Source organism: Dendropsophus ebraccatus, chromosome 2 (assembly GCF_027789765.1).
Source record: "Dendropsophus ebraccatus isolate aDenEbr1 chromosome 2, aDenEbr1.pat, whole genome shotgun sequence".
NCBI classification, from domain to species: Eukaryota; Metazoa; Chordata; class Amphibia; order Anura; family Hylidae; genus Dendropsophus; species Dendropsophus ebraccatus.
Genome location: NC_091455.1, coordinates 80477024 through 80549112, shown reverse-complemented (window position 1 = coordinate 80549112; position 72089 = coordinate 80477024). Strand labels below are relative to the sequence as shown.

The window sequence follows — 72089 nt, the reverse complement described above, 5'->3', positions numbered from 1 at the left end:
TGTCTTCTCCTCACACTGATATTACTTATACACAGGTCAGGGATCCCCGTGTCTTCTCCTCACACTATTCCTTATACACAGGTCAAAGATCCCCATGTCTTCTCATCACACTGATATTACTTATACACAGGGTAGTGACCCCCATGTCTTCTCCTCACACTGATATTACTTATACACAGGTCAGGAATCCCCATGTCTTCTCCTCACACTGATATTACTTATACACAGGGTAGTGACCCCCATGTCTTCTCCTCACACTGATATTACTTATACACAGGTCAGGAATCCCTATGTCTTCTCCTCACACTGATATTACTTATGCACAGGTCAGTGATCCCCATGTCTTCTCCTCACACTGATTATTTATACACAGGTCAGTGTCCCCCATGTCTTCTCCTCACACTGATATTATTTATACACAGGTCAGGGATCCCCATGTCTTCTCATCACACTGATATTACTTATACACAGGTCAGTGTCCCCCATGTCTTCTCCTCACACTGATATTACTTATACACAGGTCAGGGATCCCCATGTCTTCTCCTCACACTGATATTACTTATACACAGGTCAGTGTCCCCCATATCTTCTCCTCACACTGATATTACTTATACACAGGTCAGGGATCCCCGTGTCTTCTCCTCACACTATTCCTTATACACAGGTCAGTGTCCCCCATGTCTTCTCCTCACACTGATATTACTTATACACAGGTCAGGGATCCCCATGGTTCCTCCGTAGAGCCGCCCGCTCAGGCTGGCACACAGGTGGTCGGCCACATACAGCAGCAGCTATGGCTTCCCCTATGTTACCAGCTGACCGCTGGCTGGTGCCGGTAATCTCTGTATATAACGGACATAACGCCTGAGGCCGCTCCCATACAGCCCGGCTTATACTGCACGCCGCAGGTAGAGGTAACAGGAGTGACGTCAGGCGGGTACTACAGGGGACCCGGTACCACAGAGGACTAAGGTGACGGTGAATGGGCGTGAGTGAGGATCATCTTCTCGGCCAATCAGAACTTACACGCCATCCGCAGCCGTACAGGACAAAACGACGGCGGCGTAGAGGCCCAAAAAGCCCCAAGCAGGCAGCGGTCCTGCGCGCAGTCAGTGCACGCTAAGCTCCGCTACTACAGCTCCTGTACTGACTCCACTCGCAGCCCGGTTACATCCCGACACTTGGCCACAGGTTCTAGCCTCGGTGGCAAAACACACTTACCGGTTGTAAGAAAATATTGCGCGTTCGCCCGCGATGATCTTAGTCACCAGTGGCCTGCCGTAGACACGGGACGCAATTACGTCACAACCCGTGTGAAACGCGAGGGGCGGGGCCGCAGATCACATGACAGCTCTTGTTTTTTGGCGCGCTAGATGAAGCGAACGCATGGCGGTTACTTCGCCTCCCATGTGCAGGTCTTGGCGGCCGGGCTGTGTGTAGTGGAGGGCGGTGTACTCCGGCTGGGAGCTCGGCAGGGAAACCATAGAGCTGCTTAGAGTCTCCGCTTATTGGGTTGTTGTATGCGGCAGATGGCTGTGCTGCACCCTGCTGTGTGTCACCATGGCCATTACACTGAGTCTACTGTGCGTCTATACACTGAGGAGAAGCTGGAGATGCAGATAGGCCTCCTCCAGCCAGGGTTTGGCCCACTGTACTTCATGGACATAAACAAATATCCAGTTCTAACCAAAAGTAATGCCCAGCAAGAGGGGAAACGCCGCAAGATGAAAACATTAACTCCTTAAGAACTGAGCCAATTTTTGCATTTGCACTTTCATTTTTTTCCTCCTTGTGTTTAAAAGGCCATATTGCCTGCAGTTTTCCACCTATAGACCCACATGAGCCCTTCTTTTTGTGCCACTAATTATACTTTGCAATGACAGGCTTTTTCCATAAAATGTGCTGTGAATCCAGGAAAAAAATATTTGTGCGGTGAAACCGAAAATGATATATTTTGGGGGATTTCATGTTTACGCAGTTTGCCCTATGGTAAAACTGACATGTTATATATGTTTCAAGTCGGTACGATTACAACAATAGGCAACTTACGTAGCTTTTATTTGACCTGTCAAAATAATTAAAACCTCTTAAAAAAACTAAAAGCCCCCTAAAATTGCTCTATAAGCATCCTTATAACCCTTTTTATTTTTTGGTCTATGGGGCTATGGGAGGTGTCATTATTTGTGCCATAGGGGTATATTCACACGGGCGGGCTCGCAGCGAGATTCTCGCTGCGAGCCCGGCAGGTCCTGGCAGTTCCCATACACTACATACTTGCTGCGGTCTAAACGACCGCAGCGAGTATGTATTTCTGCCGCCCTTAACCCCTTCTGCTCCCGCCCGGCTCCCCCGCTGTAAGCATACATTACCTGTCCTTGCTGCACGGGTCCTGCTCTCCCGTCCGGCCAATCAGTGGCTGCGGCTGGGCAACACACTAATTGGCCGGACGGGAGAGCAGGACGCCAGACCCGTGCAGCAAGGACAGGTAAAGTATGCTTACAGCGGGGGAGCAGAAGGGGTTAAGCGCGGTATAATTACATACTCGCTGCGGTCGTTTAGACCGCAGCAAGTATGTAGTGTATGGGAACTGCCAGGACCTGCCGGGCTCGCAGCGAGAATCTCGCTGCGAGCCCGCCCGTTTGAATATACCCATAATCTTGCATATATGCAACTTTTAGATTTATATTATAATTTTTCTGAAGTTGATGCAACAACAAAAAAAAAATCACCAATTTTGCGCTTTGGCGGCTGCTAATAGCTGCGGAGAACGCTAGCTCACAGCGGGGCCTCAGCGTCACCCCACACTGAGCCCCCCTAATGGCTTCTAGCTATATAAACACTTCAGGAGATCACGATCTGCCTGGCCGATAAAGGGGGAGGTATAGTTATTATTAATTCAGAGGATTACAAATAGGAATCACTTTTGTCTCTTATATGATTTAGAATTTAAAAAAAACATATTGGGGAACATTTACGGAGTCTAAAATGTGCAATTTTTCTACAATGTGTTTTCTTTTTTTAACCCAGCCAATTGTGCAGACAAATTCACCTGGTACTGACCAGGCATAGATCTGCACTAAACTACACCAAAATGTTATATGGAAGACCTCAATGTAACAAGACAAATCAATCACAGAAAAACAACATTAAAAACAAGACCTGGGGAGGTGGGGAAACCATGCTGCTGGAACAAGTTGTTTAAAGTGCCAGTGCATCCATATATATATTATTGTAAACTATATAATACTAGAAAATGTACCCGGCGCTGCCCGGGTATAAAGTGTCAGTGTGTTAATTAGATTTGTTCTAAGGTGCCCAGGAGGCCAAGCTAAAGGTATTGTTTCATCTGAGTTAATCAGTGGAATTAGTGTATACCTGTAGTGCATAGTTGGAGGGGTTCTGTATACCCACAATGTATAGTTTTTAGGGGTCTCGCATATCTGTAGTGCATAGTTGGGGGGGCTGTATACCTATAGTGTATAGTTGAGGGAGGTCCTGTATACCTGCAGTGTACAGTTGGTGAAGGTCCTGTATACCTATACTGTATAGTTCGGGGGTCCTGTATACCTGTAGTATATAGTTGGTGCTGTATACCTGTAATGTATAGTTGGTGGAGGTCTTGTATACCTGTAGTTTATAGTTTGAGGGTCCTGGATACCTGTAGTGTATAATTGGTGGAGGTCTTGTATACCTGTAGTATATAGTTCGGGGGTCCTGTATACCTGTAGTAAATAGTTTGAGGGTCCTGTATAACTATAGTATAGAGTTGGTGGAGGTCCTGTATACCTGTAGTGTATAGTTTGGGGTCCGATATACCTGTAGTATATAGCTGGTGGAGTTCCTGTATACCTATAGTATATTTGGGGTCCTGTATACTTGTAGTATAGAGTTGGTGAAGGTGCTGTATACCTGTATTATAGAGTTGGTGTAGGTCCTGTATACCTGTAGTGTATAGTTTTGGGGTCCTGTATACCTGTAGTGTATAGTTGGTGGAGGTCCTGTATACCTGAAGTATATAGTTGGTGGAGGTCCTGTATACCTGTAGTATATAGTTTTGGGTCCTGTATACCTGTAGTATATAGTTTTGTGGAGGTCCCGTGCACTTGTAGTATAGAGTTTTGGGGTCCTGTATACCTGTAGTGTCCTGTATACCTGCAGGGTTGTATTTACCCGTATGGCAGTGTTATTCAGTCACAGAGTGTCGGTATTGGTCATGTCTGGTATGGGGGTGTTATCCAGTCACAGTATGGTGGTATTGGTCAGGTCTGGTGTGGCGGTGTTATCCAGTCACGGTATGGTGGTATTAGTCAGGTCTGGTATAGCAGTGTTATCCAGTCACAGTATGGCAGTATTGGTCAGGTCTGATATGATGGTGTTATCCAGTCACAGTATGGTGGTATTGGTCAGGACTGGTGTGGCGGTGTTACCCAGTCACAGTTTGCCGGTATTGATCAGGTCTGGTATGGCAGTGTTATCCAGTCACAGTATGGCGGTATTGGTCAGGTCTGGTATGACTGTGTTAACCAGCACAGTATGGCGGTATTGGTCAGGTCTGGTATGGCAGTGTTATCCAGTCACAGTATGGCGGTATTGGTCAGGTCTTATATGACAGTGTTATCCAGTAACAGTATGGCGGTATTGGTCAGGTCTGGTATGACAGTGTTATCCAGTCACAGTATGGCGGTATTGGTCAGGTCTGGTGTGGCAGTGTTATCCAGTCACAGTATGGCGGTATTGGTCAGGTCTGGTGTGGCAGTGTTATCCAGTCACAGTATGGCGTTATTGGTCAGGTCTGGTGTGGCAGTGTTATCCAGTCACAGTATGGCGGTATTGGTCAGGTCTGGTGTGGCGGTGTTATCCAGTCACAGTATGGCGGTATTGGTCAGGTCTGGCAGTGTTATCCAGTCACAGTATGGCGGTATTGGTCAGGTCTGGTATGACAGTGTTATCCAGCACAGTATGGCGGTATTGGTCAGGTCTGGTGTAGCAGTGTTACCCAGTCACAGTTTGGTATATCTGTTGTGCCCTGTATATACATGTACTGTATGGATGGAGTAGGGGGTCCTGTATATACATGTACTGTATAGATGGAGTAGGGGGCCCTGTATATACATGTTCTGTATAGATGGAGTAGGGGGCCCTGTATATACATTTACTGTATAGATGGAGTAGGGGGTCCTGTATATACATGTTCTGTATAGATGGAGTAGGGGGCCCTGTATATACATGTACTGTATAGATGGAGTAGGGGGTCCTGTATATACATGTCCTGTATAGATGGAGTAGGGGGTCCTGTATATACATGTCCTGTATAGATGGAGTAGGGGGTCCTGTATATACATGTACTGTATAGATGGAGTAAGGGGTCCTGTATATACATGTACTGTATAGATGGAGTAAGGGGTCCTGTATATACATGTACTGTATAGATGGAGTAGGGGCTCCTGTATATACATGTACTGTATAGATGGAGTAGGGGCTCCTGTATATACATGTACTGTATAGATGGAGTAGGGGCTCCTGTATATACATGTACTGTATAGATGGAGTAGGGGGTCCTGTATATACATGTACTGTATAGATGGAGTAGGGGGCCCTGTATATATATGTACTGTATAGATGGAGTAGGGGGTCCTGTATATACATGTACTGTATAGATGGAGTAGGGGGTCCTGTATATACATGTACTGTATAGATGGAGTAGGGGGTCCTGTATATACATGTACTGTATAGATGGAGTAGGGGGCCCTGTATATATATGTACTGTATAGATGGAGTAGGGGGTCCTGTATATATATGTACTGTATAGATGGAGTAGGGGGTCCTGTATATACATGTACTGTATAGATGGAGTAGGGGGCCCTGTATATACATGTACTGTATAGATGGAGTAGGGGGTCCTGTATATACATGTACTGTATAGATGGAGTAGGGGGTCCTGTATATACATGTACTGTATAGATGGAGTAGGGGGCCCTGTATATATATGTACTGTATAGATGGAGTAGGGGGCCCTGTATATATATGTACTGTATAGATGGAGTAGGGGGTCCTGTATATATATGTACTGTATAGATGGAGTAGGGGGTCCTGTATATACATGTACTGTATAGATGGAGTAGGGGGTCCTGTATATACATGTACTGTATGGATGGAGTAGGGGGCCCTGTATATACATGTACTGTATAGATCAGGGGTGGGGAACCTCCGGCCCGCGGGCCGCATCCGGCCCCTGAGACCTCCCGATGCGGCCCGCGGCCCGCAGCTCCCCTGTGATGCGCGCCGCTCTGCTGGGGAAGAAGCCGGCATACACAGCATCCTCCGGTGTCTGTGACAGCTGGCGGACACCGGAGGATGCTGTCTGTGCCGGCTTCTTCCCCAGCAGAGCGGCGCGTGTCTTTAGTCTCTTGCGGGCCACGCGCGATGACGTCATTTCATCGCGCGCCGCCTGCAGGAGAAGACCGGCACAGAGGACCTGGGAGAGAAGAGGACCTGGACTGCGTGGGAGCGGAGGTAAGGTGAGTGGGATGTTTATTTTTTTATTTGGGGGTTAACTAGGATCCCAGGGACATGACTGATGGGGGGGGACAACTAGGCTACCAGGGACATGACTGATGGGGGGACAACTAGGCTACCAGGGACATGACTGATGGGGGGGGGCAACTAGGCTACCAGGGACATGACTGATGGGGGGGACAACTAGGCTACCGGGGACATGCCTGATGGGGGGGGAATAACTAGGCTACCAGGGACATGACTGATGGGGGGGGGGAATAACTAGGCTACCAGGGACATGTCTGATGGGGGGGGGGAATAACTAGGCTACCAGAGACATGACTGATGGGGGGGAATAACTAGGCTACCAGGGACATGACTGATGGGGGGGGAATAACTAGGCTACCAGAGACATGACTGATGGGGGGGGGGGGGAATAACTAGGCTACCAGGGACATAACTGATGGGGGGGGGGGACAACTAGGCTACCAGGGACATGCCTGATGGGGGGGGGGGGGAATAACTAGGCTACCAGGGACATGCCTGATGGGGGGGGGGGGACAACTAGGCCACCAGGGACATGACTGATGGGGGGGACAACTAGGCTACCAGGGACATGACTGATGGGGGGGACAACTAGGCTACCAGAGACATGACTGATGGGGGGGGGACAACTAGGCTACCAGGGACATGACTGATGGGGGGGACAACTAGGCTACCAGGGACATGACTGATGGGGGGATAACTAGGCCACCAGGGACATGACTGATGGGGGAGACAACTAGGCTACCAGAGACATGACTGATGGGGGGGAATAACTAGGCTACCAGGGACATGACTGATGGGGGGGGAATAACTAGGCTACCAGAGACATGACTGATGGGGGGGGGGGGACAACTAGGCTACCAGGGACATGACTGATGGGGGGGACAACTAGGCTACCAGAGACATGACTGATGGGGGGGGAATAACTAGGCTACCAGGGACATGCCTGATGGGGGTTAACTAGGCTACCAGGGACATGACTTGGGGGTTAACTAGACTACAAGGGGCATCACTGGGGGTTAACTACAATAGCAGGGGCACTGGGGGAACAATACTATGCCTTGTCCTGGGTGCTGCAAACCCCCGCTACTAACTGCCGCGCACGGTATGCGGCCCTCGAATGATTTTATTAATGCCCGACCGGCCCTCGACATGGAAAAGGTTCCCCACCCCTGGTATAGATGGAGTAGGGGGCCCTGTATATACATGTACTGTATGGATGGAGTAGGGGGTCCTGTATATACATGTACTGTATGGATGGAGTAGGGGGTCCTGTATATACATGTACTGTATAGATGGAGTAGGGGGTCCTGTATATACATGTACTGTATAGATGGAGTAGGGGGTCCTGTATATACATGTACTGTATAGATGGAGTAGGGGGCCCTGTATATACATGTACTGTATAGATGGAGTAGGGGGTCCTGTATATACATGTACTGTATAGATGGAGTAGGGGGCCCTGTATATACATGTACTGTATAGATGGAGTAGGGGGCCCTGTATATACATGTACTGTATAGATGGAGTAGGGGGCCCTGTATATACATGTACTGTATGGATGGAGTAGGGGGCCCTGTATATACATGTACTGTATAGATGGAGTAGGGGGTCCTGTATATACATGTCCTGTATAGATGGAGTAGGGGGTCCTATATATACATGTACTGTATAGATGGAGTAGGGGGCCCTGTATATACATGTACTGTATAGATGGAGTAGGGGGCCCTGTATATATATGTACTGTATAGATGGAGTAGGGGGTCCTGTATATACATGTACTGTATAGATGGAGTAGGGGTCCTGTATATACATGTACTGTATAGATGGAGTAGGGGGCCCTGTATATACATGTACTGTATAGATGGAGTAGGGGGCCCTGTATATACATGTACTGTATAGATGGAGTAGGGGGCCCTGTATATACATGTACTGTATAGATGGAGTAGGGGGCCCTGTATATACATGTACTGTATGGATGGAGTAGGGGGCCCTGTATATACATGTACTGTATAGATGGAGTAGGGGGTCCTGTATATACATGTACTGTATAGATGGAGTAGGGGGCCCTGTATATACATGTACTGTATAGTTGGAGTAGGGGGTCCTGTATATACATGTCCTGTATAGATGGAGTAGGGGGTCCTGTATATACATGTACTGTATAGATGGAGTAGGGGGCCCTGTATACATGTACTGTATAGATGGAGTAGGGCGTCTACCAGTTATTACTGTGGATGTTGTGAGGCAGCTGCCCTAGCAACCATTGCTCCCTGTGAAAATGAAAGCAGTAATCCTATTGGTTGCTAAGGCTCCAACTGCCGTGTCTGCTGCAGCTAATTATATCACCTTTGTTTGCAGTGAGGAGATTTTCCCATTCATCTCTATGGGGCGCCGCTCTTTCCCCACCCCCTCCCCTCCTGTACATCTGGCGGGGACGCGACCTTCGCAATAACCTTCCCGGGCACCCAATGTATCTGTGGGCCAAATTTGGGGTCAAACGGTTCAGGCGTTTGGAAGTCTATAGAGGACAGACAGAAGGACAGACAGACTTTGATTTTTATGATATAGATAATCCATCCAGCATAAAGTGCATACAATAAAAGTGCTAGTGCCAGTAGCTACAGTACGCTGATAGGAATCACATACATGTAAACAAGTACATATGGATGACAATAATGTTTGCCGGTGTGCAACACAGGTCCCAGTCCAATGTGAGACAGGCATGGAAGATTTGTCTCCTAAGGGGGGATAGCAGAAGGAGAAGAAGACAATCTGAATTTGCACAGATGCCATTTTTCTTCACTTCCTGGATTTCTATCAGCTACCAGTGTGGCAGAACCGTACAGATGCGGTAAGACATTGTATAGACACATATATTTAACTTTTAACCCATTAAGGAGCGGGCCTAAAATGGCCTTAAGGACTGAGGCAAGTGTCATTTTATTCATTAATAACTTGGGAATGCTCTTGCCTATCCGGCTGATTCTGAGATTGTTTTCTCGTGACATATTGTACTTTACATTTAATGCAACATGGCCCTCGAAATCCATTCCAGCCAAATCCAGCCTCCAAAAGCTAAATGGTGCTCCTTTCCTTCGGAGGCTTACCCTGCACCCACATGTTGCCTTAAGTCCACATGTGGGGTATTTCCGTACTCTACACATTTTGTGTTGTTTTTTTTTTAAATCTTTTAACCCCTTGTAAAATTAATCAAGACAAGATCAATGATTTAGTATAAAAATTAAATTTTTTTTTACTCTAAATGTTGGTCTAGCCTTGATTTTTTCCATTTCCACAAGGGGTTAAAAAAGGAAATGAATGCAAAACGTGTAGGGTAATTTCCCCTGAGTACGAAAATTCCCCACATGTGGACATAATGTGCCATATGGGCACAGGGCAAACCACCAAAGGGACAGAGCGCCATTTAGAGGCTGGAATGGAGGATGAAGGCCATGTCGCAATTACAAAGCTACTGTGCTGCCAGGACAGTAGAAACCCCCCACAAGTGACCCTATTCTAGAAACTTCACCCCTCAAGGAATCTAACAAGGGGTGCAGTGAGCATATGGACCTCACTGGTGACTGGCACATATGTAGAACATGTGGTGTGAAATTAAAAAATTCAATTTTTTTTTCATTTTCACGGCACAAATTTGTCCGTCACCAGGGGCCCATATCCCGGCTGCCCCCCTGTTAGATTCCTTATGGGGTGTAGTTTTCAGATTGGGGTCACTTGTGGGGGGTTTCTACTATCCTGGCCACACAGAGGCTTTGTAATTGCATCATGGCAAGCCTCTAATGGGAATGGCGGCCATACCTACTTAGCTGGGGAAAAGGGACAATTCTAATTTATTTGGGGGTATTAGGCCAATTATTAGTTTATAAGGTTGAAAAGTACAAGAGTCCATCAAATTCAACCTGTGTTGATCCAGAGGAAGGCAAAAAACCCTCGTAAGGCAGACGACAGAAGCCTTATCACAGGGAAAAAAACTCCTTCCCCACTCCATAATGGCAATCAAAATAATCCCTGGATCAACGTGACCCCTATAATAGGAATAAGGGACAGAATTTAGAAAATGTAGAACTCCAATGACGTGTGGTACAGCTTGAAGCGATCCTGTATGCAGAGCCGGGGCGATCAGGACAGGTGTCACACTGGAAAATGGTGTCCTTCCTGATCCCCCTGTTACACCACACTCTGCACTTCTGGGGTCTCCTGTTTTCCAGTGTGGGGGACGTCACCTGGAAAATGTTGTCCTGGTGCGATACGGGGTCCCTCATATCCAGAAGTGCTGGGTCCGCTGCATGGCTGCTAAATATTAGGGCTCTATTACTGTTTCTGATATTTTCGGATCGTGCCACAAGCTACAGTAGCTCGGGCAGCGAGAGACCAGAGGAGGGGGTGCTGGTATAAACGTTATCCCCGTACAGGTGGTAACCTTTATCCAGCAGTGGGAAGATCAGTTCCCAAACGATCTTCCCACTAACTCCGAGGATGGGGGGGGGGCATCTGGGGGCTGGATTCGGGTGTCCCTTCCTTCAAACTCTAAGGGTACCTGCTCACTGGCGAAGGATAACCCTTTGTGCATTCCGCAGCTGGCACCCGTCTCCGCACATGTCATAGACTCCAATCTATGTACGGGCGGATTACGCCCTCTGTCCAAAGAATGAACGTGTTCATTCTCTGGATGGACGACTGAATCCGCCCATGCATAGAATGGAGTCTATGACATGTGCGGAGACGTGCGCACCTGCATCAGTCCGCCGGCGGGTGCCAGCTGAGGAATGCACAAAGGGTTATCCTTCTCCATTCCGCAGTGTGCACGTACCCTAAATCTGTAAGTGTACCCTGAGGTGCGCTCACAGAGTTTGTAGAGTTTCCCGCCAAACTGTCATCTCTTATTGGCACGGTACTGGTGGAAAAGACGTGTCTGGGGGGCAGCGTACGCTACGCTACCCTCAGACACGTCACTGGATGATGAGGATGAGGATGAAAAGGGGGAAAAAAGTTTCCTCCCCTTTCATCCTCACTGGCTGTTTCGGTGTCGGAGGCAATAATAGCGTATGCGTCCGAAGCCGAAAAAACCCTGGGGGCCATTTTTATATGGGATTGGTATATGGGGTATGTAAATGTGTAGTGGTGTAGTGTAAAACTTTATTCCGTGTAGTGTAATGGTGTTTTTTACTTGTTTTTTTTTAACATTAACTCTTTAAGGACGTGCTAACTTTTTTTCCTCCATGTGCTTAAAAGGCCATAGCACTTGCATTTTACACCTACAGACCCACATGAGCCCTTATTCTTTGCGTCACTAATTGTACTTCGCAATGACAGGCTGAATTTTTCCATAAAATATGCTGCGAAACCAGAAAAAAATTATATGCGCAGTGAAATTGAAAAAAAAAACGCAATTATTTTTCTTTGGGGGGGCTTCATTTTTACGCCGTGTGTCCTATGGAAAAACTTAGTTGTTATATATGTTCCTCAAGTCATTAAGATTAAAACGATATGTAACATGTATAACTTTTATTGTATCTGATGGCCTGTAAAAAATTAAAACCATTGTTAACAAATATACGTTCCTTAAAATCGCTCTATTCCCTTATAGCGCTTTTATCCTTTAGTCTATGGGGCTGTGTGAGGTGTCATTTTTTGCGCCATGATGTGTTCTTTCTATCGGTACCTTGATTGCGCATATGCGACTTTTTGATCGCTTTATATTACATTTTTTCTGGATTTGATGCGACCAAAAATGCGCAATTTTGCACTTTGTGATTTTTTTGCGCTGACGCCGTTTATCGTGCGAGATCAGGAATGTGATTAATTAATAGTTCTGGGGATTACGCACGCGGCAATAGCAATCATGTTTATTTATTTATTTTTATTTGTAAAATGGGAAAAGGGTGATTCAGACTTTTATTAGTGGAGGGGATTTTTTATTAATAAAAACACTTTTTTTTTACTTTCCCTTACAGTAATATGAAGCCCCCTGGGGGACTTCTATATACACAGAACTGATCTCCCATTGAGATCAATCCTGTGTATATAATAGAGCAATGATCCATCAGATCGGTGCTCTATTATAATGGTCTGCTGCAGACCATCTGAATAGATTGCCGAGCCGGGATCAGCGTCATTCCGACACTGAGCACCGGCCGGCTCATTAGAACGGATCTCCACTCCGCGATCGCATCGCGGGGGGGAGATCCCCCACTGGACACCAGGGAGAGGGGGCACAGCTGCTATTTAAATGCAGCTGTCAGCTTTGACAGCGGCATTCGAATAGTTAATTAGCCGGCCGCGGCGATCGGCCGCGCCGGCTAATACACGCGGTCCCTGGCTGCACTTAGCAACCGGGGACCGCGCGCTGCAGAGAGGGCTCACGCCGGGAGCCCTTTCTGTTTACTCTTAATGGCCGCATGACGGGTAAGAGGTTAAGTATAAAAAAAAAAAAAACTACGCCAAAAAAGGAGTTGCCGATAAATGCCGCACTTATCAGCGGACCGTGGCTGTAGGAAATAGGAAAAAAAAACACCCTACGCCAAAAAGGAGGAATTGCTGATCAGCGGCACACTTTCTTCAACCCTATAGCTACTGATATGTGTATTATATACAAAGCCAAAGTTTGGAAAAAGCCAAAGTTTGACGACGCTGGAGCAGATGATTGCCAAAGGGGACCACCGGAAAAAGCTGAAGACGAGGACGCGATCGGAACCCGGAAGACGCGATCGGGACGCTGGATCAGGTGAGTATGGGTAAATACCTGCTGTGGACACCTCAGCTACCTAGCTGAGGTGTCCACAGCAGGTATTTACCCTTTCTTGGGGTACTTATCTCGCCGTCATCGGGACGTGGCACCGTGTCCACCATTACTTTTAACAGTAATGGCGGTTGGTGCCGTTCTCGGACAGCACCGACCACCATTGCTTTCCGGGCCGTCGGGTCACCGATGACCCGGAAAGCTGCAGATCGCCGCCATTGGCTGATCTGAATTGATCGGGGAAACCGCCGGCGTAAATGTACGCCCGTTTGCATTAAGGCACGGGCTTTGGGGGCGTACATTTAAGCCCGCGGTCGTTAGGGGTTAATGTACTTTTAATAGAAAACAAGTTTTTCTTATCTGGAGTTCCCCTTTAAGGACTCTGTTCTTTTCTGGTTTTCTTTTACGGCTGCATTCACACGTTCCGAGAAGTTGTCCGTGCGCACGGACAATTTTACAGTCCATTGCTTTCTATTGGGCTATTCAGATGTTCCGTGATTTCACGGATCCGTGATCTGTTCCGTTAAAAAATAGGACATGTCATTTCTCGGAACGGATGCACGGAAAGGATTTCCCATAGAAATCAATGATATCCGTGTTTTTCACAGATGTACACGGATGTGACATCAGTGTTCATCCGTGAAAAACACGGATGTGATGTAATCAATGTAATTTAAAATGCTTTAACACAGATCCGTGAAAAAAACGGACACTGATGCAAAACGGATGAAAAACGGACTGTTTTGCACGGATCACGGAGGTAGCTGCCGGACCACAATCACGGACCGGGAAAAACACTGAACGTGTGAATGCAGCCTACCTCTAACCGCTCCTTCAGTGTATCCTTCTCGGGCTCTACTTCTTCTCCCTTACCTCTCTCTGTTGGTTTTCCCCAGGGATCAGTCCTGGATCCCCTCCTCTTCTCACTCTATACAGCCCCCATCAGACAGACCATCACTAGGTTTGGCCGATGACACCCAGTTATACACTTCTTCTCGTGACATCACCCCTGCATTCCTACAAAATACTAGTGACTGCCTATCTGCTCTCTCTAACACTATGACCTCTCTCTTTCTCAAACTTAATCTCTCCAAAACTGAACTTCTCGTATTCCCTCCCTCTAACGAACCTAAACTCAACATCTCACTCTCAGTCTGTGGTACTAGCATAACTTCTGTGCATCAAGCTCTATGTCTGGAGGTTATGATAGACTCTGATCTATCCTTCACTTCCTATATCCAAGCTCTTACATGCTCCTGTCACCTACATCTCAAAAACATCTCGAAAATCCGCCCATTTCTCACCACTGACACCACCCAAACTCTGACTGTCGCCCTGATCCACTCCCGTCTTGACTTCTGTAACTCCCTACTAATCGGTCTTCCTTTCTCTAAGCTGTCCAATCTCCAGTCTATCCTGAACGCCCTAGGCTGATCGTGTCATCGGCTGATCGTTTATTTAGGGCCAGACCTAAAATCATTGGTCCCCCACCGCGCATTGCTATGGTGGAATAGCGGTGCGCTGCGGGCGACCGACGATTTGAGAAGCACCATACATTACTTGTGCGGGCTTCTCCTCCGCTCCGTCTTCCTCCCCGGGTCCCACGCGCTCTAGCTTCAGAATGGCCTGTTAGCCGTCAGAGCGCTCAACCAATCACAGGCTGGGACCACCGCGGCCTGTGATTGGCTGAGTGACCTGTCAGCTGACAGGCCATTCTGAAGCTAGAGCGCGCGGGACCTGGGGAGGAATACGGAGCGGAGGAGAAGCCCTGCAGCCCGGACAGGTAATATATGGTGCAAGGACATCGGTAACGATGTCCCTGCAGCCCTCACTCAGTGATCATCGGGCCGTGGAGTAGGCCCAATAAACGAGCGCCGATCTAGCAGATCTGCGCTCGTTTACATCGTTGATCGGGCCCTGCTTGGCACATGGAATAGGGCCCTAACCTCTTCTATAATCAGAACCTCTCATTCCCGCCTCCAAGACTTCTCTCGTGCTGCACCAGTTCTCTGGAACTCCCTACCCAAAGAGCTTAGACTAATTTCCAACACCCCCAGTTTCAAGCGCGCCCTGAAGACTCATCTCTTCAGGTGCGCTTATAACATTTCCTAATATTGTCGCCCTCACTGCTATCCCTCCTGCATCCTCTCTATATCCCTCCCCTTTGGTGCCATCTACACTGTACTTGCTACCTGAGCTCAGAAAATGGTGTGTGACTGTCTCGCCCAATCACCTATAGGGACTTTAGAGATTCTATGTACAATGACTGGAACATTGACAAATAAAGCACTTGTTGCCTCTCGTCACCCCCAGTCATCCTAGTCTGTACGCTCTTGAGAGCAGGTCTCTAATTCTGTAGGGGTGCACCTGAAAAAGAAACAAGCCCTCACATGGCTTTATTTTTTTTTAATTAATTTTTATTATATATATATATATATATATATATATATATATATATATATATATATATAATGTAACTAAAAATATCTGCAATTCTGGCACTTTTTCCCCTCTCTTCGTTTACGCCATTCGCTATTTAATAGATCGGACAAATAACTTAAATTTTCTTTAAAAATTGCTCTAGTACCATCGTTATAACACATTTATTTTTTAGTCAGAAAAATCAGGAATATGATAATTAGTTTGGGTGATTACGCAGGCTGCCATACCAAATGTTTTTTTATAATTTATAAGTTCACAGGACAGAATCTGCGCAGATTAATTCCAACGGATTCCATCGCTAGTACCCGCTCACGGCTGCGTCCCTCTCTGCCCGTGCCATAGACAGCATTCTATGCATGTGTGGATTCTGCATTCCGCATGTCAATTATTTCGGCAGATAGCGGAATCGGCCTGCCCATAGAATAGTGTCTATGGAGCCGGCGGAAAGGCCCACGGTCGTGAGTGGGTATGCCGGAATTTATCTACGCGGATTACGTAGTGTGACCCCCCTTATAATGGGAAAAGAGGGTTATTAAAATTTTTATTAGGGAAGTTTTTTTTTAGTATTTACATATTGCATTGATCAGTTCTCCATTACTAAGAGCAATGGTGTGCCAAGCCAGGAGCAGCGTCATTGCAATGCTGAGGCCCGAGCAGAAGAAAGGATTGCCCCCGCAATTGCATCTTTGGGGGGGGATCCTTCCCCTAGACCCCAGGTGAATGGCTTTTGAAGGGGTGGTATCAAGATCGCTCTTATAGAGCCTGTGCCAAATCTCTGAATCGGATGCACATAACTAGGTAAGTGATACATGATTCTGTTCAGCTTCTCTTTCACTAGTTTATGCTACCTTGAGATAGGACAGCATTAACCAACTGAGAGTCATCTTAAAGTAGTAATCCAGGATTAGAAAAACGTGTCATCTTGTCTTTTTTTTAATCCTGGATAACCTTTTTAACTCAAAATACCTATGGGATCTAAATGCTCACTCCACATATATATATGAATGCCTTTAGGGGTGTAGCTTTTAATATGTATCCTTCACTCCTGATCCCTGCCAGATGTATTGATACCACTGAGGTACTGTGATCATAGGTACAGTACAGTAAATAGCAGTAAAGGAGGCCTCAAATGCTGCATGGTGCTATTTTTCTTCTGTGCCCTAACAATAGTTAATAGTTGCATTTGGGGGTATTGGGGAGAAGCCACGTAATAGTCTCTTACTAGAGCCACATATAGAACATTTCTGAAAGCTGCAGAATTGGAATAACAACTCTTGAGTTGCAATGTTCTAACAGGGGTAGGTTGGGTGCCAGGGTTCATCATCGGGTTCGGGGTGAGCTTCTTCCGGCACAGACAGCATGTATCACAGTCCGGAAGCTCACAACTGCAGCCCCGCGGTCCCGAACTTCTCTCCTGCTCGGCGATGATGTCACATGCGTCATCGCCGCTGAGCAGGGGAGAAGATCGGGACTGCAGGGCTGCAGCCATGAGCTTCCGGACTGTGATACATGCTGTCTGTGCCGGAAGAAGCACACCCTGGACCGAAGCTGCTTTGCAGGGGACCTGCCCTCCGGCTGCTCCCTCTTCCCCCCCAGCCTCTCTCCCTGCCCCCCCAGCTTTTCCCCCTGCCCCATCTGCTCTCCCTGCCCCTCAGCTTCTCCCACTGCCCCCCAAGCTGCTCCCCTGCCACCCCAAGGTTCTTTGAGTAGGAGGATGGATGGTGTGAAGACAAACAGAGGATGCTGGCACATATAGGGACTGAGCTGCATGTGGCTGCAGCTCAAGTAGTAAGTGAAGGGACATTGAAAGCTTGCCAAGATGGTGCTGGGGGTGTAAGAAAGTAGCAGTTTTGTTCTTGACAGCAAAATGAAGACAAGGTAAACAGAATCTCTTCTTGACAGAACATATTTTGACAGAGGGAGGTTAGGGTGTGCTCTGGCGCCGAACTTCTGCTTTGAGTAGAGGCATGCAATGGTGATTTACTCATCTCAACCAATTTATTAAAGCAAGAGCCAGCAATGGTGGTGGGTGTACCCCAACAGAAAAAAAAAAAATGTTAGTGTCTTGGTAACCTATCATTTGCCCTTGAGCATCAGTTACAGCTTGATAACCACATCTCATGCTGTCCGCAAGTTGACTTATTGTCTGCTGTGGCATGACAGTCTTGAAGGGCTGCCTTCAGGTAATTGAGGTTCTCGGGTGAATTTATGAACCACTACACGGCAACTCATCTGTCCCATAAGTTTTCTATGTGTTTCAGGTCTGGAGAAAGTGCAGGCCAATCCATTTGAGGTACCCCAGCCTTCAGCAGCCATTCCCTAATAATGCAACCTTGATTAGTTAAAATGTTGTCATCCATGAAGATGAAATTAGGCCTGTGTTGCTCATGCTGAGGCACAATGACTGGATTAATGATGTTGTTCAAGTAGTATGGGCTTGTCTGCCCGCACTTTAACAGCACCACCTAACAAGGTCCTTGTCAAAGAATAGTAATGTGCAAATAGTACAGAAACATTGAACAGTGGGACATGGGCATTTAGAAGCTTACAGAAGGTCACATTAAAGGACAAGTGCCATGAAAAACTTTCCCAGTAATTGAAGCATATTACAAAGTTATATAACTCTGTAATATGCTTCAATCACCTATCTGCCTCCCTTCCCTGTCTTTTCCCCCCTCCACCCCCCACCAGGAAGTGTCCTGACTCACACAGACCTGATTACTGTGGTCACCGTCACCAAGCTCTTCTCTCAGCTCCTTCTCCTGTTACACTAGCCTCCCCCCTGCCCTGCCTTGTCAGGTGACAGGCTTGCTCAGCTCCCATTGGCTGAACAACTGCAAGCCATCACTTGTCACATCTCACTTGCTTATCTTCCCTCAGACTGACTCCGGCAGATAGGCAGCTCCCCCCTCCCCTCATACTCAATCTCCTACTGCCATGGACTCAGTGAAGGAGTCATGTCACTAGAGAAGATAAGCTGACCAAGCTGAGTCACCTGACAAGGAGGGGAGGGGGAGGCTGGTGTAACAGGACCTAGAGCAGCCGAGCTGCCTGGTGACGGTGACGACAGTAATCAGGTCTGTGTGAGTCAGGACACTTTCTGGTGGGGGGTGGAGGGGGGAAAAGACAGGGAAGGGAGGCAGATAGGTGATTGAAGCATATTACAGAGTTATATAACTTTGTAATGGTGCGTTTACACAGAAAGATTTATCTGACAGATTTTGGAAGCCAAAGCCAGGAATGGATTTGAAAAGAGGATAGATTCCAGTCTTTCCTTTATGACCTGATCCCTGTTTATAGTCTGTTCCTGGTTTTGGCTTCAAAGATCTGTCAGATAAATCTGTCTGTGTAAACGCACCATAATGTGCTTCAATTACTGGGAAAAAGTTTTTCATGGCACTTGTCCTTTAAATTCACTTGTAAAGGGATGTCAGAAATATGGAACAGCTGATGGCAATGATTAATAATAAGCTTGAATACTTAAATAAGGTCTGGAGGCCTTGGGACATATACTGGACAGAAAAAGAGTCAGATTGTGCTACACCCTTTGGTGCAGGACAGTCTACATAGTTTGCAAACTCTCACCATAATTCCCTTCCTTGTGTCTCCTGTCTTGTCTTGTTTCCCCGAGAATTTGTTTTTCCTCACTACTTTGCTAGAGGTGTATTCGTACCGAGTTCTTTTATTACTTTTGAGCTCTAACTCCCTTTGACTTAGTAGGGTATTTTCTTTGATGTTTATGCAAAGTTTCTGTGTACATGACCGTTATACAACTGTCATTTGCCATTTACACATTGATTTCTGTATTGTATAAAACAAAAAACTTTGAATAAAAATTACAATTAAAAAAAAAAATTCACTTGTAAAGAATAGATTGCATTTTAGGTTCATCCTGAAGCTAAATATCCCTAACTTTTTGTGTGTAGTGCATGTCCCTTAGAGATACTTCAGACCTAAATTGGTGCCTAAAAATTAGGCTGGGTCCTTCCTGGAGGGATATCTGGCTAGACCTGTGTTTCAAGACTCTTTTATGAGGCTCCACGAGCTCTTCTTTTGCATATTCATGTTTCCCAGGGGGCAATGCACCATGGACTTCACTGCTTTAACCCCTTAACGACATCGGGCGTAAATTTACGCCCTGATGCCTGTAAGGGAGTTGAGAGCGGGGCCGCGCGGCGACCCCGCTCTGAACCGCGGCGGTCCCGGGTGCCACTTGTAGCCTGGGACCGCTGGTATTAGCGGGCACAGTCCGATCGCCGTGCCCGCTAATACTGTAATCAGATGCAGCTGTCAAACATGACAGCTGCATCCGATTACCGGACGCAGCGTCATCCCTGGTGTCTAGTGAGGAGATCGCTCCTCCGGGATGTTATCCTGGAGGAGCGATCTCCGTAACTGAAGCCGGCCGGGGACCGCTCCAAGATGGCGCCGTCCCCGGCTCGGCACTCGTTTACTTCTGGCTGCAGCAGCCGGAAGTAAACGAGTGCCTATCTCATGGATCTCTGCAGCATATCTATGCTGCAGAGATCTCAATGAGAGATCAAAGCACTTATACTAGAAGTCCCCCAGGGGGGCTTCTAGTATAAGTGTAAAAGTAAAAAAAAAGTGTCATTATTAGTAAAAAGCCCCCTCCCCTAATAAAAGTCTGAATCACCCCCCTTTTCCCAGGTTATAAATAAAAGTAAATAAATAAACATGTTTGCTATCGACGCATGCGTAATCGCCCGAACTATTAATTAATCACATTCCTGATCTCGCACGGTAAGCAGCGTAAGCGCCAAAAAATCCCAAAGTGCAAAATTGCGCATTTTTGGTCGCATCAAATCCAGAAAAATTGTAATAAAAAGCAATCAAAAAGTCGTATATGCTCAATCAAGACACCGATAGAAAGAACATATCATGGCGCAAAAAATGACACCTCACACAGCCCCATAGAACAAAGGATAAAAGCGCTATAAGCCTGGGAATGGAGCGGTTTTTAGTGATGTATATTTGTTGACAATGGTTTAAATTTTTTACAGGCCATTAGATACAATATAAGTTATACATGTTATATATCGTTTTAATCGTAACGACTTGAGGAACATATATAACAAGTCAGTTTTACCCCAGGGCGAATGGCGTAAAAACACATTTCCCCCAAATAAACAAAATGCGTTTTTTTTTTCAATTTCACCACACTTTGAATTTTTTTCTGGTTTCGCAGTGTACTTTATGCAAAAATTCAGCCTGTCATTGCAAAGTACAATTAGTGACGCAAAAAATAAGGGCTCATGTGGGTCTCTAGGTGAAAAAATGCAAGTGCTATGGCCTTTTAAGCACAAGGAGGAAAAACCGAAAACGCAAAAATCGAAATTGGCTCTGTCCCTAAGGGGTTAAGCGCTTTCACTAGCAGCCGGCAGTGTTGTCGTTTGGCTGGTCTCCCTGAGATCAGCGATCTGTTTCTCTTATGGCTTTACAAGGCATTGCTCCCACCCAGCCAGAATCCTGCTTCACACTGATGAGGGGCAACACCCCGAAACAGCTGTATGTGGATGGTTACCTGGCCTTGGTTTTTCCCTTGTCATTACATTGACTTATAGGGCCACTTAATATGGTGGTTTTGGTGGTTTCCTTACAGGAGCCACCCCTTGGCTGGGTCCTTCTTGGAGGGATATCTGGCTACTCCTGTGTTTCGAAACTCTTTGATGAGGCTCCACGGGCTACCTGGCCTTGGTTTTTCCCTTTTCATTACATTGACTTAGGGCCCATTTACACAGAAAGATTATCTGACAGATTATCTGCCAAAGATTAGAAGCCAAAGCCAGGAATTGATTTGAAGAGGCAGAATCTCAGGCTTTCCTTTATGACCTGCTTTCTGTTTATAGTCTGTTCCTGGCTTTGGCTTCAAATCTTTGGCAGATAATCTGTGAGATAATCTTTCTGTGTAAATGGACCCTAATAGGGCCACTTAATATGGTGGTTTTGCTGGTTTCTTTACAGGAGCCACCCCTTGGCTGGGTCCTTCCCGGAGGGATATCTGGCTAGACATGTGTTTCGAGACTCTTTAATGAGGCTCCACGGGCTCTTCTTTTGCATGAAAATTTGAATGTAAGATTTTGAATAATTTGAATAAGGTATTAAAAATGATGCCAACATTAAGTATACAGACGGTAAAAGATAATTGACTAGTTTAAGTGGTGTAACTTTTCCTGGAAAGACTGGGAAAAAGAAGAACTCCCCAGCTTCTCCATAGATAATGCATTATGCCCTGATGTCACAGGAGGCTTGGCTGGATCCGATGTCTGAGCTCCATCTCCACCCCCTTTAGTGAAAAAGCAGAGTGTGAGTACAGCAGGTTCTGAAACCTCACTGATTTGCAAAGGAAATGTTCTGCAACAGCTTAGGGTGGGGAACTGGCAAGAGAAGTGCTGGGGAGGGGAAGTAAGCAGGATAGGAGGGCTGTAGAGCTAAGGGAAAGCAGTGCATTCTGGGAACTTTAATACTGAACAACTGCTCAACCAGGAGGTATAAACTGAAAATATAGAACTAAAAACCATTTTTATTTTTTAACCTGATGTTGGAGTGCAACTTTAAAGATTAACCTCCCGGGCCAATTTTCGTTTTTTCCTCCTCGTGTTTGAGAGGCCAGAGCGCTTGTATTTGTTCACCTACAGACGCACATGAGCCCTTATTGTTTGTGCCACTAATTGTACTTTGCAGTGACAGACTTAATGTTTGCATAAAGTATGCTGCAAAACCAGAAAGAAATTATATGTGAAATTGAAAATAAAAGGCAATATTTTTTATTTGGGGTGATCTTGTGTTTACGCCATTTGCCCTATGGTAAAACTGACATGTTATCTATGGCCCTCGAGTTGATATGATTACGACGATATGCAACTTGCATAGCTTTTAAAAAATTAAAACCTTCTAAATAAAACTAAATGTTCCTTAAAATCGCTCTAATCCCATCCTTATAAATTTTTATCCTTTGGTCTATGGGGCTGTGTGAGGTGTCATTTTTTTGTGCCATGATCTGTACTTTCTATCGGTACCTTATTTGCGTATATGCAACTTTTTATCACAATTTTTCTGGATTTGATGCACTCAAAAATGTGCAGTTTTGCACTTTGGAATTTTTGGCGCTTACGCTGTTTACCATGCGAGATCAGAAATGTGATAATTTAATAGTGTGGGCGATTACACATGCTGTGACACCAAATATGTTTGTTTTATTTTATTTATAAAATGGGAAAAGGGGAGTGATTCAGACTTTTATTAGGGGAGGGGTTTCTTTATTAATAAAAACTTTTTTCTTCCACGTACATTAATTAGAGGCCCCCCTGGAGGACTATATACACAGCACTGATCTCCCATTGAGATCAATGTTGTGTATACAATAGAGCACTGATCCATCAGATCAGTGCTCTATAACTCTGGTCTGCAGCAGATCAGATACATGGATTGCAGAGCCGGGATCAGCGTCATTCCAACGCCGAGGCCTGGCCCTGCCCGGCCCGGCCCGTATAACGGATCTGACTACTAGACACCAGGGATAAGGCTGCAAAGGACTTTTAAATGCAGCTGTCATGTTTAACAGCTGCACTTTACTGTCCTAACTAGACGGTGCAGCGATCAGCTGCACCCACTAATAGCTGCAGTCCCAGGCTGCAGAAAGCATCCAGGATCGCAGCGTGGTCCCTCTCTGAACCTCCCCACCCACTGCAGGACGTACCGGTACAATCCTGCGGAGGGAAGGGGTTAAAGTGTCAATGTCCTTATAGCTTTCAAAATCCAAATCAACAGTAGATGTGAAACATAGCAAGTTTTATAATTTATTTTTAATTTTATAAATCAAAACACTCAAGCCATCCCCTCCTTATGAGCTGCTGTATGTCTTTTCAGACTGAGGGCACTGTGTTAGACTGGAAATAATACACCACTTCCTTCAGGACAAACAGCAGCTGATAAGTACTGGAGTTTTTTTTTTTTTTTAAACAAGTAAATAACAAATCTATATTACTTTCTGGCACCAGTTGATTTAAAAAGGATGTACTGTGTGGCTTTGTGTAAGGTCTCCTTATTAGGTTGCTCTAAACTGCAAATAAATTGTCTTTAAAGCAACTCTGTACCCACAATCTGACCCCCCAAACCACTTGTACCTTCGGATAGCTGCTTTTAATCCAAGATCTGTCCTGCTGTCCGTTCGGCAGGTGATGCAGTTATTGTCCTAAAAAAAATACTTTTAAACTTGAAGCCCCGCGCCAAACGGGAGTATCTGTGCCCTAACTTTGCACCACCTCTCCATCCCTCCTCCCCACCCTCTTCATCATTAGTAATGCCACTGAAACATTTTTTCCATGCTGAACATTGTACAGGTCCTTAATAGAGATGAGCGAACCGGGATCGGGTTCGAGTCCATCTGAACCCGAACTTTCGGCATTTGTTTGGCGGGGGCTGCTGAACTTGGATAAAGCTCTAAGGTTGTCTGTAAAACATGGATATAGACAACATGGATGGCTATTTCCATGTTTTACACATAGCCTTAGGGCTTTATCCAATTTCAGCAGCCACCGCTAATTAAATGCCGAAAGTTCAGGTTCGGATGGACTCCAGCATGCTCGAGGTTCGCTCATCTCTAGTCCTTAACGATCCAGCCCATGTGCCGAGCTGCCACAGGTGGGGAATCTGCCTGGAGCATTCCTAATGATGAAGAGGGTGGGGAGGAGGGACAGAGAGGTTGTGCAAAGTTAGGGCACAGATACTCCCGTTTGGCACGTCATGTTTAAAAGTTTTTTTTTAGGACAAACGGACGGCAGGACAGATCTTGGAATAAAAGCAGCTATCCGAAGGTACAAGTGGTTTGGGGGGTCAGATTATGGGTACAGAGTCGCTTTAATGATCATGTGTAAAAATTGTTCATTTTTAACCACAATATATACTACTCAGGTTGCAATCTTACATTATTCACCCAAAGCTTTAAGGTGAACATGTCAGCATGTCCACTGACCTGATCAGCACTTAATTCCTCTTGGCATGGGGAAGTTTGGAAATCCATGGCAAAGAAAACGCCAAGACCGTAATGACCTCCATTGGATCAGAATGTGAATAGAGCTAAGCTGTAATATTACACACAACTTAGGGAGAGGTCTGTGTCTGAGCATTTCTAATTCTAGATAACCCTTTTAATTGGGATATGTTGTAGTCAAATTTGTACCTAGCTGTCCATTTTAGTTCCCACTATACATTGTAATGAGTAAATACCTGCAAAAAAATTGTTGCATACCTACAATCCACACCACATGCCGTGTGGATATTTTTTTCACACTCTTTAAAATTACGCGGCTCCATTGATTCTAAAGGAGCCGCGTCATGGAGGGGCGGGGGTTCCCTCTTACTGGGGGTGGGCCGGCCTGCTTTCAGTGCTTCAACCCAGCCCGGTAACTATGAATAGAACGGCGCCATACGCGGGAATCGGGCCACGATTCAAAAAAAGACCGCGGCACCAGCTTTTCCGTGTTGGCGCCGTTCGATTCATGTGTAATTTTAAAGAGAGTGTACCTGATAGCACATCCTCTTTAATATCTTATCTCCGCTGTCGCTAATGTATTCCATTGTGGATTTTCTGTCTACAAATCCAATCGGAAGGTCTACAGTATTTACACCACATACGGACATTCCCTAAATGCTGTGGTTGCTCTGTCTTATTCATTTGGTAAATAACTGTGTTAAGTTTCATATGCTACATGCTAAATGTACTATTTTTATTATTTTTCTTACACAAGAGTGCACAGATTAGTTCAGTTATTACATCCATAATCACACCACACATAACAGGTTCACAGCAGAGACACTATCATCAGTATAAGGTTATGTTCACACATTGTATTTCATTTACGCTTTTTTCAACCAAAATTTGGAGTGGAATTGACAGAGCAAAATTCTAATGGAAATATTTGCACAGTTTCTCTGTTTTCATTCCACTCCTGGTTTTGGTTGAAAAAAAAAAACTGATGGAAGTACTATGTGTGAACATAGCCTAAATGGTTAAAGTGCAGTTAAACCTTTATAGGAGGGATTGCAGATAAGGGTATGTGCACACTATGGACTTTTGGTGGAAATTTCAAGCTTGAAGTTCCGCCTGCCCTATAGACTGAAGCTCAATCTGCCATCCGCCAAGGAATTGAGGTGTCAGTTCTTTGGGCGGACAGCAGATGGAGCTTCAGAATATCATTGAGTCTATGGGACAGGCAAACCTTTGAGCGGAGACCGCTGCACGGACTCTACTTGAAATTTCCACCCAAATTCCGTAGTGTGCACATACCCTTAAAGTGTATTCTCCAATTATTCTGTTAGTATGTACCTACAAATTTTCATGTTGTTAAGACTGGAATATACCATTGTCAGGCCTTAAAGGAAAAGTCTGGCGATTGTTAAAAGCTGGCAGCCTGCAGGGAGGAAATTGATTACAAGTAAGCACTTACCTCTCCTCATGCCCGAGGTGAGTGGTGGAAGTGGCCGCGGGATCTCCGGGGGGGTTCTATGTCACAAGCTGGCTGATGGACCGGCCGCTCACCCAGCGGGACGCCGCTCCAGTCACTGATTGGCTGAGCGGCCAGATCAGCAGCCGGGACAGGCCTTTCCCCCCAGGTTGTGAAGTCATCACAACTCGGGGGAATATGAACTCCGGAAGGGGTCCCGCAGCCACTCACCATGGACACGAGGAGAGGTAAGTGCCTACTTGTAATCAATTAATCAATTTCCCCCTGCTCCTGTCTGCAGGATTCTAGCAATCGCTAAAAATGTTTATAAACATTAAGAGATAGCAGCATGAATATTGCATTACAACTGATATTTGCCTATATATAGTAGATGCCTATATATATATATATGATGACTGTTAATCCAAGGCCTTTACTCCATAGTGTTATTCCCGCCGCCCCCCCCCCCCTTCCCATTTTCTTTTGTTAGTGATGCTGTGGTGTTGAACAGTGCTAATGACTATATATACACTAGCTGGCATTGACAAATGGATTTATACATGGTTGCTAATATAGCATATATAGATGATTTTGCAAGGCAGAAAAGCAGTATATAGTGAATGAAGTAGCAAAGTAGATCAGACAGATGCAAGTTCTTGCAGAAAACTTGCATACAGTTTTGTTCCTTCAATATAATTGTACCTATAAAGAAAAAAATATATGTATACATTATTACTTATAACTTTTCTCTTCCATAATAAAACATTCCATGTTTTGAACACAGCTTTTTTGTGTGAAAATAATTGTATAAATACTGGCTAAAAAGGCATACTCTTTATATCAAACAATCTTACACAGTTTGTAATGGGCTGATTTGGTTCCCTGGAGCACGGTATAAAGCTCCTGTGTAGCTCCCACTGTTGGCTGTGCATCGCGATTATGCATAGTGATGGGCGGTCGGTGGTCAATCTTTAAAGGAGAAGTCTGGCCAAAATTATTTTTAGATATGTTATTACTTATGGAAAGTTAGACAAATTTCTAATGTACATTTATTTTGAGAAATGCACATATACTGCTATTTCCCTTAATTTAGTAGATCATGGAGTGTTAGAATTCTCTCAGAAACAGTGATGTCACGACTCAGGGTGTAATTCCTATGGAGTGTCCAGCAGAGGGCGCTCTATATGTAGAAGCCTATGGCACTTTATTGTTTCTATGGATGTCTATGTAAACTAATGGAATGTAATGTACAGTGTGCAGTAGCGGATTACAACAGGTCCTTTTTGGGCGGTAGCCCGGGGCCCATGGCCACCCAAACAGACTTATACTTTAAGTGGTGTATTGTCTCCTGGCTACAGTTCTGCCATGATTTGCAAAAAAAAATCACTGCTTTTTTTACCGCAATTTTGCACAAATCAGGGCATCATGACATTATCTATCCTGTACTATTAGCACCACGCTAGTGCTGCCATAGTTACAGTGGGGTAGGGGGCCCAGGCTTGGTGACAGTGTGCTGACAGTGTGCCTTATTGATTGAATACATTTATGGAATACTTTGGGGAGCAAGTGTCCTTGCTCCCCAAAGTATTCTGTAAATATATTCAAACAGTACATTTGGAGGGCACTACCTCCCCCTTCCCTCCCTGCTTGGTGCTGCTGCCACCACCACATATACACAGTACTACTCCCATCATCTGCTCATAGTATGAGCAGATGATGGGGGAGTAGTACCAGGGCCGATCTCCATCAGCGGTAAGCCCGCCCCCTCCCCCCCCGCTGCACTGGACTATATGCACTGAACTGAACTCATAGTATGAGCAGATGATGGGAGTAGTAGCTGGGTTATCCCTATCACATGCCTGCCGGGCACAGGGGGGAGCTGCTCATCACACAAGTGCTGTGCAGCCATCATGCCCCCTCCGCTCCCCCCTCCTCCTCCTTCCAGGATCCGGGAAACTTCACACTAACCCATGGCTGACTCCCCGCTTGGCCGCCGCTCTCCGCTCACACATACTGGCTCCCGGTGCTTCCCGGTGTCCAGGAGCCGGTATGTGTGAGCGGAGAGCGGCGGCGTGGCGGAGAGTCAGCCATGGGTTAGTGTGAGGTTTCCCCAGATCCTGGAAAAAGGAGGAGGGGGGAGCGGAGGGGGGCATGATGGCTGCACTGAACTTTTCTGATGAGCGGCTCCCCCCTGTGCCCGGCGGCAGGCATGTGATAAGGATACCCCAGATACTACTTCCATCGTCTGCTCATACTATGAGCAGATGATGGGAATAGTAGTTCAGTGCATATAGTCCAGTGCAGCGGGGCGGGGGCTGCAGGATTGCAGCGGTTCGGCGGGCTTACTGGTATTGGAGATGGCTCTGGTACTACTCCCCCATCATCTGCCCATACTATGAGCAGATGATGGGAGGAGTATTACAGTGTATATGTGTCCAGCACCGAGGAGGGAGGAAGATGCACAGCCACCTCTCTCCCTCCCTGCTCGGTGCCCTCCAAATATACTGATTGAATACATTTATGGAATACTTTGGGGAGCAAGGACACTTGCTCCCCAAAGTATTCCATAAATGTATTTAATCAATAAAGCACACTGTACATTACATTCCATTAGTTTACATAGACATCCATAGAAACAATAAAGTAGTCCCATAGGCTTCTACATATAGAGCGCCCCCTGCTGGACACTCCATAGGAATTACACCCTAAGTCGTGATGTCAATGTTTCTGAGAGAATTTTAACACTCCATGATTTACTAAATGACGGAAAATAGAAGTATATGTGCATTTCCCATAATTAATGTACATTAGAAATTTGTCTAACTTTCCATAAGTAATAACATATCAAAAAATAATTTTGGCCGGACTTCTCCATGTTGAAAGACAACGATCAGCCAATAATCGTTTCTTCGGGTGATCATTGTCTTTTTTAGGGTCCATTCACACAGAAAGATTATCTGACAGATTATCTCCAAAGATTTGAAGCCAAAGCCAGGAACAGACTATAAACAGGGAACAGGTCATAAAGGAAAGCCTGAGATTTCTCCTCTTTTCAGATCCATTCCTGGCTTTAGCTTCAAATCTTTGGCAGATAATCTGTCAGATAATCTTTCTGTGTAAATGGACCCATACATGGAACGATAATCAGCCTGATTGGGCGATTAATCGCTCTGCTTAAAGGAGAAGTCCAGCATTTTCTAAAAACCGGCATCCTACAGGGGGAGGGGGGAAATTGATCACAATTACTAACTTACCTCTGCTCGTGCCCATGGTGAGTGGCAGTAGAAGCCGCAGGACTCCTGGCCAAAGTCATTTTCCCTCGGGTTGTGATGATGTCACAACCTGGGGGAAAAGGCCTGCCGCTCAGCCAGCCAGTGACTGGAGGGGTGTTCTGCCCCAGTCACTGACTAATGAGCGGCCAGTCCAGCAGGGGTCCCGTGGCTGTTCCTACTGCTCACCAAGGGCACGAGGAGAGGTAAGTTAGGGCCCTATCACACCAACAGATGTCTGGCAGATTATCTGACAGTTTTTTTCAACCAAATCCAGGAAGAGACTATAAACAGAGAACAGGTCGTAAAGCGGGCAGGGGGAACCTTTGGCCCTCCAGCTGTTGCAAAACTACAATCCCCATCATGCCTGGACAGCCAAAGCGAAGCTTTGGCTGTCCAGGCTTGTTGGCAATTGTAGTTTTGCAGCAGCTGGAGGACCGAAGGTTCCCCATCTCTGTCGTAAAGGAAAGACTGATATTTCTCCTCTTTTCAAATGTGTTCCTGGCTTAGGCTGAAATAATTTGTCAGACATCTGTTGGTGTAATTGGGCCCTTAGTAATTTTGATCATAAAATTGATCAGTCTCCAGGAGGGGGGATGATTGCACATGTATTTTACCTAAGTGGGTAACTCCTTTAAGCGTTAATAAATAACATACAGTTTGTATATCGAATCAAGTGTAAAGTTTCCTCAGTAAAAGCACCTGAAATTTTACCACTTTGCCTTTTAATGGAATATTTTTGTAAATCGATATATATCAAGAAATTCTGAAATCTGTAAATTCTGGGATCTGTAATACATTGTTGAACAAAAGGCTGTAGAGCTTCACCTTGAGGCCCCGTGCTGGTTTGAGTGAATGAGAGGGTGCGCGCTCCTCCACAGCCGCCACTCTCCGCTCAAAGAAGTGACATGTCATTCCTCCGAGCGGAGAGCGGCGGCAGCGGAGGAGCGAGCACCCTCTCATTCACTCAAAGCAGTGTGAACGGGGCCTAAATGTTAAAAAAGAATCCTAACACTTACATGCTTATTTTCTCATTTTGACCATGAGGAGCATCATCTGGTCCACCGATACCAAGTAGCATGACACTTTTTCCTAAAATGTCTTCAAAATCTTTCGCTATTGGGATTGTACCCCCCGCACGGATCATGTCTGCATCGACACTAAACACTAGCAAACAGATTACAAACATGAATACCTCCAGTAATTTGCACTAGGAGCATAGTAATGCTAAACACATAAACAATAAAACAGATCCTAGTATGCATACCATAAAAATTTGTAGCGCTTTATCCCACTTACAAGGTAAGTTCCCATATGATGGCCATACTGTATCATATTTATCTACCGTGTAGTTTTCCCCACAGCAACCAATCACAGCTCAGGTTTCATTTTACCATTGTTTGTACCGACATTAAACATTAGATGTTATTGGTTGACGTGGGGAAAACAAGACATGGGTTTCAGGCAGCTTGATAAATCTGGGTCACTGTATTTTTCACAATGAAAAATCAACACCATGTTCACAGATAAATCCACTCCAAATCATGGTGATTTGTTGCAGGTTTGCCAGTTCAGATTTTGCCACTATTCACAACAAAATTTTAAATACTTCTGACTCCAATGAAAATATTAATATCTGCGTTTGTGCCGCGCTCTGGCCCGCCTCATCACTCCGTCTTCCTCCCTCTTTTCCATGAATATTTAGTGGTCGCTCTATTGTCCATTCTCGCGCCGCCACTGACAAGGGCTGAGAGCAATGTACAGACAGTTTGGGCATGCGCCGGTGAGATCCTGGGCCACTCGTTTCCTATCTTTGCCACTTAGCGCCAGGCATCGCACACCCTAGGAGCGTCGCACACGTGCTGACAGTCCCGACTAAGGGTATTGACTTTAGTCCCTTTGCGCACGTGCGCTGGTCCTTCAGTTTACGACGTCTGTGCAAATGGCATAGACACGAATCATACAGCCCGGGATCTTACCTGTGCATGTGTGAACTGTCTGGACAGCATGCAGCCCTTGACAGTAGTAGCGCGAAAAATGGAAGATAGAGCAAGCGTGAGTGGAGGCCGGCCACCACGGAATATTTATGGAGAAGAAAAAGGACAGTGGTGAGGCGTGCCAGAGTGCGGCACGAGTGCTTCACCCCGACTCCCCTTGGACTCTTGATTACAGTACAAGAAATTAAATTGTGCAGCATCCCCTCCACTGAAACCTAAGGCAAAGATAACCTGTTAACTAGTAAGCTGCCACTTAATGGACAGTGTTTTGCTGAGTGGGCAGTGTCTTGTTCCAATCCTGATCCTAAAAGTGGTGTTGGAGCTCTGTTACAATAATGGGGGGGGACAAGGAAGGTAACTATAGTTTTTTTTTTTTTTTTTTTAATATAGACCAGTTGCCTTGGCACATTTAAAGAAAATGTATTGCCATGTTCTTTCTTTCTTATTTGTTTATATTTTCTGATTGTAATTTTCTTATTTTTATGTTTAGTATATCATTGTAGAGACTGCCAATGTGCTTTTTTAAAGTGACACTGTCACCCCTTTTTACATTATGTCTTCTCTACACAGGTGTAAAGGGTAAATTTTGCAGTTTTCATACCTTATTTTATATCATACGTCATGGTGCTTGTTCCAGTAAAAAGTGATCTTTTATCATCTGATGATTGTGCCACCTGGGTGGGGCTTCTCGACTGAAGTGCCTTTTAGCCCTGCCTACAATGCCACCGTAGACCCCACCCTCTGTTACATGTCATTTAGCCCTGCCCCTTCAATGGCCATTGAAATGTGCCGGCCTAAAGGTCTAGGCCCTACCCCCTCTATGTCGGCCTATAACAATGTCCGACGAGGGGACAGGGCCTATGCTGCAATGACGTCATGGAGGCAGGGCCTACAACTGTGATGTGGTTGAGACTAAGTGGCGCTGCATTTGGTGAATCCCTGCCCAGGTACCACAATCTGCACCATGACATGATATGAAATAAGGTATGAAAACTGCAAAATTTACCCTTTACACCTGTAAGAGTCAGAATGCAAAAAGGGGGTGACAGTGTCACTTTAACAGCATCTAGGGACATGCTTAGTAACTTATGTGAGCTGTGGAAAGGTCATTCCACAGGGAGGGGGAAGCAGAGGTACTATTGTATTTGCTATCTACTGTTGTTACCTTTCACTGTATTGCTGTACACATCACTTTCCAGCAGCCCCCTGCTTATTACCACACAAAGAACAGAAAGTCTCAGTGATGAAGCTTCTGATGAAGTGAGCGAAACGTGCGTCGGGCTGGTCGGCCGGATGGGGGTAAGATCTCAGTGTTGGTTTGTTTTTTACTTCTGTGTGGTCGCATAGGAATCGAAATTTATAGGGCCTTACTTATGGTGCTCTATTAATTACCTGGCCAGCTGCTGAGGGATCACAAACAGTCTCTCCTCCATTATACTATACTATATTATACTTCATCTATGCTGGTCATTCTTTGTAACTGCATTGCAGGTTGAATACTTGTCATCTGCTATAATTTCAGTAATTTCCAGATGGTAGAGTTGCAATTGGTACACATTATATTGCAACACTTATAATTCCCATTTTATATTTATTTACCACACTGAGATCTTTCTCCCCCTCTGGCCTTGTGTTATTTGTGTCATTTCCCATGAAATTCCCTAGTTTTTATTAATTTTTGTAAATCATGTATATGTAAATAAAGGATTTTGTTATATTTCTAAATAATTGTGCAATTTTTTTGGTTTTCTAGTCTCAGGTGTGACAGCCTGCTCAGCCAATCACTGACTGAGACAGGAAAGTGCCACAGCCAGTGATTGGCTGTCACTCCTGAGACGAGTTAGTCTTGGAAGTGGGAGTTCTGCAGTCAGCGGCAAACATCAGGGGAGCACGGGGAGGTAAATATCAGCAGCAATATCGGCTTTGGACTCGTAGTAAAATGACTGATTAAAAACTTGATTTAAACAATAGATCATTTTCTGATGACAATCCCTTTAAAGGGAATATGCCATCAGAAAAGGACCTATTGTTTAAATCTTTGAAATTTTGATTTTCTACTTTAATGTCTATATTTTAAAATAATATTAAAACCTTGCCATTTTCATTCTGGCTACTAAGTCTAAGGGTAGCTTCACACGTACTGGATCCGCAGCGGATTTCACACTGCGAGTTTGCAGCGAAATCAACTGCGGATCCTTGTAGTGTAAAGTGAATGGGTCACATACCCACAGCAGAATTTTCATTCCGCTGCCAGTATGTGACCCGACCCCGGCCCGGAGCATACATTACCTGCTCAGCGCTGCGGCTGTGTGTGAGGCTCCTGGCTCCCCTCGTTCCCCATCAGCCAATCAGTGTGGCTGATGGGGAGCCTCACACACAGCCGCAGCGCCGAGCAGGTAATGTATACTGCGGGCAGCGTGAAATCCGCTGCAGATCCGATACGTGTGAAGCTACCCTAAAACTTAGCTAAGACTTCCTGTTCTATCTCTGCTGATAAAGAGGAGAGTGCTGGAAAGTAAGCTGTTTATAATTATAGCAAAAGATGAAACCATTAATATATATCCCTGGACAACCTCTTTAAGAAGAATTTGTTGTATATATTTTTTTTCTTTTTGCACAGTACCTTATAGGTGTAGTGAACAGCATTCTGATGCTGTGTTCAAGTTCCATGCAGTAACTTATTTGCTGAGGAGTTTGTATAGTGTCATTATCTTATGTGACTATCTACATTCCATTACTAATACCCTTACTGAATATGTTTCCAATGTTACCTCTTTTTACTGCATTTCGAGCAGCCAGATATTGGGGTTCACTCATATTAGCTAACCAGGGCTGTGCACCTATGACCATGGTTACTTTCATTTTGTTGGGGCTCTTTCGTTGTGCAAATTTACTTTCCAGGTAATCAGCTACCTAATAAAATAGTAAAACAGTAAAGTTGTTATATTAAGGAAAGGAAGAAAAACATAAAGCATTGGGCATCTCCATAATGATGCAGACCCACAGAATGCAATTATATCACACAATGAAAGTCATATATTCTTTTTTTTAAGTTGTAAAATAATAGAAAACAATAGAAATTGCTATCTCAAAATAAATATCTTTAAATTAATGGGATGAGCGTCTCCAGTGGAACAAGTAGGTTGCAACATATGATGCACTGGACAGTTTGCTATTTGCACCTAATGTGCATGAAAGGCGTACTCGGGGCTATGTGTATTGTCAGTGTACGGCCATGAAGGGGGTGAATATAGAAGCCGCTGGTCACTTACCTCCCCGGTTCCAGCGGCGGGCCCCGGATCGTGCCGCCCCGTTCTCCCGTCCAGCTATGGCTTGAGACGTGACATCTCAAGGTAGCAGAGTCCTGCCTCGGCCGCTTAATGGCTGAGCTGCCTTGAGACGCCACGCCTTAAGTCGCAGCTCAGACCAGGAAGCAGAGGCCGGATGGGAGAACGGGGCGGCGCGATTCAGGACTCGCCAATGGAACCGGGGAGGTAACTGACCTGCGGCTTCTATATCCACCCCCTCCCCAGCCGTACACTGAAAATACACATAGCCCGGAGTACCTCTTTAAGCTCTGAAAAATACCTGTGGGTTATGGGTCAAAATGCTCACTACACCCCTTAATGAATTCCGTGAGGGATGAAGTTTCCAAAGTGGGGTCAGTTGTCAGGGGTACCTTAGGAGTTGTTCAACTGCAACATGGTGCCCTAAAACATGTTTGTACTAAATAATTTCATTCCTCCCCTTTAAAGCCAAATATATACATGGTCACAAATGGCATATGGCTGTACTCAGGAGTAACTTAAAGACAAATTCTGGGGTGCATGTACGCCTGTGTTTCTTGTAAAAACTTGTAATTTGTATGGCCTAATTTCCTTTACCTTTGGGATCTAAATGCTCTGTATGCTCCTTGATAACTTCTCTGAGAAGTTTAGTTTAAACAATGGAGTCACATCTGGGGTGTTTCCACTTCAAATGCACATGGCTCCCTAAAACCATTCCAGCAAAATCTGCACTAAAAATAATGTCCCTTCTCAGCCCTGCTGTGCCAAAACATTAGTTTATGGTCACCTATGGGGTATTGCTGTACTCAGGAGAAACTGGCAGCAAAACTGGGTGTATTTATTCCCCTGTGCTTCAAAATTTAATTTTATTGGAAAAAACAACAATGCCAAAAACTTTCCTTAAACACCTGTGGGGTCTAAATGCTTATTACACCCCTAGATAAATTCTTGATGAGATGAGAGGTGAAGTTACCAAAATAGTGTAATTTTTGTGGTGTTTCCAGTGTACTCGTACCACTGAGATCACCTTAATGCACATGGTTCCCAAAAACTATTCCAGCAAAATCTGTGCTTAATATACTAAACAGGGCTCCTTCCATTCTGATCTGTGCCTTATGCCCTAACAAGTATTTTTAAATTGGAAAACCCCTTTAAGAATTTTTAAACCAAAACCAGGAGTGGATTAAAAACACAGAAAGATACTCAGTAAAATACTGTGTGGGAACATAGCCTAAGGCCGGGTGACAGAACGGCCATTGTTTGTAAGGATCATCCCGGACGGTACTGCAGTACCAGTGGAATGATTTCCATTTGTGCTGAATTGGAATTCATTTTGTGACCTGTCAGGGATGTGCGGCCGTTATTCAATGAATAGCGGCTGCACAAAACTGACATGTCAGTTTTTTGTGCGACCGCTGGCGATCCCGGCTAGAATGTATACTATGGGGGACATGTATCATCCGGCGTACGGATGATTTTCGGCGGAAAGTGACGAATTGCGCATTATTTTATTCGCAAATGGCCGATTTGCGAATAAAATATTCACAAATCAGCACTTTCCGCCGAGTACGCCGGGGGGTGGGGAGGGGGTGTGAAGGGGGCGGAACGGAAGGCGGACTCAGAGTCCGCGCGATTCACCATCCGTTCCGCCAAAAGATACGCCGAAAACCTACTCCAGTCCTCAGGTGGCGTAGGATTTCGGCGGTGCGCACCAGAGCGCACAGGATTTATGTAGAGGCAGTCCGCCTCTACATAAATCCCCGTAGCGCTGGAGATGCGGGGACATTTTTAAGTCCGGCGAAAAAAACGCTGGACTTAATAAATGTCCTCCTATGTGTATACACTCTGGCTGGGATTCCCTCTAACTGCAGTGCAATGTACTGTAAGTTTAGTATTAATCATGGCCATTATTGCAAATCGCCAACAACGGCTGTGATTAATACTAAACTTACGTTGTGTGAACATAGCCTTAGGATGCAATTAGCTTGGTTCTTAAGGGGTTATAGACATACCTGTTTCTCCACAACAGATGGGTTCATATCAGGAACTTGACGAATTGAGAACTTTCCAATAACTTTGGCAGGTATAACTGTCTTTGTTCCAGATCCTGAAAACGCTCCTTCAATGCCATGGATTGTTAAAGAAGGGAACCTCCATCTGTACATAAGTAGCTTTTCCTGAATATAAAAGAAAAACGTTAAATACCTCCTATGAAGTAGCAGATTTTGTTTTGTATCATTTAATAATGTGACTTTTTTTTTTTAAAAGAGTACCTATTTTTATACTAATATTTACTAAGATGTAAAGTGCCTCTGTGAAATAAATTCCAGCAAAACAGGCCCTGTGCAATAAAATCAGAGTTTTGGCGCTCACTCAGAATTCCATGAGGTAGAGGTCACAATACAGGAAGCTGTTAATCAAGGTGGTAAAGGATACGAATGGCCCGAGAGGCATTGCAAACAAGTGGATGGGATATTTTGACTACACATGGTATTTTAGTCTTGATAACATCCAGAGATAAGTGTAACTGACCTTTGTGCTATGCAGAAAAGTGTTTATTCCTGTGTCTCTCTGCAGATCCTCCAGGTCAAACACAAGATTTTTGTATAATTCTACTTCTTGTTCAGTAACAGGTAAAACATCATCATAAATACCAGGAATCAGAATTTTGCCATTCACATCTGCAAGCACACCTTGAAATAGATAAGAATAAATTTGATTATAAAATAAAATAAATAAAATATTTACATCTCTCAATAGAGAACTAGGCTTTACTTATACAACCATTTCAAGGGCCTTTGTGAAAGCTTTAAACCCCTATTACAGAATTGCTTTCTCCTCGTTCCCTGCTCGCTGCCAGCGCCATTACTTGTCTGCTGCCACCACTCATGTTATGCGGAGCGATGGCAACTGATCATTGCTATCATTGTCTTTCATCATGTTGAAAGATGTTAAAAGACAACGATCAGCTGACATCAAGTGTGTCTGCTGATTGTTGCCTTTTATTGCACAAAGTGATTATCGGCCCAATACAAATCGGCCGGTAATTGCTTTGTGTAATAGACCTTTATATGTTGTGCCAAAAAATTAATCTTGCCAGAAGAAAGTAGACACAGATTCAGTGATAACAAAGCCAATTTACACCTGTGTTGTCAGGTCTGTTTTTCTGTTTTGCCAAAAAAAAAGAAACTGATTAAAGGGTTACTATGGCGAAATTTCTTTTTAAATCAACTGGTGTCAGAAAGTTATACTGATTTGTCATTTATTTCTATTTAAAAAACTCAGTACTTATCATCTGCTGTATGTCCTGCATGAAGTGGTGTATTATTTACAGTCTAAGGCTATGTTCACACTGCGTAAACTTACGGTCGTGGATTTGCATTCGCACATACGTTCGTATGTCCGAACGCACTTCCGACCGTAAGTGCTAGCCGTGAACATACGGCCGTTGTTTAATGTGGCTTCCTAGCATGATTTCAAGCGGGCTGACAAAGGTCGTTTACTTTAAATATAGCGCCCAGCCCGAGAAACCACATATCAGATGTACGTTCACGTCCGCATTGAAACTCACGGCCGTAGGTGCAGCATTTCTGGCCGCAAATAATGGTCTTGTTCATTTTTCACGAGACTGTATAAAATCCGACCGTAAGTTCGTACGTAGTGTGCACTTCCCGGCCGTAGTTCCATTGCATTACATTCATATCAATGAACCTCAAACTTACGTTCGTATTTTTGTGGTTGTAAATACGACCGTAAGTTTACGCAGTGAGAACATAAACTAAGGCTGGGTTCACACACAGTATATTTCAGTCAGTATTTGGTCAGTATTTTGCAACCTCAACCAAGAGTGGATTGAAAACACAGAAAGGATCTGTTCACACAATGTTGAAATTGAGTGGATGGCTGTAATATAACGGTAAATAACTGCCATTATTTCAATACAACAGCCGTTGTTTTAAAATAACAGCAAAAAATTGCCTTTAAATGGCGGCCATCCACTCAATTTCAACATTGTGTGAACAGAGCCTTTCTGTGTTTTTAATCCACTCCTGGTTTTGGTTGCAATATGAGGACCACAATACTGACTGAAATATACTGTATGTAAACCCAGCCTAAGTCTATGTGCACACACAGCAGGAGACTGCCGGGACACGGAATGGCTGGTCTCTGAAAAGAACATCCCGGCCGGTACTGCAGTACCGGGCGGAGAATCTTTCCGGCTGTAGAGTCCTGATGCGGGCGCATCCGTGCGTGCCCACATCAGAACACTCCACTGCGCGCTATGGAGTGAGCGTCCAGATCCGCTCGCTCCACAGTGTGCACTGACATGGGTGTCTGCGGCCGCTATTCGCTGAATAGCGGCCACAGAAAACTGACATGTCAGTTGTTTGTGCCACCGCGAGAGATCCTGGCTGGAGCGTATACCATGTGTATACGCTCCGGCTGGGATCCCATAGAAGATAAGGCAGTGTGTCCTTTCGTACAAAGTACGGGCGTTGTTGCTGATTGCAACAACGGCCGTACTTTTACGAAAAGATATGTTGTGTGAACATAGCCTTACACAGTATTCTTTGCTGCCACCCCTGTCTGTGATAGGAGCTGTCCAGAGCAGAATTTTTTTTTTTATGAAGATTTGGTAATCATTAGATCAGAGCAGGGGATCAGTAACTACAAGACTTAGATAGCCCTACAGTTCAAACATAAACATTGGTGGCAGCAAAGGAAGCTCTGTCACCCCTTACTGCTGCCATTCAACGGAGGTGAATATGTAAATACAAAACTATACATTTTTTGTAATAATATACTGTATATTTTTTTTTTATTAAAGCGATGTATTATCAAGAGAAAAAAATATCAGAGTAGCACTTAAAAAAAAAAGGTTTTACTTTTCTTGAAATTCTGTTCTTAAAATTAAGCATGTAGAGTTAGTCTGGGTCTTAAGCAATGTTTACATTATGGCATATAATATGCATTAGTACAGCAGGACGTAGCCAGGGGCAACAGGATCACCACTGCAAATATACATTTCTTTGTTATATTAAAATCTGAATATGATTCGGGTAATACCTCTTTAAGTGTAGCTATGTTGTCTGATGAATGTGTCTTTTTATATAAAGTTAAAGCTGAAGGGCCATGAATTTAATTGATGGTTTCAAAACTGACTGACTGTTCTATGCATGTTACAGAGCCAGAGGGAGCAGTGCATGACACAGGATTCTCTTCTGTCTTATTTGAAACTTGTGTCATGCACCTCCGCCTTAGGTCATAGAGCAATGTTTTGCCTGAAATTTTTCTATAGGCATCCCAATTGATACTATCCAAACTGTCTACTTTTGTCTGGTTGAGAAATTAAAAATTTCACATTATTATTAGGACAGTTTGCAAGTATCAGATTCTGGCCTGGTGCCGAGCCCTTTAATTTTTTTGGGTTTTGGTGTGGCATTTTTGGGTCTGGTCCTGTGACATGGGGGTCGCAGGGCCTTCCCATGGCCCCCGTTCCCTGACTGTGCGTGCCTGCAGGGTTGGTGGCCACTGACTGGCACGGTGTGGACTTAGTGTAGGGACCCATGTGTATCAGATACCTGCACGAGGTACATGGGGCAGTGTGGCTTGATCAATTCACATACAGAATTCTGATGTTTTTTATGCAGCCGAGAGGCACTAGTATCAGCCATAGGTGTGAGGTGCAGCACTCTTTTTCTTCCCTGAACCATACTTTAATTTTTTTGCTGAGTCATACTGTAACAAAATTTTAGATGCCAGGTTGGTATACTTAGACGTCGGTATTTATTACGGAAAAAAAATCAATATGTTAGTATTATTAGGGCTACCAAATATGTGTATAATATTTACTAATGTGTGATGCTTATTTAAAGGTTACCCATAAAGAAAATGTCTGACATGTCATAAGAGATAAAGTCTAGAGTTTTGATTGGTAGGTGTACTGTAGGTGCCTTTTAGTCCCATGGGGGGGGGGGGGGCCCAACCCCTGCAGGCAGGGGGATTCGGGAACGTTATAAAGAATGTCTCTGTGCTCTGGCAGCACCGCTCTCATCACTCTCTGACAGCCATGGGACCAGCAGCTGCAGCGTCGCAACCCAGCTGAGGGCTTGCCGACTCGTGCAGTCAGTTACTGTTGTGGTGTCCCGTGCCAGTCACTGATTGCCTAAGGGAGCAGCCGATCAGCCAGGTCATGACGTTGCAGCTGCAGGAGGCCAGCGGCTGTCAGAGAGCGTTAAGTCAGCACTGCAAGGGCATAGAGATGGGTAAGTATACATTCTTTATTATATTCACGCACTCCCCTGTCTGACAGTGATTTTTTTTTTTTTCCGTGGGATTTCGCCTTAAAACTGCAGGGATAGGAGTTTAGAGCATTATCTATTACTAAAATGTCACAGACATACTGTAAATATACATTTAGAGATTTAGAATAAATGAATTACCACTAGCTGATTATGTACATATGTTTCTGTGATGTTGCAGCATGGGGACAAGAGATGAGATCCTAAAATACTGTAGATATAAAATTTTGGAAAAGAAAAGTCTTGGTATATTACCTAGTAGATATATTAAATCATTCATGGCTTCATATACTGTTCCTCCAAAACCTCCGGAGTGAAGGTCTCTCCTTGCACCTTCAACCTGATAGACAAAAATAGAAACTACAGTGTAATGGTTACCAGTTGTTTAACATGGGATATTTTTAGCACCATCTTTGGAATGTAGTGCTACTTCTTTAGGCTGGGTTCACACTATGTATATTTGAGGCTGTATTTGTGAGGCTGTATAGCAACCAAAACCAGGAGTGGATTGAAAACACAGAAAGGCTATGTTCACATAATGTTGTAATTGAGTGGATGGCCATCATTTAATGGCAAATATTTGCTGTTATTTTAAAACAACGGCTGTGGTATTGAAATAATGGCCGTTATTTACTGTTATATGGCGGCCATCCACTCAATTTCAACATTGTGTGAACAGATCCTTTCTGTGTTTTCAATCCACTCCTGGTTTTGGTTGCTATGAGGACCTGACATGAGGACCAAATACAGCCTCAAATATACATAGTGTGAACCCAGCCTTATACTGTACCTTGGTTGTCAGAAAAGGTACAATGTTACCCTAGCAGTTCATGTGGCCATCCATAATCACATAATTTACATGTGGTTGTCAATGCCACTGTATTCCCCACTGAATCTAATACTGTGGTCAAAAAGTGTGGAAATAAATTTTTTAAGTGCATTGCCTTTTTTTCCTTACCAACTATCACATTTTCAAGTCCTTTTGCACCTTCATACATAGACAGAAGAACAACTTAGCTATAACATACCTACAAACCATTGTGCTAAAGCCTATCATGCAGTTAAAGTGTCTTGAAAGGAATGCATTAAGCCTGGAAGATATCTAAAAAACAAAATTCTTCACCAGTACCTTATCCTTATGTGCGTAGCTAAGATTTGTCCTCCTGTGATATATGCTGGAGTGGATGTGCTTCTTAGTGGTATTAACTACAGATATAATGTATAGAATAACTTACCTCTATGAAAAAGTAGCAGTTTCCTCTGGCTCCATAGGTGATCCCTGGTTTTGTGCTAAGCCAGGGGGTATCAGTTACCACAATGTAGTCAACATCAGAGAAAAAACTGTCCTTTTTCTCTTTAACAAGTTGCTCAAGACCATTTGACCCCACTTCCTCCATTCCCTCAATAAATAGCTTCACATTTACTGGAAGACCCTAAAAAATTAATTACATAAATCCATCACCCATTCATTTCTCAGAATAAACACTATAAAGCAATCCTAATTTCCATTTACTAAAGAGTGGGTAAACTTCATGGTAACAAAAATCTATGTATTCTTTTTTATGCATCATTAACAATATACAGTATTTCTGTATGCATGGAAAAAGTGCCGACATATGATTGTTACTAAGCCTGCCTGTGGGGTTACAGACATTATCTGCCCTTCAGTACTGTACCTGTACTAGCTGAAACACTCTTGCTTCAAGAAGGAGCAGTGCTGAACAGAGGGATCAGGCACCACTGAACAAGGAGGATTAAAGCGACTCTGTACCCACAATCTGCCCATCCCAAGCAGCTTGTACCGTCAGATAGCTGCTTTTAATCCAAGATCTGTCCTGGGGTCCGTTCAACAAGTGATGCAGTTATTGTCCTAAAAAATTTTTTTTAACTTGCAGCCATGTGTCAAATTGGTGTGGCCTAGAGTGTCTGTGCCCTAGGCATGCGACGCCTCTCCGTCCTTTCTCCCCACCCTTTTCATAATTAGGCAGACCCCTAGAAGAATTTCTCCTAATCATCACTTGTCTGACAGGTGATGAATAGGAGACATCCTGCCACTGGCATTCCTATTGATGAAGAGGGCAGGGATGAAGAGGTGTCGCAGGCCTAGGGCACAAACACTTTAGGCCACACTAATTTGACAGAAGGCTGCAATAACTGCATCACCTGCTGAACAGACTCCAGGACAACTCTTGGAATAAAAGCAGCTATCTGACGGTACAAGCAGTTTGGGGGTGGGGGGCAGATTGTGGCTAAGGGTGCCTTCACACCTACTGGATCCACAGCGGATCTCACTTCTGCGGATTTGAAGCGAGAACCACTGCGGATCCGTTACCATTCACCCCTATGATAGCACATATTCGGGATTAACATCCCGCTGTGAATATGTGCTTTAACCCCTCGCTGTCCGCAGCACCGCCGCCGCATTAGCCCATCCTCGGCCGCATCCACCATCTCCCGCCGCATCCTGCAGCCTGCATCCCCTATCCCCAGCCGCATCCTGCTTTATGCTCTCGGCGGCGCGGCTGCAGTGAGGTTCCCGGCAGCCGGGAGCCTCACTGCAGCCGCGCCGCCGAGCAGGTACTTTATGCTCTCGGCGGCGGGCTGCAGGATGCGGCCGGGATGCGGGCTGCTGGATGCGGTGGGGGATGGGGGGATGTGGCCAAGGATGGGCTAATGCGGCGGCGGGGCTGCGAACAGCGAGGGGTTAAAGCACATATTCACAGCAGGATTTTAATCCTGCTGCAAATATGTGCTATCATAGGGGTGAATGGTACTGGATCCGCAGCGGTTCTTGCTTCGAATCCGCAGAAGTGAGATCCGCTGTGGATCCGGTAGGTGTGAAGGCACCCTAAAGAGTCACTTTAAGATATTGACTATAAAAAACAAAACTGCCCTGTCTTTTTATCTCTTAGAACCACAAATTGCATGTCATAGAGCAAAGCCAAATGGGACAAAGGGAATCAGGGTTATTGGCCGATAAGGATAAAGTTGCAGTTATTCAAAGCTTCACAAGAAATGCAACTGGGCACCCGATTTGCATTTGCCCAAGTACCTCTAAATGAGAGAAATTCTGCAAATACTGTCAATTCCTTATACATCATTATAAATCCTAAAATATCTAGCTACAAAACATATATGATAACAAAAGCAGGAGATGTCCCCCAAAGGAACTAAGTGACATACAAATTTCCTAACAGACTCCACTGCATGAAGCAAAGCCAGAACTTGTCCTTTGTCATCAGAAGTTCCTCTGCCAAAAAGATTGCCTATAAAAAAGAACAAATATGTAGTATCATCGATTAAAGACAAATAGGTCTCTTGTAAACAGTTACTACAAAATCAACAATATACTGAGAGAAGTCACTTTCCTGCAACAGATGGTTTATGCTGTTAGATGGTGGATTGTTTTTACAATTTTATACAGTGACACCTGTCCTCCTTTTGGATCTGGTATTGCAGCTCAGGTCTATTGAAGTGAATGGTAATGTACTGCACTACCATACACAACCTCTGGATAGTTTTGAGCACCACAAAAACTAGTTTGCTTCAGTCATTCTCTTGCCCAGTGGCCAATTGATATTTAAATGTTTAGCTGGTGGAATCCTTGCTGATCAGCCCTCAATGCCAGGACAAGCTGGTCAGCTTTTGTAATGAGAATTTAATATTATATGTCACCTATTTAAACTCTGCCAGATGAGATGTTGATCGTTGCAGCCTCTCTCTACCCCCTTTTCTGCTATGTCTAAATGCCCTCTATATCTGTGCATACTGTTGTATTGTTTATTATTTTTTGTATATAAGCCTGTTTTACCACACTGTACCTCAAAGCTGATGAAGTGGGACCCCTGACCTCTTTTTTTTTCTTGTTTTTAATAAAGAACTGCATTTAGAGCATTTGATTACTGTTGGCTAAAGAAGTTTGCTGCAGCCCTAAGGTTGCCTGGAAAACATGGATAGAGCCATAGGCTGGGTTCACACTATGTATATTTCAGTCAGTATTGTGGTCCTCATATTGCAACCAAAACCAGAAGTGGATTGAAAACACAGAAAGGGTCTGTTCACACAATGGTGAAATAGAGTGGATGGCCGTCATATAACGGTAAATAACTGCCATTATTTCAATACAACAGCCGTTGTTTTAAAATAACAGCAAAAAATTGCCTTTAAATGGCGGCCATCCACTTAATTACAACATTGTGTAAACAGAGCCTTTCTGTGTTTTCAATCCACTTCTGGTTTTGGTTGCAATATGAGGACCACAATACTGACTGAAATATACTGTGTGTGAACCCAGCCATAGGTCTTTATCTATGTTTTCCAGGACTCTCTAGGGCTGCAGCCAACTTCTTCAGCCACCAGTAATCAAATGCAGATCATCTGATGTATGTGTTATTGTGTATGTGTTCATAGACAAGTGTCCCAGTAGGCCTAGTTGGGGCAACCCTCACTGACTTTTTTGGTTGGGGCAAATTGACTAATTACCATCTTGTTTCCTGAAGAAAGAGTGACATATTGAGGCTGAGGGTTGTTTCACACTGCCAGACGTGCGGGCACAAATGAGTGCTGAGCAAGATGGCTGCTGGCTTCTAGTGTCTTTACACAGCAAGATTAATTGTGCTTTTGGGCTGCACAAACAGTCACTGTATTGTTCGTGCAGGTCTTTTAAATGCATTGTTTTGTGGCAGATAACACAAATTTTAGCAGTTTAGCAAGTTTGCTCATTTGACCTGTGTAAAAGGGCCAGTGATTATCGGATAAATGAGCATTCCAACCTACATTTTATATTTATTTTGAATAGAGACTAGTAGTTACAGTGTCATAACAAAAAAACTGTACAATTTCATGATTACTATAAAATAATGCAGGACTTACCTTCTGTTTCTGTGAGATTGTATGGATCTGTCTTCCATCCATCATCTTTTTTTGCAGGCTGTACATCCATATGACCATAGAAACAGACAGTTGGCTTGTCTTTGTCATTCCCAAACTCTGCGAGAATCACTGGTGGCAGAGGAAGTATTCTTCCAGGGGAATACTAAAATTGAAGCATTATTAGGGTCGTACTAACTGAATGAAGATAGCATATTGGAAGATAATTCAGCATTCTAACCTCTTGATCACCGAGTTCTGCCATTTCTACTTTTCCACCTATCTTTAGGATATAGTCCTTTGTCACTTGCATCATGTGTTCAACCTGGTCCCTTTTTGAGGGGTCACTGGAATCACTTTCTATGGCTACCCAGTCTTTCAATCTCTGCAAGAAATATGCAAATTTACATTAGTACATTACATTCTGGTCATGTTGCTACTGACATATACCGTGTTGACCTATTTATTTAAAGGGGTATTCTAATTTGTAAATATCTAAAAATTTGTTTAGCCTGATGAAAAACATGAAAAAACCTCCCTGTTGCCGTAGTTCTCCCAGAGCTGAGGAAGTCTGACAGTGAGTCTTGTGTTTGTGATCGGTGCATTGTACTGCCCTGCTAAGCCATTGATTGGCAATATCATGCATCATCCCTCAAAAACAAGAAGTGCTGTACAACTGGCCCTGGGAGAACTGCAGTGGTAGGAGGAAGTGAGACAAGTAAGTAAATGTTGTTTTTTTTTTTGTATATTTTCCACCAGACTGAGCACATTTTCAGTTAAAACTTTAAATCTCAAAATATCCCTTCGACAAACTTTCTTCAGGCATAGAGAACATAAATATCCTCAGTAACAGTGAATATTACTAGGGCTTGTATACTATTCTCCATTTTCAATAATTGCTACTGTCACTATTGCTGGGATCAGAGATAATTCTGATCCTGACAGTTTATTCCCTTAGAGGTCCTGTAAAAGAGAACAAAAATCACATTTTTACATTTCATTTGCTTTATTATAACTCAATAAAAACAGTGCTGCCACAGAAAGAGTTATGACTCTCAAACTTTTGTGTTTTTATTGTGCAAAAATATATAAATTTGGTATCTTCATAATGTTATTTATACCACACACACAACACTTTAAAAACAAAGCCCCCCCCCCCCCCCCAAAAAAAAAAAAAAAAGTAGGAAAAGTATTAGATTTCCTTGCACGTCATCTTCGAAGTGTAAGGAAGGGAGTAAGTGTAAGGAAGGGGTAAGGCAATACTTTATTGCGATAATTAAAACCACACCCATATTCATGGACCAATGGCTGCTGCATGCAATGATCATGCTTTCATCCATCACCAAACAAGACTTCATAAGGTTAAGCCAATAAAAAAAAATCTAAAGTGATGGCATCTTGGGGTGGGGGCTGACAATATAAGGTTTCGTTTTAGAATGGTTCATTAGCAGCATAGCTTACCTGAATATATTCATGCTTATTGTCATCAATGTGCTTAAATAGGGGATCATTTTGCACAGGAGATGAGAAAACAGGACTTGATAGGAAAGAAATGATGTACAGTAGAAAAAGCTGTAAAACAAAATTAAAGTGGGGTTTATCACAGCTAATAACATTGTTGTTGAATTCAGCTCTGACATTATATGTGAACAGTTAATGCACTATTAGTAGTCAGTAGTCAATAGTTAGGCAAAGTTCAAACTGCGTTTTTGCATCGGTTTCACTGTATCCGTTTCAGCACATTTAAAGTTGATGTACAGGATTAGAGATGAGCGATCGCCAGAATGGCCACAATGGCTGAATTATTAATAATATTGTTGTTGAGGAACGTCAGGAACTGTCAAAAACAGCAGTAGCAAATCCCTATAGAAGACCTCCCCTGGACAGAGAGGACAGAGATGGCAGCAGAGAGCTTTGTGTCAGACTGAAAAGAATTTACCACTTCCTGAAGGACATACAGCAGCTGATAAGTACTGGAAGACTTGAGTTTTGTTTTGTTTTTTTTTTGTTTTTTTTAATAGAAGTAGTTTACAAATCTGTATAACTTTTTAGCAGCAGTTGATTTAAGAATATATTTTTCATTGGTGTACCAAAATTCCAAAATTTTAATAAAACAGTGTAGGATTTTTACAATTTTTTGCCACTGTGGATTTTACCTGTTCAGATGCACAGTTAAAGGGGTACCCTGGTGAAAATCTTTTTCTTTCAAATCAACTGGTGTCAAAAAGTTATATAGATTTGTAATTTACTTCTATTTAAAAATTTCCAGTCTTCCATAATTTATCAGCTGCTGTATGTCCTACAGGAAGTGTTGTGTTCTGTCCAGTCTGACACAGTGTTCTCTGCTGCCACCTCTGTCCATGTCAGGAACTGTCCAGAGCAGTAGTAAATTCTCACAGAAAACCTCTCCTGCTCTGGACAGTTCCTGACATGGACAAAGGGGTCAGCAGAGAGCACTGTGTCAGACTGGGGAGAATACACCACTTCCTGCAGGATAAAGAGCAGCTGATAAGCTCTGGAAGACTTGATTTTTTTTTTAAAAAAAGAATTCCAATACAAATCTATATAACCTTCTGATACCAGTCAATTTAAAAGAAAAATATTTTTGCTGGAGTACCCCTTTAATATCATCATTTCCGTCACATGTCCCTATACATTGATATGCAGAAGTACAGGATTATGACATATTTTAAATTTATACTAAACTGCAGGTGGACATAAAGTGTAAATCTCAGCAGAACAATTCATAGCTTGTTCATAATTTAGTAAACATATATTACCTTTTCCTAGTCCTGTGATATCTATTACTTATGTTATATAAGGTGACTGCTTACCATAGGCTGTGTCTTCAACCATGTAAATTACAATATACCTTTTGTGCCTGTTGTTTTACACTTCTTGCTTTAACATTCTTATTGTTAACTATATGAGGTATTTAAGGTATTGAATTCCAGCATTACCTCTGCATGGGATAATCCCGTAAGGAAAATTGGTTTGTGAAGAAAGAGTATGACAGGGTCTTTATGTTAGGATTTTGGCAGTGGTCACACAGAAACCTCCGTAATGAACTGGAATGTCTGAGCTAGCCATGAAAACACAAGACTATTATGGGAATAATTGTATAGCCTGTAATAAAGGTGTCCCCATAGGGCAGTATATGGATCCAGTCACTGCTTACATGCTACAGTAATGGTAATCTTATCAGAAATATATATTTTTTTGCATGTAGAAAATAAATTGGTGATATAGACCTCAGTCCCATGGGTCTGATTACTTCTAACTAAAACAATGCTCAGAACTAACTATTACTAATAAACAGATTGTGAAATTAAACACAGGAGACAAGCAGGAATAACAAGTAATAATTGTAATAATTACCATGGTTGGAGTGCTGTCCAGTCTTGTCCAGAAGGGATCACCACTGGACGAGGGAGAGATTTGTGCCTTCTTATAGCTGCTGATACAAGCCACTCCTTTGTACCAGTCCTCTCCCACTAACTCAGATTTTGTAGCAGCAGTAAAATAGGGTTAGTACCAATAAATACTTGGTTAATAATCTCTAAAATGTCAATATTAGGCTAGGTTCACACTGCGTTTTTGCATCCATTTCACTGTATCCATATTTGAATGTTTAATTTTAACGTACAGAAAAACTTGGTAAACCATGGTTTCGTGTACACAAAAAAAAAAAAAAATTAAAAATGAAATGGATGCTCTTTGATGCTTTTTTTTTACATAATGTAAGTCAATGGAAAACAGATCCTGAAAGATGTCATACAACTGCATAATTGGCACACAGTGTTAACCTAGCCTGAATCTGACAATGTGTTAATACCAAGATTGTGTTACAGTATTGTCATAACTGTATTTACTGGTTACACTGGAATAAGAACTGAGGCTGAATACTACTACAGTGCTTTTTTTACCTTTGTGGAACAATCACATTATTTGCAAATTATAGTGTTACGAAATGCTTAGTCCTGCACAGTGCCTGCATATCAGCACGTTTAATATGCTGGCGTTTTACATGAGAAATTCACTCCTAGAATTGTGAAAGTCTCCTGTTATTTATGAATGGGGGGGGGGGTCACTCCTGCCAGGTATGGGGGACAAGTAGCAATGTGATATGATAACAAAAAGCTTTCAATCATATAATGCTCCTCTCTAAGCATGTCCAAAGGGAATCTTTGGAATCAATGCACAAAGTTCAAGAGGATCAAGTTCAAAGGTCAAGCCAAATCTCAGACACCAAAGTACAAAGAGGAGATTTCAACAGGGCTTTCCAGTCTATCATGCATTCAACTTTATTTATATATCTGGTTAATAAAGGAAATCTGTCACACTTCCTGCTGCGGGAACTATGTCATTGATTGGGTATAGGGTGAGATTTATCAATCAAGGCTGGCAAACTAGGCAGAGGCCGCTAGGACAGGCAATGACACTTTCTCTTTAAAAGCATAAAAGATGCATCTCCATTATAGAAGGTTATGCTTACACATATTGGACCGTCAGAGGTCTTTATTAACATGTATAAAGACCAATTATTTCAGGAACATAAAGAGGTTCTGGTTAAAGATGCAAAACCTTTAGGATACAATACCATCCCATTATAGGAATCTTCAGATCAAATAACAGTATTGTCACTAGATGAGCATGCACATGGTAATATCTCTCATGAATCTGAGGGTGTATTCACATGTTCTGGTTTTAAATTTCAACCTTTGAATACTGGGAAGAAAGGATATGCCAGGAATGGATTTAAAAAAGAGGTCCCAGTCTTTTCTTCAAATGTGTCCTTTATTTATAACACACTCTAAAGGTGCCACAATAATAAAATAAAAAAAATGTTGTTCCACTACAGTGGTCCCTCAACGTACAATGGCCTCAGGATACAATATTTTCAACATATAATGGTCCTTTCTAGACCATCGTAATGTGTATGTATTAACATATCCTATTCACAGGGGGAAAAGTGTATGATTGTGGGTGACTGATGGGACCCCCTATGATCTTTTGAGTCTCCGGTTAGATTGAAGTGGTAATCGCAGCTGCACACTGCTGCTCCATTCTGACAGGAGATTTGGGACTTAAATTATAAAGACGGTGGGAAGGGGGTCCCCACTTGAACATACACTTAACTTTGAAAAACCTCCTATAGCATAGTTATATTTACAAGGACTTCATTTAGGGATAACATGGGCATTTAATTGTCAAGGAATGAAGAAAATAAAAAATATGGTAGAGATTTATCAATCTTTCGACTGCCTTTATGGTGTGGAAAAGTCACTACATTTTGCCCAACCTTATAACTGCGCAAAATGTAATGACTTTTCATTTTTCGCTGAAAGTAGGCATAATTTATCATGTGCAACTACTTAAAGCGACTCTGTACCCACAATCTGACCCCCCCCAAACCACTTGTACCTTCAGATAGCTGCTTTTAATCTAAGATCTGTCCTGGGGTCCGTTCGGCAGGTGATGCAGTTATTGTCCTTAAAACAACTTTTAATCCTACAGCGCTGTGTCTAACGGCCGGGGCTTACATTTGTATATGCATTAGGCTGGCACACCCTCTCCGTCCTTCCTCCCCACCCTCCTCATTATTAAGAATGATCCAGGAACACGGTGGCACGGCGATCAGAGTCCCCCAAAATAGTAAATACCTGCTCTGGACCCCTCGGCTAGGTAGCCGAGGGGTCCAGAGCAGGTATTTGTACATTACTCACCTGTCCCGGGGTCCTGATCGGCGTCTTCCGGGTTCGCGGCGTCCTCCGTCTTCTCATTCGGTCTTCTGCTCTTTCCGGCGGTCCCCATCGGCTTTTTTCGGCTCCAGCCTCATCTTTTTCCGGATTTTGCGCTCTGCTTCCCCCTAGCCGCTGATATGTGTAATACACTTATCAGCAGCTACAGGGATGTTCAGTATGTAGAAAAAGTTTTTTGTTTTTTTTTTCCAAAGTTTTTTTTTTTCTATTTTCCGCACCCTATCGCCGCTGGGTGTCGATCAGCATCGCACAAAAGTGCGCTGCTAATCAGCAACTCCTCCTTTTTGGCGTAGGGTGTTTTTTTTTCTATATCCTACTGCCACGGTCTGCTGATAAGTGCCGCACATAAGTGCGTCATTTATCAGCAACGCTTTTGTTGGCGTAGGTTTTTTTTATACTTACTGTAAAAAAAAACACGTAAAAAACACTACATTACACCACACTACATTGAATAAAGTTTGACACTACACCACTACATACCCCATATACTAGTCCCCTTATAAAGATGACCCCCAGGGTGTTTTCGGCGTCAGAGGGATACGTTATTATTGCCTCCGACACCGAAACAGCCAGTGAGGATGAATGGGGGGGATCCTTCTTTCCTCCATTCATCCTCATCATCCAGTGACATGTCTGGGGGGTAGCGTAGCGTACGCTGCCCCCAGACACGTCTTTTCCGCCAGTACCGTCCCAATAAGAGATGACGGTATGGCGTGAAATTATCCAAACTCTGAGCGTACCTCTGGGTACACTTACAGATTTAGGGTACGTGCACACTGCGGAATGGCGAAGGATAACCCTTTGTGCATTCCGCAGCTGGCACCCTCCGGCGGACTGATGCGGGCGCGCATGTCTCTACCCGTGTCATAGACTCCATTCTATGCACAGGCGGATTCCATCGTCCATCCAAAGAATGAACACGTTGAACGGAGAGCGGAATCCGCCCGTGCATAGAATGGAGTCTATGACACGTGTGGAGACGTGCACCTGCATCCGTCCGCCGGTGGGTGCCAGCTGTGGAATGCACAAAGAGTTATCTGTCGCGATTCCGCAGTGTGCACGTACCCTTAGAGTGTATGTAGGAAGGGACACCCGAATCCAGCCCCCAGATGCCCCCTCCCCCCCATCCTCGGAGTTAGTGGGAAGATCGTTCGGGAACTGATCTTCCCACTGCTGGATAAAGGTTACCATCCGTACGGGGATAACTTTTATACCAGCACCCCCTCTACTGGTCCCTCGCTGCCCGAGCTACTGTAGCTTGCGGCACGATCCGAAAATATCAGAAGCAGTAATAGAGCCCTAATATTTAGCAGCCATGGAGCGGACCCAGCGCTTCTGGATATGAAGGACCCCGTATCGCACCAGGACAACATTTTCCAGGTGACGCCCCCCACACTGGAAAACAGGAGACCCCAGAAGAAGTGCAGAGTGTGGCGTAACAAGAGGATCAGGAAGGACACCATTTTTCAGTGTGCCACCTGTCCTGATCCCCCCGGCCTCTGCATACTGGATCGCTTCAAGGCGCACCACACGTCATCGGAGTTCTACATTATCTAAATTCTGTCCCTTATTCCTATTTCAGGGGTCACGTTGATCCAGGGATTATTCTGATCGCCATTATGGAGTCGGGAAGGAATTTTTCCCCTGTGATGAGGCTACTGTCGTCTGCCTCACGAGGGTTTTTTTGCCTTCCTCTAGGTCAACACAGGTTGAATTTGATGGACACCTGTCATTTTCAACCTTATAAACCAATAATTGGCCTAATACCCCCAAATAAATTAGAATTGTCCCTTTTCCCCAGCTAAATAGGTATGGCCACCATTCCCATTAGAGGATGCCATGATGCAATTACAAAGCCTCTGTGCGGCCAGGACAGTAGAAACCCCCCACAAGTGACCCCATTCTGGAAACTACACTTGATAAGGAATCTAACAAGGGGGGCAGCAGGGATATGGCCCCCTGGTGACGGCCACATTTGGGACGTGAAAATGAAAAAAATGGTATTTTTTATTTTCTCGGCACATGTTCTACGTAAGTGCCCGTCACCAGTGGGGTCCATATCCTCATTGCACCCTTTGTTAGATTCCTTATGGGGTGTAGTTTCCAGAATGGGGTCACTTGTGGGGGGTTTCTACTGTCCTGGCAGCACAGGAGCTTTGTAAATGCGACATGGCCTCCATCCTCCATTCCAGCCTCTAAATGGCGCTCTGTCCCTTTGGTGGCTTGCCCTGTGCCCATGTGGCACATTATGCCCAAATGTGGGGTATTTTCGTACTCAGGGGAAACTACCCTACACGTTTTGTGTTCATTTTCTTTTTTAACCCCTTGTGGAAATGGAAAAAAATCAAGGCTAGACCAACATTTAGTGTAATTTTTGTAAAGTTTTTACTCTAAATCATTAATCTTGTCATGATTTTTTCATTTTCACAAGGGGCTAAAAGATAAAAAAAAACACTAAATGTGTAGCGCAATTTCCCCTGAGTATGGAAATACCCCACATGTGGACATAAAGCGCCATGCGGGTGCAGGGTAAGCCTCCGAAGGGAAGGAGCACCATTTGGTTTTTGAAGGCTGGATTTGGATGGAATGGATTTCGAGGGGCCATGTTGCATTCAAAAGGCCCTTGTGTTGCCAAGACAATTGAAACCCCCCACAAGTGACCCCATTATGGAAACTACACCCCTCAGGGAATGTAACAAGGGGTGTAGTGAGCATATGGACCCCACTGGTGACGGGCACAAATGTGGAACAATGTGGTGTGAAAATGAAATATTACATTTTTTACACTATAATGTTGGTTTAGCCTTGAATTTATCATTTTCACAAGGGGTTAAAAGAGGGAAAAAAAAACAAAATGTGTAGAGCAATTTCCCCCGAGTCCGTAAATACCCCACATGTGGACATAAAGCGCCATGTGGGCGCAGGGCAAGCCTCCGAAGGGAAGGAGCGCCATTTGGATTTTGGAGGTTGGATTTGGCTAGAATGGATGATGAACGCCATGTCGCATTTACAGAGCCCTCGTGCTGCCAAAACACTGGAAACCCCCCACAAATGACCCCATTCTGGAAACTGCACCCCTCAGGGAATCTAACAAGGATATGCAGTGAGGATATGGCACATTTGTGCCATGAAAGTGAAAAAAGAAAAATTTACCTTTCACGTCACATTGTTCCACATTTGTGCCCGTCACCAGTGGGGTCCATATGCCCACTGAACCCCTTGTTAGATTCCTTGAGGGGTGTAGTTTCCAGAATGGGGTCACTTGTGGGGGGTTTCCAGTGTCTTGGCAGCACAAGGGCTCTATAAATGCGACATGGCCCTTGAAATCCTTTCCAGTGAAATTCAGCTTCCAAAAGCCAATTGGCGCTCTTTCCCTTTGGAGGCTCGTCCTGCGCCCCCTTGGCACTTTATCGCCACATGTGGGGTATTTCCGTACTCGGGAGAAACTGTGCTACACATTTTGTGTTTTATTTTTCCTCTTATCCCTTTAAGAAAATGAAAAATTGAAGGCTAGAACAACGTTTTAGTGTAAAAAATAAATTTTTCTTTTTTCACGCCATATTGTTCGGAAAATCTGTGAAGCACCTGTGGGGTCCAAATGCTCACCACACCCCTTGTTACATTCCTTGAGGGGTGTAGTTTTCTAAATAATGTCCCTTTAGGGGTGTTTTTTAGGTTTTGACACCCCAGAGCCTCTGCCAACCTGAAGTGGTACAGTCAAAAATGACCAAATATAACGGAGGCATTGAAATTCACTAGGCGCTCCCTTATATCTGAGGCTTGTGGTTGTGTCAAATAGCGCAATAGGGCCACATATGGGGTATTTCTATAAACTGCAGAAACGGGGCAACAATTATTGGGGTGCATTTCTCTGGTAATAGGTTTATAATTCTGAAAAATATTGGATTACAATAAAATCTCTGCACAGAAAATTAAAATTTTCAAATTTCTTACACACTTGGCTTTTATTTCTAAATGGTTAAAACACTTTCTGGATATGCTTTTGCAGAGTGTGGGGGGTGCAGTTTCTGAAATGGGGTGCTTTGTGGGGCTTTCTAACATACAGGCCCCTCAAATACACTTTAACTGGGTTCACACTATGTATATTTGAGGCTGTATTTGGTCCTCATGTCAGGTCCTCATAGCAACCAAAACCAGGAGTGGATTAAAAACACAGAAAGGATCTGTTCACACAATGTTGAAATTGAGTGGATGGCCGCCATATAACAGTAAATAACGGCCATTATTTCAATACCACAGCCGTTGTTTTAAAATAACAGCAAATATTTGCCATTAAATGATGGCCATCCACTCAATTACAACATTATGTGAACAGAGCCTTTCTGTGTTTTCAATCCACTCCTGGTTTTGGTTGCTATACAGCCTCACAAATACAGCCTCAAATATACATAGTGTGAACCCAGCCTAAACCTGAACAGGTCCCTAAAAATATCTGATTTTGAAATTTTACTGAAAATTTTGAAATTTGCTGCTAATGTTTTAAGCTTCCTATTGTCTAAAAAAATGAAAGATCGTTTAATAAATGCTGCCATCATGAATTAGACATGTTGCTAATGCTATTTAATATATAATTTATGTGGTATAACCACTTTCTGTATAAGCAAAAAAGTTTCAAAGTTGGAAAAATGCATTTTTTCACATTATTTGGTTTTTTTTCATAAAGATTCGTTATGAGTATCGACTCCAATTTACCAGAAATGTAAAGTACAATATGTCACGAGAAAACAATCTCAGAATCAGCCGGATAGGTAAAAGCATCCCGAAGTTATCAATGAATAAAGTGACACTGGTCTCTGTCATTAAGGCCATTTCAGGCTCTGTCCTTAAGGGGTTAAAGTAGTTGCCAAATAGTTGCAACCCAACTCCACAATAAAGGTGGTGTATTTCACCATCTAATGTGGAGCCAGTTACTCCCAGGACTGTACAGGAGTGGGGGATTCCGTCATGATGCTGGGATTCCTTGAACCCCCCTCGACCTCCAACCCCCCCACCCCCCGGTTCGGGCAAATAGATTTTTTTTTTTTTAAGTGCTGGGAAAGGGGACGATAAAAGAAATGTCCCCCGCTCCAGCACTGGTGGCCACGTACCGCCACTCCGGTTCCCAGGTCCCTGGCCACTTCCTGGTCTGAGCCAGACACGGGTAGTGACGTGTGCGGTCTGCTCAGTCAGTCAGCGGCCGTGGCAGGCCCCCACTATGGACGCTGATTGCCTGAGCAGACTGCACATGTCACCACCTCCATACCTGGAGTTCCCCTTTAATCCAATATGCTCAGTTCTTTCTTTCTTCACATTTGCTGTTGGGGATAGGACAGGACACTGGATGTTTGGTCAGTCCCAACAAAATTGACAGGTTCCGATCACGTTCATCTGTACCCCTTTACTAAAATACATGGCTGTATTTGAAGAACTTTTGTTGAATGTTTTGATCAACATTTTACATTTGCAATATCACACATTCCGTTCTTGATATTACCTGTGAGACTGGCAGGGAATTCACATCTGAGCTCTTAATCAGCTTTTTCTTACCCAATAAATGTATTACTTATGAATTTAAGCTGTTAAGCCACTTATTATGTGAGCGAGGTATTTCACACTGCAGTTAATCTTATTTTTGTCTTTTATTAGTTTTGTTTATACATTTAACCAAACTCGCTTCACAGAATGTTTATTTCTGTCAGTCTTTTTTCATCCAAAACCAAGAGTGGGTTAAAAACACAGAAACTTGGCAAATCTAGCCATTATAATTTTGTCCTGTCAGTTGCATTTCTGATTTTGGTTAAAGAAAGACTGACTGAATACTCAAAGTAATTCCGGATTTGCAGAGGTTAAGGACGTTTATTTCTTAAAAATGACGGATCTGCAGAAATTGTGGACACGCCTATAGACTTATATGGGACAATCTGTGCTGCAATTACGGTCCATACTAGAGCTTGTCGGATGCGTTTTTTTGGATGGAGGGGAGCAGACTCGGAGGAGGAGGAGGTGCATGAGTGCTCATCCGAAGGGCGGCGGGTGAGCGCTCATGCAAAGGACCGGGCACAGTGCTCAGATGAGGGGCGGCAAGTTGGGGGTAGGTGCAGGAGCTCTCACCCCGCCGGAATGGGGCGGCGGGTGAGTGCTCCTGCAGGGAACCGGCCAGGGGAGAGATAGGCTCAGAGGGGGCAGCTAGTTGGGGTGAGCCACTGCAGCAAGTATACTAGGACCGGGTAGGGGGGTGGGACAGAGGGAGGGGGACATTACCAGCCCAGGGAGGGAGGGAGGGATGGAGAATAGACGTCTATTCCCTTTCTATACTTCTACATGAACTCCCTGCTGCTGCATACATTTGAGATGTGACGTCACATTTTTTTTGAGGAAGTGAGCCTGCCTGACCTACTAAAGTGAGAGAAATAGCAGAATATGTGCATTTCCTATAATTAGTGTATATTAGGGATTTGTATAACTTTCTTTATGTAATAACATATTTAAAAACACATTTTGCCTGGAGTACCCCTTTAACCTCTGGAACAGTTTCTCAACAACTGTTCACACAGAGAAATCTCACTGCAGCAGTGAGCCCAATCCTTATCCTAATACTTGTTGCACTAAGCCCTTAAAAGGTGTTTGTTGCTGCACTTGATCTTAAAAGGGTGACCCCTATACCGCCAGAAACTGACAGGTCACTTCTGCATAGCACATATGAGAGCATACTCTACTGGTCTCCCTGAAAATCCTGGTGAGACTTGTAGGAGAAAATGTAAGCACTTTTGGGAAGATTTACCAAAGGGTGCAAAACTTAGACTGGTGCAAATTGTCCACATCAACCAATTACAGCTCCTTTCCTTTATGATCTGATCTCTGTTTATAGTCTGTTTCTGGCTTTGGCTTCAAATCTTTGGCAGATAATCTGTCAGATAATCTTTCTGTGTAAATGGACCCTTATGCTACGTTTACACGGAACGATTATCGGGCGAATTTTCTCGATAACGATCGAATTCGAACGATAATCGTACGTGTAAACGCATCGAACTATCGATAAATCGTTCATTTTGGTCTTTTAACATGTTCTTAAATCGTCGTTCGCAAAAAATTTGCCGATCGTTCCATGTAAACAGTCGTTCACTGATTTTACCTATGTGTGAGATAGGCTTAAGCGATCGCAAAACTATCGCAAAACGAATTTTCTGTACGATATATCGTTCCATCTAAACGCTGATCGTTATAAAAAAAACGTTACTTCGAAATCGTTAATCGTACGATCGGGCCAATTATCGCTCCGTGTAAACTTAGCATAAGAGAGGTTGGTGCAACTTGTATTAAAGGATTATTCCCATCTCAACTAATATAAAAAATCTTGTAGTACAGAAGTTAAATATTTTTGCAAATCCATTCATTTAGCAAACTTGCCTGCTTTTCCTTATATGCTGCTCTTTACCTCCCATTGTTGACAGCTGGTTGTCTAGGTTACCGACCGTCTCTCTAAAAGCGGTGGTCGGGTTGATAAATATAGTATATAAATAAAGTCAATAATATGTATAAATATGTATACTGTAGCTATATATTCCAGCCACGCAACTGCTTTTAGAGAAGAGTGGTGGTCGGTAACCTAGACAACAAGCTGTCAAAAAGTGATAAAAAGAGCAGCCTATAAGGAGAAAGAGGCAAGCTCACTAAATGAACATACTTCCAAAAATCTTAAACATGACTTACTCTTCAATTTTAACTATGTTATGTTGAGATGGGAATACCCCTTTAAGTAAAGGACAGAGGTAATCACTGCAGTAAGATTTCCACAGTCCAGCAGCAGTCCCTGTCTTCTTCTTGCAGGATCGATGGTGTAGCACTATAGCTATAGCTACCAGTCCCACTAACAGCAGGGCTGTTTCCTTATCATGAAATGAAGGCGCAGGGTCAATGGTGCAAGGTTTAAACAAGCAGCTGAAGTTACTTCTTTGTACTTCACATATGTTTTTATGTATATTGGATCTGCGGTGAGATGATTAATGTTGCCTCCTGGTTCTGGTTCTGTTACTGATGTGAGAGGTCTGTTCTTCCCTTCTGAGTTCACTTAGGAAAGGGCCATCTCCTAGAGTGGATACTTCAGGTAGATAGGAGCCATACTAGTGGTTACGTAAAAGGCCTCACTTCCCTGTCCATTACCATTACACCCACTTTAATATTTTATCTCCATTTAAAGAACTCTTTTTGTTATTTACCAGCTTTACAATCAGAGGATTTTGTGCTTCTTATGGTGTACAATGAAGAAATCAGGCGTGTGTAGTTTTAGGTTGGCCAACTTGCTACCTTTATGCCATCACTAAGGGCCACATGTATCATCTGGCGAACGGATGATTTTCGGCGGAAAGGGGCGATTTGCGTATTTTTTTATTCGCAAATGGCCGATTTGCGAATAAAATATTCGCAAATCGGCACTTTCCGCCGAGTACGCCAGGGGGGCGTGTAGTGGGCGGAACGGAGGGCGCGGACTCAGAGTCCGCGCGATTTACCATCCGTTCTGCCCACATGTACGCCGAAAACCTACTCCAGTCCTCAGCTGGCGTAGGTTTTCGGCGGTGCGCACCGGCGCGGACGGGATTTATGTAGAGGCAGTCCGCCTCTACATAAATCTCCGTAGCGCCGGAGCTGCGGGGGCATTTATAAGTCCGGCGTAAAAAACGCCGGACTTAATAAATGCCACCCTAAATGTCCATATATTTTTATTTTGCCCATGTTATCTTTTCAGTTATTTTTCAATCAACCTGTACCTTTACATTGCAACATTATTTTTATGCAGTTTATGCCGCAGCTTACCCATAGAGAATAAGGAGGGCTGGGGCTGGACAGGAGAGATAACTGATGGATGGACGATCATTTGGCCATCGTTTATTAAAGGGGCATGGCATCCTTAACCCCTTCAAGACAGAGCCCTTTGATGCATAAAAGTCCAGGTCAAATTAATGCAATGTTCCTCCCCACCTTCCAAGAGCCATAGCGCTTTTATTTTTCCACCTACAGGGCTGGTTGGGGAGCCATTTTTTGCCCCATGATCTCCAGTTTTTATTAATATCATATTGGTGTAACGGGAAAATTTTGATTGCTTTTTATACATTTTTTGTGATATATAATTTAATAAAATCAGCAATCTTAGTGTGTTTTCTTTTCCCGTTTACGCCGTTCACTGTGCGGGCAAAATATTGTTATATTTTAATAGATAGGACAAATTGTGTGTGTGTGGGGGGGGTTATAAGGTTTTTTTTAACCCCTTGCCTCTTCAGCCTGTTTTGGCCTTAATGTTCGGGGCCTTTTTTTCAAATCTGACCTGTCTTTCTTTATGTAATGATAACTCTGCAATGCTTTTAACTATTGTGGTTATTCTGAGACTGTTTTTTCGTGGCATACTCCTCTTTATGTTTGTGGTATATTTTTGTTGATACACTCAGTAGTTTTTTTGTAAAAAAAAAAAAAACACATTTGTGCAAAAATTAGAAAAAATTACATTTCTTTATATTCAAAACTCTCTTTTCCTAAGAAAGATAGTCATGCTACATGAACAAATTATTACTGCAACATCTACAACATGTCTGCTTTATGATGAACGTCATTTGATGAACGTTCTTTTACTTGTTAGGATGCTAGAGGGCTTCAAAATTTTGCAGCGATTTTTCAAATTTTCATGAAAGTTTCAGCTCTGATTTTATTAGGGACCAGTTCAGTTCTGAAGTGGCAGGGGCCGCAGGAGCAGGAGGAGGCATTAAAGGGGTAGTGCGGCGCTAAACAATTATTCACTAAATAACACACAATACAAAGTTATACAACTTTGTAATGTATGTTATGTTAGTGAATCGCTTCCTTCCCCGTGTTCCCCCCACCCGGAAGTGTAGTGTTCTATACATACCTGCTAATTGCCGACCCCCGTCCGCCATCTTGTGCCAATGATGTCATCTTTGGATGGACGGCCGAACCGCTCCTACCGTCCCTAGTGCCGGCCGCCCTCTGCCGCGTCATTAGCTGCTCAGCCGCGATTGGCTGAGCATAACTGTGCTCAGGCAATCGCGGCTGAGCAGCTGATGATGCGGCAGAGGGCAGCCGGGACTTTATTACCAGATTACTTCTTTAAAAAATTAAATAAAAGTCAGTGGGGAAAAATGAGAAAACAGACTACATAGCGTTGGTCCAACTTAGCTGCTCCATGTGTCTTCATTGCTTTGGATCACTGCAATAAAGTTATTGAGCACCCTATCGCTGATCCCGGGTGAGCATTGTTACCAGTTCATGTACACTGTTGGAGTGGGGAGCTCGTTCGTCAAGGTTCCTCTAAAGTGCTGAGCGGGCTTCACTGTTTTAAGTCCTCTGCATAGAACACTACAACCCCCAACATGACCCGACTGGACGAGAGCATAATACAAATTCTATAATACTTGATATATATATATATAACACTACAACCCCTAATATGATCATAATCTATTTCTATTATACCCTCTACATAGAACACCACAACCCCCAACATTTAACTGACAACTGGATAAGACCATAATACAATTCTTTTATTGGCTACACATAAAGCACTACCACCCCCAACATGACCATAATGGGCCTGCTCCATAGGACCCTACCACATTATCAACATTTATACACAAGGCTATGATTTAAAAATATTTCAACATGTTTATTTAGCATGATTTAAAATCTACAAAAAATACATATAGTGCAAGAATAATCCAGTAGAAAAACGCAACTCATTGCCACAATACTTGATGAATCATATTAGTATATATCCATAATGGTAAGCATGAAGATTACTATTTACACACATGTAGTATTCCCAGATGGCCTCCCAGGCATCCTAGGTATAAATATACCTGACCTATATTGGTTCTAAGCCTTAATCAGGAACATGCTTACCTATGGCAATGATGTCGCAACCCCGACGTACGTTTCGCGTACTTCCGCTTTCTCAAGACGCCCCTTGAGAAAGTGGAAGTACGCGAAACATACGTCGGGGTTGCAACATCATTGCCATGGGTAAGCATGTTCCTGATTAAGGCTTAGAACCAATATAGGTCAGGTATATTTATACCTGGGAGGCCATGTGGGAATACTACATGTGTGTTAATAGTGATCTTCATGCTTACCATTATGGATATATACTAATATGATTCATCAAGTATTGTGGCAATGAGTTGCGTTTTTCTACTGGATTATTCTTGCACTATAAGTATTTTTTGTAGATTTTAAATCATGCTAAATAAACGTGTTGAAATATTTTTAAATCATAGCCTTGTTGTGTATAAATGGTAGTATTTATGGGCTATTAGTGTTATTATAGTATGGACTTTAAATATTAAGGGTTAAGAATTCTGTCAGACGGAAACCGTAATATATCATTCAGTGTCCATTGGAACTATCGTGTATAAATCACATTATCAACATGTACATAGGAAGGTGGGAAGAAGGTCTAGGTTCAGAACAAATACGCTGGTGTGATGCCCAAAGGCATAATGTTGTTTCTACAACACGTTTACATGCTAACTTGCCGTTCTATGCTACATATAGACCAGTTTAAGAGGACATAAGCATCAAAAGGTAAAATTTTTGCCTATATATATATTCTATAACTTCTATCACTAATAAACTAACAATTATGTGTGGATTAAATAGGGTATACACATGTCTATGGAGTTGAAGAATTAGGTAATTTTCTGAGTAATTAGGGAGATATTTGATTTCTATAAACCTAACACCATGGGAGGTGTAAAAGGATATTTATCAGGAATGTAACGGAAATAGTCATCATACATGGAGCTGGTTTATATAGCTTTACATGTGTACTTGTATATACATATATACTATGTATATGTATGTTTTTATAATTTTAGTGTCACTAACACATATGTAATTATGTCACTAACTTATGACTATAACTTTAACTTAAAACCATGATTAAGGACCCAATGGGGTCAGAAACATGTCAGTGTTTTTTGAATACTTAATAAAGCATTGAAAAATTCCTAAGAGAATTTTTCCTGTTTTCTTCATTGTGAAATACCCCGCAGTCCAGGGGCATCTCTCACATGCTCTGCTTGGAGGCAATCTAGCCAAGAGATGTGACTGGTTTACTACATGACTGAGTGCTGACCACAACTATACCTTTTGGCTTTAGGTTCAGAACAGCCTGTTTCTGGGAAAAGGCTGTGTTCACACAATGCATATATCTGTTGCGTTTTTAACATGCATTTTGATTCTAAACTGAGGGACATGAAATGCTGGGAATTGTAGTGTATAGAAATTTCTGTGAACCACAAGTGTCCCTCCAAAAAGTTGGGAGGTATGGAGGAAGGGCTGACTGCAAAGCATTGTTTTCAGTCATCATCATCATCATCACAGCAATGTACAAAACACGGTCTGATTTGCCCATAGCAACCAATCACAGTTCACGTTTCATATCTTAACAAGCTCTTAAAATTAAAGCTGAGCTTCGATTGGTTGCTATGGGCAAGTTAGACTAAGTTACACATGGCAACCAATCACAATTCAGCTTTTATTTTACCAGAGTAATTTAAGAAACGAAAGCTGAGCTGTGATTGGTTGCTATGGGCCACATCAAACCATATTATTTAGTGTTCTTAGTGTGGCCTAACCATAAGCTGTTTCCTTGGTGACAAGTGTGTTTAGTGACCTCTGCAGTAAAGAACATTGCCAGCCATTAATGGGTTAATGTTTCACATGCCTGCAGTAACCATAGCAACCGTGCATTGTGATGACAAGCGCTTATGTCATAGAGAAGGTTCCATAAAGCACTGCACCGCGCCCTGATCAGTGCCATCTTGGATGCGCCAGGACCTTGAGCTTGACAACTTTACTGCCCCCTACCCTTGAAGTAATTTGGAGGTTCTAGCAGGGGAAAAGTGGTGGTCTGCCTTAGACTACCCCTTCATTGAGTCTCCACCTTCTTGAGAAGTGGACCTGGATCTGTGAAGAAGAGATGCATCTGCCTAGCCATCAATAAGGTGACAGACATTGCAGCCAGATCTCTCTCACATCCAGTTCATTATATTTATAGTATGGTATTACCCTCTAAGCCCAGGGGAGGGGCAGCTCTCCAGCCATGGCTCCCTCGAGGTTTCCCCCACAGGGGTTTTTCCTCACCTGAGTGCTGGAGGGTGACTCTTTGTGAGTCGGGGGTCTGCCATTTTCAGTGTCATGTAATTTTAAATAAAATTGGCCCCTTTGACACCTGATTACAATGTGTTGTGTCTTTATTTTGCGTTCTTTGGTTTATTGTATTATGCTTGGGAGTTGGGGGTCCATCACATATTGCAGAGTCATATAGCTGGACATCTGCCTGCTACACAGATCTATCACCTGCACAATGAGCGCAAGAAGGATGGAGCAGTGGATAGAAGAACTCTGACATGTATGTGCATATCCCTAGGTTAAAGAAATACTCAAATCTTGAAGAAAAAACATGCATCACAGGGTTTATACCTACATCTGCAAGGCTTGGCAAAAGGTTTTTTCAAGTGACAGGGTCACACCAATCATAGTATATCATAGCAACATGGACACCACCATAAATATACATCATATATACACAACCCAGTGGCTCTTGTGTGTGTGGGGGCAGCATCAGGGGAAAGGCAAAGTACTGCATCCCCACCAGTGTCGGACTGGGGTACCTTGGGCCCACCAGGGAAATTGATCCTAGGGGCCCACCCTACATACATATACATAACCATCGCCAAACCTTTAACCTTAGTACAGCAACATTGCATTCAGCAGTGTATGTGACCAGCGACATAGCCCACTGTCAATCACAATCGTTTCTGTAGGTTTCTGTCATAGCTGCCAGCTATGACCGCTGAATGGCTGAGCTGCCTTGAGACGTCAAGTCTCATGCCGAAGATCTCACCAGGAAGCGGCCGAGGGACGGGAGAACAGGGTGGCGCGATCCGGGAGCCAGCGCTGGAATCAGGGGGGTAAGTTACCGGAGCCTTCTATTTCCCCCCCCTCCCCGGCCGTACACGGATTTAACAGCTGGCCCGGAGTACCCCTTTAGGCTGGGTTCACACTACGTATATTTCAGTCAGTATTGCAACCAAAACCAGGAGTGAATTAAAAACACAGAAAGGATCTGTTCACACAATGGTGAAATTGAGTGGATGGCTGCCATATAAGGCCCCGTTCCCACTGAGGAAAGGTAGCGGAATTCCGCGACGGAATTGTCCGCCGCGGAATGCCGTTAGCCTCCCGCTCATAATGGGAGTCTATGGGAGGCGCGCGCTCCTGCTCTGTACGCGCTGAAGAATGAACATGTTCATTCTTCAGCGCGGACAGGGCAGGAGCGCGCGCCTCCCATAGACTCCCATTATGAGCGGAAGGCTAACGGCATTCCGCGGCGGACAATTCCGTCGTGGAATTCCTCTACCTTTCCCCAGTGGGAACGGGGCCTAACAGTAAATAACGGCCATTATTTCAATATAACAGCCGTTGTTCTAAAATAACAGCAAATATTTGCCATTATATGGCGGCCATCCACTCAATTTCAACATTGTGTGATCATAGCCTTTCTGTGTTTTTTATCCACTCCTGGTTTTGGTTGCAAAACTGACTGAAATATACATATACTGACTGAAATATACGTAGTGTGAACGCAGCCCAAAGCTTATATGTACGGTCCACATTCAGGCTATGTTCACACTACGTATATGTCCGGCCGCATATTTTCCGCGGCCGGACATATACGTATGAAACTCCGGCCGGGACTTTACGCAAGTTGCGGCCGGATACGTACGGAACGCAAACTTACGCCCGTAGTGTACTTACGCTTCCTGAGCGCTCTTCGTAGCGATCTGACAGCGGTCTTTTACTTGGAAATCTTCGCCTAGCCCCGGACACCCCACAGAACCTTTTGGATCGGCACAAAAAGCTTGAAAAATGAAGAAATCACCACTCCGTACGGGACCGCATGTTACGCTACGGGCGTAAGTTACGGCATTTCCGTCCCGAAATAATGGTCTGGTTCATTTTTTACGGCGCCGCATACGATCCGGGCGTAAGTTCGTACGTAGTGTGAACTGTGCGGCTGTAGATCGGATACTTCACATTGTATGCAAACTACGTAAGTTTCGGGCCGCTTATTCACGGAACGCGCTACGGCGGGAAACTTACGTAGTGTGAACCCAGCCTCATACTGCATACATTTTAAATAAAATCTATAGAAAACTTGTAGAGAGTCTACTATTTCTGTCTCTCTCTCTGTATATGTCTCTAAACATCTATAGAACTACACACTACATAATATACACTGTATACATAATAGATGTGCACACACACAGACAGGCACATAACACAGACACAAACATGCAAACACACCAAGACCAACATACAGACACAAGCAGATTACACACACACATATAGAGAGATAACACTCACATGAACAGACACATGATATACATGTACAAACACTCACACTAGGGCTGGGCGATATGGGCAAAAAATAAAATCTTGATTTTTTTTTTTTTTTTCTCGATTTAAATCTCGATTTTTTTATTTATTTATTTTGCTGATAATTATGATGGGTATAGTAGTAGAGGCATAGTGGATAAGGGATGTAGTAACAGAAGCATAGAAGATTGTGTAGTAGTAGATAAGGGGAGTTGTAGTAGTATCAGGAGTGGGGGTAATAGTAGCAATGGTAGTGGGAGCAGTATTGGGGGGCGTAGTAGGGCAGGATTGGGAGTGGTAGTAGGGGTGGGCACAGACTGTGGACAGATATGACTATGGGGAGGGGGCACAGCTATAACACACTGTATGCTGGGACCCTAATAATACTGGACGCCAGGCCGTGCTGAGGGCGGGAACGGGACGGGGACTTGCACTGGCACTCCAGATGGGAACAGGAGGGGGGCGCACTGAGACGCTGTGCCGGGCGGGTGTATCGGTGCGCACTCACACTCCGGGCAGCTGGGGGGGGGCTCTGTCAAGCCGTGCCGTGGGGGGATGTCATTGATACTCCGGGCAGACTGCGGGGCACACTTACGCTCCGGGGGAGGGGAGGATAGCGGACACACTGACGCATCGGGCGGGCTGCGGGGATCACTAATAGGTGGGCGGCGTTGGTCCTCTGGGTGCTGGCGTGCGGTCCCACTCTGACCTGCAGGAGGAGCAGCTTGCCCAGAGCGCCACTGCTCCTCCCTGCAGGTCAGAGGGTATTTTTTTCTTTTCTTTGAAAATCTAATTTACGATTTTCAAAGAGATTGAAATCGATTCTTAAAATCTAGGCGAATTAATCAAATTAATTCGATTAATTGCCCAGCCCTAACTCACACACACTGACTTATATACCCTCACACACACACTGACTTATATACCCTCACACACACTGACTTATATACCCTCACACACACTGACTTATATACACTCACACACACTGACTTATATACCCTCACACACACACACTGACTTATATACCCTCACACACACACTGACTTATATACCCTCACACACACTGACTTATATACCCTCACACACACTGACTTATATACACTCACACACACTGACTTATATACCCTCACACACACACACTGACTTATATACCCTCACACACACACTGACTTATATACCCTCACACACACACTGACTTATATACCCTCACACACACTGACTTATATACCCTCACACACACTGACTTATATACCCTCACACACACTGACTTATATACCCTCACACACACACTGACTTATATACCCTCACACACACTGACTTATATACCCTCACACACACTGACTTATATACACTCACACACACTGACTTATATACACTCACACACACTGACTTACATACCCTCACACACACTGACTTATATATACCCTCACACACACTGACTTATATACCCTCACACACACTGACTTATATACCCTCACACACACTGACTTATATACCCTCACACACACTGACTTATATACCCTCACACACTGACTTATATACCCTCACACACACTGACTTATATACCCTCACACACACTGACTTATATACCCTCACACACACTGACTTATATACCCTCACACACTGACTTATATACCCTCACACACACTGACTTATATACCCTCACACACACTGACTTATATACCCTCACACACACACACTGACTTATATACCCTCACACACACTGACTTATATACCCTCACACACACTGACTTATATACCCTCACACACACTGACTTATATATACCCTCACACACACTGACTTATATACCCTCACACACACTGACTTGTATATACTCACACACACTGACTTATATACACTCACACACACTGACTTACATACCCTCACACACTGACTTATATACCCTCACACACTGACTTATATACCCTCACACACACTGACTTATATACCCTCACACACTGACTTATATATACCCGCACACACACTGACTTATATACCCTCACACACACTGACTTATATACACACACTGACTTATATACACACACTGACTTATATACCCTCACACACACTGACTTATATACACTCACACACACACTGACTTATATACCCTCACACACACACTGACTTATATACCCTCACACACACTGACTTATATACCCTCACACACACTGACTTATATACACACACTGACTTATATATACTCACACACACTGACTTATATACACTCACACACTGACTTATATACACTCACACACTGACTTATATACCCTCACACACACTGACTTATATACCCTCACACACACTGACTTATATACCCTCACACACACACACTGACTTATATACCCTCACACACACACTGACTTATATACCCTCACACACACTGACTTATATACCCTCACACACACTGACTTATATACCCTCACACACACTGACTTATATATACCCTCACACACACTGACTTATATACCCTCACACACACTGACTTATATACACACACTGACTTATATACACTCACTGACTTATATATACTCACACACACTGACTTATATACCCTCACACACACTGACTTATATACACACACTGACTTATATACACACACTGACTTATATACACACACTGACTTATATATACTCACACACACTGACTTATATACCCTCACACACACTGACTTATATACCCTCACACACACTGACTTATATACCCTCACACACACTGACTTATATATACCCTCACACACACTGACTTATATACCCTCACACACACTGACTTGTATATACTCACACACACTGACTTATATACACTCACACACACTGACTTACATACCCTCACACACTGACTTATATACCCTCACACACTGACTTATATACCCTCACACACACTGACTTACATACCCTCACACACACTGACTTATATACCCTCACACACTGACTTATATATACCCGCACACACACTGACTTATATACCCTCACACACACTGACTTATATACACACACTGACTTATATACACACACTGACTTATATACACTCACACACACACTGACTTATATACCCTCACACACACACTGACTTATATACCCTCACACACACTGACTTATATACCCTCACACACACTGACTTATATACACACACTGACTTATATACACTCACACACTGACTTATATACCCTCACACACACTGACTTGTATATACTCACACACACTGACTTATATACACTCACACACACTGACTTACATACCCTCACACACTGACTTATATACCCTCACACACTGACTTATATACCCTCACACACACTGACTTACATACCCTCACACACACTGACTTATATACCCTCACACACTGACTTATATATACCCGCACACACACTGACTTATATACCCTCACACACACACACTGACTTATATACCCTCACACACACACTGACTTATATACCCTCACACACACTGACTTATATACCCTCACACACACTGACTTATATACCCTCACACACACTGACTTATATATACCCTCACACACACTGACTTATATACCCTCACACACACTGACTTATATACACACACTGACTTATATACACACACTGACTTATATATACTCACACACACTGACTTATATACCCTCACACACACTGACTTATATACCCTCACACACACTGACTTATATATACCCTCACACACTGACTTATATACCCTCACACACACTGACTTATATACACACACTGACTTATATACACACACTGACTTATATACACACACTGACTTATATATACTCACACACACTGACTTATATACCCTCACACACACTGACTTATATACCCTCACACACACTGACTTATATATACTCACACACACACTGACTTATATACACACACTGACTTATATATACTCACACACACTGACTTATATACCCTCACACACACTGACTTATATACACTCACACACACACTGACTTATATACACACACTGACTTATATATACTCACACACACTGACTTATATATACTCACACACACTGACTTATATACCCTCACACACACTGACTTATATACACTCACACACACACTGACTTATATACACACACTGACTTATATATACTCACACACACTGACTTATATATACTCACACACACTGACTTATATACACTCACACACTGACTTATATACCCTCACACACACTGACTTATATACCCTCACACACACTGACTTATATATACCCTCACACACACTGACTTATATACCCTCACACACACTGACTTATATACCCTCACACACACTGACTTATATATACCCTCACACACACTGACTTATATACCCTCACACACACTGACTTATATATACCCTCACACACACTGACTTATATACCCTCACACACACTGACTTATATACCCTCACACACACTGACTTATATACCCTCACACACACTGACTTATATACCCTCACACACACTGACTTATATATACTCACACACACTGACCATTTATACAGGAAGCTCCAGGGGTCCATTAGTCTCCATCTTCACTGTCTCCTCTTCCGTGCAGGCTGCAGCCTCTCCCCCTTCTCCCGGGCACCGACTCCACACACAGCAGCAGGAGGGGGAGACATGACTGCAGGAGGATGGAGGGGGGAGACATGACTGCAGGAGGATGGAGGGGGCCCTGCTGCTGCTTCTCTGTGCAGCTTTCTGCATGTCCCTGCTGCCACAGGTGAGGGCTCCTGACAGGCAGGAAGAGAGACACTCCCGAAGCTGATCAGGACCGGACCGTTCCACTTACAGTACAGGGGGAGGGGGACCCATGAGTTTACAGTAGTTGTGTGAAAGAAGGGGCCCTATTGCCATTCTTTCATCATTAGAGCAGTGTGGAAGGCAGCAGAGGGCCCCTAAATCTACCGATTATAGGGAGATCCTGAACATGAGGCCCACCTCTAGCTCTGGGCCCTTTAAGGGGGGGAGGGCCCACC

The 72089-nt window shown here is 43.8% G+C and overlaps 2 protein-coding genes across 3 annotated transcripts in view; both read right to left on the bottom strand.

Annotated features, from left to right (window-relative positions):
* The window catches only part of ZNF407 (zinc finger protein 407), a 423344-nt gene extending 422038 nt beyond the window's left edge, over positions 1–1306 (bottom strand). Inside the window, exon 1 of the mRNA XM_069957860.1 lies at positions 1222–1306. The gene's annotated coding sequence lies outside the window, so the exon portion shown is untranslated. The remainder of the gene's footprint in view (positions 1–1221) is intronic.
* Positions 1307–25474: 24168 nt separating this feature from the next.
* On the bottom strand, positions 25475–71795 carry LOC138784533 (beta-Ala-His dipeptidase-like). Of its 2 annotated transcripts, none has more exons than XM_069960130.1 (12): positions 71605–71795; positions 47391–47501; positions 46171–46314; positions 45933–46095; positions 44244–44326; positions 42296–42493; positions 41316–41400; positions 37291–37451; positions 36771–36935; positions 34243–34384; positions 30494–30641; positions 25475–26907 (listed from the first exon to the last, which is right to left on the bottom strand). In XM_069960130.1, the coding sequence occupies exons 1-12, from the start codon at positions 71605–71607 to the stop codon at positions 26844–26846; spliced, it is 1467 nt and encodes a 488-aa protein (XP_069816231.1). In that variant the 5' UTR covers positions 71608–71795; the 3' UTR covers positions 25475–26843. The 2 variants fall into 2 exon arrangements, with proteins under 2 accessions (XP_069816231.1, XP_069816230.1); XM_069960129.1 differs by lacking the exon at positions 71605–71795 and adding an exon at positions 49308–49380.
* Positions 71796–72089: the final 294 nt, after the last annotated feature.

Excerpts from the sequence above, each read along its gene's own strand:
- LOC138784533 (XM_069960130.1), bottom strand. Across the intron at positions 37,452-41,315 it reads TGATTTAATATATCTACTAG|GTGTGCTTGCAGATGTGAAT; the intron begins GTAATATACCAA and ends ATCTATTTCAAG. Across the intron at positions 26,908-30,493 it reads CAAAATGAGAAAATAAGCAT|GTACAATTATATTGAAGGAA; the intron begins GTAAGTGTTAGG and ends TTTTCTTTATAG.